We start from the raw sequence: 72,089 nt of genomic DNA, 5'->3' as shown, positions 1-72,089 counted from the left end.
TTAAACCCTTTTGCCCCATACCATCTCTCCAATTCCTAAACCCTTCCTCCGCCTCCCTTTCATTCTCTGCAATCAACACCAAATCATCAGCATACAACAACTCCCGCGAGAGTCCGTTTCTAAAGTCACGTGAAAGGGCTTCAAGTACCATGATAAACAACATGGGACTCAAGACTGACCCCTGATGCACACCAACATTCACGGAAAACTCATCACTCAAATCTCCATTCACTCTCACCTGGGTGTGAGCACCCACATACATGGCCAGAACCACCCTAACCAGCCACTCCTCCAAGCCAAGCTTTCTCATTGCCCACTTCACCACCTCTCTAGGGACTCTGTCAAAGGCCTTTTCCAAATCAACAAAAACAAAATAAAGATCCCTTCTCCTACCAATATATTTTTCCTGAAGCTGTCGAACAATGAATATGGCATCAGTGGTCCCCCTACCTGGCATGAACCCAAACTGCATCTCATCAATATTCACTCTTTCTCTAATCATACCTTCTAAAACTCTCTCCAGTACCTTCATTATCTGATCTAAAAGCTTTAGACCTCTATAATTTCCTCTTTCCAGGGCATCACCCTTCCCTTTATACACATTTACAATTACACTCTTCAGCCAATCATCTGGGACAACACACTCATAAATAATCCTATATATCAGGTCAGTGACTAAACTCACCCCTGTATCGCCTGAGGCCTTCAACATTTCGGCAGTCAACCCAGACACACCTGCTGCCTTCCCCACCCTCATCCTGCCTATTGCCTCACTCACAGTAGCAGTATCAATCAAAGGCCAAGGGCCAGACACTGGATCTGCTGGCTCCAAACCTTCCCTGTCCCAGTCAAACTCCTCATTCAACAACCGGTTATAATGCTCTCTCCATGCATCTTTAATATCCTCACTGTTCACCATTACCCTTCCTTCATCATTCTTCACACACTGCTCACCTATGATATCCCGATTATCCCTCTTCACCCGACCTGCCACCCTAAATATATTTTTCCTTTCCCCATGATTTAGGTTAACAAGTAATTGTCTCTGTGACTCAGACTTTGCCCTGTATACCTCTCTTCTAGCCCTACACTTGGCAGCCAAATATCTGTCCAAATATCTGTCCACGAATCTGGCAATATCTGTCCATTAGTAAACTGCATATATTTAGTTTTACTAGCATTAAAAGAGGCAAGGTTGTTTTGTCCCCATTCACTGATCGTGGATAGATCTTGATTTATGGAGATGGCTGTACTGAGTTGAGAGGTAGAGATATTGGACTTTGTAAATGGGTGTCTGAATGTGAATGAACTATGCAGTGTTGAGTCACCTGCATATGAGTGAATGGGACTGTGGGTGACAGATAAGAGATCATTGATATGAACCAGGAATAGGGTTGGGGCCAGAACTGATCCCTGCGGCACGCCGGTGTTAACTGAGTGGAAATTGGAATATACATCATAAGATTAAGTACAAAAAGAATACATGCAGGTGTTTACGCTTCTAATGTAGAGACAGGATTCCAGAAGCTTGAAAATGTGAGCATAGATGTGTAGCCCACTTCACTGGGCATGTTGATGACAGTTTTCCCACTTTTGTTCTCTTCCCTTCTTTGTTTCGGGTCCTACTTCACCCGATCTTTAGGCTGGAGTAAAGGTCAAGATGATGATGATGATCATGATCATGATACTACTACAAGATGACACACTCTTACACCGTCACATCCATCACAATCACACACTCTGACACCACCGTACCCATTACTACCAAACTCTCAGAGATTATCAAACACGTCACTATCAAAATCTCTGACACCATTACACCAGATACTACCACACTCTCTGATACCACCACACCCACTACACTCACAATAACTGCTGACATCACCACACCCACTACACTCACAATAACTGCTGACATCACCACACTCATCACTATATAATTCTCTGACACCAACATATCCACTACTACCAAACTCAACGACACAACCACTGAAGTCACTACAACACTCACTGACATCACAACACCCAGCATACCACACTGACTGACACCACCACATTCATCCCTACCACACTCTCTGACCCAAACACATCCACCTCTACCTTCCTCTTCTTTGCTATCCTTATCTCATTCAAGATATTCAATCACTCTTGTAGGAGCTGGCTGAGATGGGCCAATTGCCCTACTGCAGTTACCTCCTCTTCTTATGTTCCTGACAACCACTCACACTCATTGACTCCATCACACTCCGTATTACAACAACTAAACTCTGACACCACCACTGCAACACTCTTTGACACCACCACAGCTGCAGTGACACCATCACTGCAGCATTCTTTGACACCACTAGAGCTACATTGACACCACTACTGCAGCATTCTTTGACACCACTAGAGCTACACTGACACCACCACTGCATCATTCTTTGACACCACCACAGCTATACTCTGACGCCACCATTGCAGCGTTCATTGACACCGCTAGAGCTACACTGACACCACCACTGCAGCATTCTTTGACACCACCACAGCTACACTGACACCACCACTGCTGCATTCTTTGACACCACCCAGCTACACTGACACCACCACTGCAGCATTCTTTGACACCACCACAGCTACACTCTGACACCACCACTGCAGCATTCTTTGACACCACCACAGCTACACTCTGACACCACCACTGCAGCATTTTTTGCCACCATCACAGCTACACTCTGACACCACCACTGGAGCATTCTTTGACACCACCACAGCTACACTCTGACACCACCACTGCAGCATTCTTTGACACCACCACAGCTACACTCTGACACCACCACTGCAGCATTCTTTGACACCATCACAGCTACACTCTGACACCACCACTGCAGCATTCTTTGACACCACCACAGCTACACTCTGACACCACCACTGCAGCATTCTTTGACACCACCACAGCTACACTCTGACACCACCACTGCAGCATTCTTTGACACCACCACAGCTACACTCTGACACCACCACTGCAGCATTCTTTGACACCACCACAGCTACACTCTGACACTACCACTTTGACAATCTAACACTGTCCCACTGATGCTGGCAGGGATTCGCACTGGTTCACTTAAACATTATTACTGATATCTTTTGCCAACATTATTCAGTTTTTGCGACGCAGAGATCTTAGAAGAGGTTTAATGAACCCATACCACACTAGAGTTGAATGACAGCTACGTCAAAATACTACAGGAGTTAAAATGATCTCTTCCATCTCCTTATTCTACCATAATGATTTTCTCACTCGTCTGTGAATTCGTTCAATCACAGGTAATATCATCGCTCTCCACTCCCCTCACCTTTTGTCAAAACATTTCAGTGTTCATTTCCTTCTGTGCCTCCGTCCCCCACCTTCATTTCGCACGTGATTACAGATGAATCAAATCAGTTCCGACCCTTTCTTTCCTTATCTGACCTGTCACACGCCGACCCCACGTTCTCCATCTTTCTCCCTTCCTTTAATAATCATCATCTCTCTCTATCTAAGAGTTTTCTTAGTCCAGGAAATTAACCTTTTAACTTTATCCCGCCATTCACTATAACTCACAAACCATCAACCAAAGCCATAACAGACAGCAGAGAACACTAACTGAACAATGATTACTACCGGATGCCCCGTCCTATGAAGAGTGGAACTGACTGTGATTTCATGGAACTGCTGTTCATACTTCGTAAATACCCCATCCTTGTACGCCACACATCTGTTCTTCATATACTCTTGAGCCTAATCTCTGGACCTTTTTTATTAGCTTTTCAATTTGTTTCTTGTGTTCGCCTCCTCTTTCAAACTATTCAAATGCCACAGTCAGTGTTATATTCCCAAAATGGCCAAAACACTCCCAAATTCTTTTGATATTTCTCACAATTACTACTTTTCCTTTACATCTTTTTTATATTTATTCTATTGCCCACTATTATTGTGTTACTCCCCACACCACATTCAGGTTAACTCGATAAGTGTTAACTCGATGTAGTGCTGGCCAATATTCTTGATGCTTCGTCCACACCAAGCTCCTGTATATTAATGCTAAGACTAGTTTATTGTATGGATTACATTTATTACTTCCACGCTTACAATTCTGTTTCTTGTTGTTGCTGTCAACACCCTTGCCATTTCCTTCCGTGTTGGGCTACTTTCCTTAGTTTTACACTTTACTGTTATTTCTGTCCAAAACACAACCTGAATAACTGAACACCCTCACATTCTCCATTTATGCACCATTTCCCCTCAATAAAAAATTCGACTCCGTACCTCTTTAAACAGCGTCACTTTTCTTCGTGTATTTGCAATATAACTGCCTCTTCACACACACATTATGCCACTCCTTTATCAGACTTGACAGTTTCCATTCAGCTCTGCATCATAGCAAACAAAAGTGACTCATCAGAGTCACTCTCCTACCGAGTGTTTGAATATCTCTTAACTTCATCGGCATTTACACTGAACAATCACGATTACCAGTAATATGCGTTTTGTGAGCACTTGACGAGCGAGGGAGTGTTTGTACATCTGCTTTCATCTAGGTGTAAACTTTCAACATTTCTGGTCAGGTAGTTGAACAATAACAGAAGAATAACTAAGATAAAATATTTACTTTCTCACGTGTTCTCTCTCTAACGTGTTCTCTATGGATGTGCATATAGCGAGGCGCCGTGGCATTGATCACACGTGCTATGTTCAGTTCTCTGCTTCCGACTTGCCGTGTTAACGAACTGCGTCGGTAAACGCTTGGCTGTTGATTGAATTGTAAAACCCAGAAATGGGGAGAAAACCCTTGTTGATTTCATCACCAAACATAGAAAAAAACGATCATGTAGAATAATGAGCGTAAAATCCGATATTTAATTGTCAGAATTCATGCAGGACAAAATAGTGTTACAACTACAAATCTTTTTTAATTCGATGTTATAGTGGAGCATGTCAACTGAAGCCCTCGGTACATTCTCTTGGAAAGCTGGGATTCCAAGGGTTTTCTTTGTTCTCATGAGTAAATATACAGCTAAAAACAAAATTTATTGAATGTATCTATTACCTGCTCAATCTCTTCTCTATCTCACATGGTACAAAAGTTATTAGCCTCTGAGAACCATCGCGGTCGGGCCGTGTCATGTCGGGCCGGGCCGGTCTGCTTAATCTCTTCTCTATCTCACATGGTACAAAAGTTATTAGCCTCTGAGAACCATCGCGGTCGGGCCGTGTCATGTCGGGCCGGGCCGGGTCGTTCTCAGCTGAAAGTAAACATCGCTTTGCCCGCTGCGCTCACTCACTCGTAATATTTAATTTTGTGTACTCATGTACATCGAAAAGGGATGTCAGAGCTGGGGGGAGGGCAGTGAAATGGCAGGTGACTGGGCGACATGGAGGCGATTTGTTTGTAGTCAACCCTTATGGGATTAAGGCATTTGGCAATAGGTAGATCGATAGAATTTTGTGTAATGTCACTGTGTTAGAAAACAACCACACGCCTTTTGCACGTCTTCATACTGCTAACGCCAGACTGACTCCTTGATTCAGGACCTGGAAAAGTTTCCACCTGCAATAATATTTAAAGAGATAAGTGCTAATGTAGTTGATGAAGCAAGGTACACTTTATACACTTTACCGGTAGTTTCCTTGGCAAAACGATTGATGGGAATTTTTATGTGCTATGCAGATACTAGGATTATGAGTTAGTGAAAGGTATGCGAGTAGGATGAAGTCATCCTTGCCTTTGTGTTGAAGTTTCTTCAGTTACAAAGTTCCTGCAGCAACTGTGCCGGGGTGGACTGAGTCCTCGTTTCCCACCTCTTGCTCTTTCTCTCCTCCTTGCCTACCTGCAGTTCAATTGCCTATGCACTACTACGTTTCCTTTTACAATGTTAAACTTTATGCACATTTTGCTGCACCTGTCCCACCTATATCGAGCTTTACAAAACATGTTGCCTATGTAGAGTAGACTGAAAGGCAGCAAACGTTCTCCTCGCATGTTTGAGAAGTTTTCCACGGAACTCTTGACTCCTACAACGGGAATATTGCCTAAGTTTATAATACAGTATTTTCAAAGTGTTTTCCTAAATTGTTTTCTCCAGTAGTGGAGTTAATCTACACTAATAGTATACGAGTTATTGCGTGTTGTGACAGTTATAAGGTATAATTTTTATTTTTGTTATATTTTTTCTCCTTTATTTTGAGGGTACATGGTATGAGCATGAGACGACTATGCAGAACTGAGCTTGTGAGTCAATGACGAGTAATATCTGCATAACAGTGACGACTGTTTGCATTATACTTTCGGTTGTACCGGATTACTTTACTCAGTTTAAGACAGCACACAAAACGAGAAGTTGCTGAGGCTATATCTCCAATTAAAAATATCTGCCTTAACGAGGATACATCATAGGAAACAGAAAGAATAACAATGGAAAAAAATCATCTGATCAATATGCCTAACATGGTGTGAGCTGACTGCACATTCCATGAACGGAATCCTTCGTGCCCTCAACCGCCTGGATACACTCCCCAACAAAAGTTAATTCTCTCTCTCTCTCTCTCTCTCTCTCTCTCTCTCTCTCTCTCAGATTGGAAACTACATTACTTTTCACTGTTAATGCCACTTTACGTATTCTGCAAAAAATGTAGGAAAATGAACAGGACATTCATATTTCCACTATTGCACAATTAAATGACGGCTGTGTTGGTGTCCTGGTGAACACAGGCCTATAAATCCCATTGTATCTATTTTACGTGTCCATACAGAGTTCAGGTAGATGTGTGTGTGTGTGGGGGGGGGGATGAACTTTTGTGTTTGTATGAATATATATCATGTACAGTATGTCGTGTGTATGAGTGTGATTATGAATGTATTTGCATGTATGAATGAGTATGTGTGTGTGTGTGTGTGTGTGTGTGTGTGTGTAGTAAGGGGCCAAGCGGGGAACCTGGTGACTTAACCCCTTAATCCAGCTATGTCTTCTTTATCTTTTATTTTTACTAATTACAGTGGGGTTTTCAGTCTGTAAGTGACTTTTTGATTAAGAGGTTAAAAATAGTCCTTATTATCCTTTTATTATTACAGATTCGTCCTTAATTGAAGGGAATCGTCTGGAGTGTAAATAAAAAATAAAAGTATGTGAATTAGTGGCGTTGTATATTTAAAAACCTGAGGGAACAGTACATCCAAATTACGAGTACTCATTATAGTCATAATCATTTCATTCTTTTCTAACAACAGCGCTCGTTGGCCATGAACGTTTCTCGTTCTGGCATAACTGTCATCCAACATTATTGTCATAAATACGATAACTAAAAACGCGTTTTCCAACGTGAAAAATGTAGGGACAAATTAGACCAGTGGTCAAACAAGGCCTCTCAGGCGCAGGTGGTTTGAGTCGTTAGATTGTTTAACAACCTGTAAAGCGCACCATGACACAAATTACATTAAAAAAACACCAAAATATGACACACATCGGCCGGAAACTCGTGTCCTCCGTTGTTTGACACGATGTGCATCATGGTGCGTTGTACAGGATGGTATTTAATGACTCGATTGGAGTCCGTGCATGAAAGGGTTAAGGAATTGCTGTTTCAATTATTTTAGGTCATGTTAGCCAGGTCTAGGTCCTGCCAGAGCAGCCAATGTCTTCCTTTGACTACAAATTATATCCCATCTCTGACTAACAACTGCGTCGGACGACAAAGTAGCAATAAAAGAATCAGTAAACATAACAGTGCTTCCTCAGGTGCTGGCATACGGAGTGGCGCATGCAGATGAGTGAAGCTTACAGCGCTGTTAAGATCGGAGCTGTAAACTTTATTCTGGCACCGGAGCTATAAGCATTCATGACGGCTGCACTTCAGACAGGTTTGTAGTGTTCATTACGTGGGCTGGAATGGCGGGCATACGTATAGTCAGCAAATTAAGCATCTTGCCAAGGTTTGATGAATATATAGCGGAGAAGCTGAACCACCTGAGACACTGGCGCTAGAAGAGATAGGATTCCCATCATGCTTTGCCAGTTGTAAATTTAGTTAATTCGGAACTGGTAAGACAGCTGTTTCTTTGACCTTGCCTTTCCTTATTTACAAAGAAAACGTTCGGTTTTACGATATGACTTCCTTTCTTTTAGGAGCTCATGAATTTACCTATCATTGCATTGTTATAACTGCTTATTTAGGTGACGGAAGAAGACACACAGTGTAAATGATTGATCACCATCATCATCATCATCATCTTACGCCTAAATCTGGCGTGGGTAAGATCCAGAAATAGGAAGAGGAAAGTAGGAAGGTAAAGCTATGAACAGAGTGCTCAGTCAGATATTACATAAATCAATTCACTCCCCCATTCAAGCCCTCGCAGAGAATCACACACGTCGACTGTCGCAACAAATTATTGGTCATTGTCAATAGCTATGAAGCTGCCGGTTCATTAGCACCAGAGTTCGAATACTTGTGCTAGCAGCTACCGCCAGGCGACCTTTTACCTTATGTGAGATGTCAGGTAAAATGACAACCCAGGGTAACGCCTAGGAGAGGTAACTGGTAATTTGGATGGTACACTGGCCTTATATCTCAGGACAGTAGGTGAATAACTTGCCATAGGCTCAAAGGTCTAAGGTACGAAGGTGGCGTCTGACCCCATCTTCAAACTTTACTACACGGCTATAACTAGAGGTACACTTGTGTGCATCTCGAAACACAAAGAGAGAGTAATAGTTTAATCATATACTGAATACTCTGAGAACTGAACACACTCATTATGAGTGGTATTGCACCAGAGGAGTGGAGCGGAAGTAGGTTGTGATTGTGCCTTTGTACAAAGATGTGAGTGCAGTATGTATCATGGAATAACTCGTATTAATATTGTTGGAAAAGTACGGGAACAGGCAAGAGTAATAAATAAGGTAAATACAACTATGGTAGGTAAGTACTGAACAGGGTTTTCATGAGGGTTAGAATATATATATATATATATATATATATATATATATATATATATATATATATATATATATATATATATATATATATATATATATATCACGATTAAATAAATTCACCCGATGCAATCCCACCTTTAGGTGCCCGTACACCAAATTAAAAGCCAGATGGTTTCTTGTAACTCAGAAAACGATTAGGCTACAACTACAATAGGGCGCCTGGTGGTCTAGTTGAATTCAGTTCTCTAACCAGATGTGGCTCATTGGTTCACTAGGGATTATATCCAAAGGAGGGGGGGGGGGAATTTATATATTCTTTTTTGCGCAGAACAGAAAAGGTGAAAGGCTGAAAGCTTGGAAAGGTTCCTCTTCCTTGGAAGACTCGAAAAAAAGGTGCCAAAATCAACATTGTCATTTAGAGTTACTATGACACATCGTGTATAAAAGACTCAAGGTCAAAGGCAGAGGGGAATACAGAATGAGAAAGACAATTTCCGGTCTGACATATTGCATACGTGAAGGGATGAGAGTTTAGGTTGACTGTTGTATCAGACAGTTGTACAGGAAACGGATGAATGTTGCCAGGCGGGCGCTGCGCGTCAGCAGCAGTGGGAGAGGGAACGGGCAGATTGTTCAGAGAAGTGACCATTAAAACAGCGACTCTTTAGGCAAAATGATGCAACTCTGCTTTGATCAGGTAAAGGTTGAAGTGAGTCAGTAAGAGGGGGCGAGTTGCTGAGCCGAAAAGCCTTTGACTCCGGCCTTTATAGAAAAGCTGAATGTGATGGTTCCCCCTCTCACAGGGACGAAGCAGGTCCAAGAACAAAATTCTCAACTGCGCAGAGGGTAATGAATTTATGGAGAACAGTTTAGCATACCTAGAAACGGAGTTGACAAGAGAGACAGTGTGATATTTCCATCCAATCATCCATTATCCAATCCTACAATGCCCCATGAGGAGCGTAGGAGCCCGGGGCTAGGCAGTTGGTCCCGATGATGGAAATAAAGGAAATATTACTTGGATACAACGAGATGAAGAATGACTGAGTTGTGTACTACCGAATTAGAGTTTGTGGAAGGTTTTGAGGGTGTAAAAATGGAGCAATGGACTTATATTTGCATCACTAATAACAAGGTGTCTCATACTCAAAGCAGAAATAATAGAGAAATCAGACACCAAGTGTGTTGGCCCCTATTCTCATCTCGTGATTGCTGAAGTAACTGCTGTGATAGACGTTGTAAAATGGGAGTGGATGAAACCTTTTAGGGGTAAGAGACTGATCACCCTGAATTCCCTGGCCTAAGTAGCCTACCCGCGGCCACCAGTCTCTTGATGGGATAATAAAAGACTGGATATTGCATAGACATATAAGAAAAATCAGAAAGAGGAGCCAGACATTTATTGGTAAAGGTACTGAATTAGGATTTATTATATTTTCTCTGGCCCACTATCAGAAACAGAACTGAATAAAATCGCCCTTCATTAGCTGGAATGGAACACTAGAGCTGTCGAGACCACGAGAGTAAATATAATATACTTCGTTCAACTTAACTTGGCCCAAATTTTCGTCCTTTTGCAGGCTATTTCCCGTAGCTCAGGGGAATAATAAGAAAGTACTACGGCTCCACATCCTTTCCGTAGCACTTGTTCGTGACTAGCACCATAATCTAATGTTAATTCCTTGTTAAAGCTCAGTATTCAAAATGGAGAGACAGTAAGTTTAGGGTATAAGTTAAAGTGAACAGAGTATAGCATTAACTCCCTCAGTCTTTAAGATTCGCTCTCAGCCGAATAAGATTGGAGTCAGCATGAATAGAAAATTAGTGTTTTTTCGATCGTGCTTCTGTTTATCTTCCCATAACCTTTTTTACAGTGTGCTGAATTGCACTATCTCCTTTCAGCCAAGAACCTTATCGTGGTACAGTACAAACAAGAAGAGGTGCCAAGGCACAGCAAACCCGTCCCCGGCAGTCATTTTAGTGCTAACGTATAAACACAACAGGATATCTAGTCAAAAATGTCACATATCAAATTTGGAGTAAATCGTGTGAAAATTGACGATTTTATGCCCATTTGAAATTTCAGACCCGACCCACCTGTCATTGACCTCCCTAACGCTAACTGGGGGTATGTAATAAGGCATGTTATAGGATGCAGATTTGAAAGATGCACCTTAAGGTTTTGGTTTCATGACGAATTTGAAAGTTGTGGTGGGAAAAAAAAAAAAATTTACCAGCCCCCGTTGTTTTCTTTTTATATTTTTTTGCCCTACAGCCTTGGCCCTGGCCCAATCTGGCCCAAAATTTAATCACATGATCAGAAGGCCAGAGCCAATCATCCCTGTAATTTTAGTTAATATCGCTCCAGTAGTTTTTGCGAAAAGTAGTTAACAAACAGACAGACAAATAAACAAACAGACAACCTGAGTGATAGGGGCGTGGACGGGTAATTATACCTCCGACGTACTGTATATATTCTCTTTGTTTTTTTTATTTGAATTCTTCTCATTTAATCAAATTCTGCGTTACTGTGAAAATGATTGTGCTTAGTGTTATATGATATTTTTTCATAATCGGAACAACTTAAGTATTCAGTTCCACCTGACACCATAGGATCGTTTTCGGCTGAGAGCGACAGAATCTGAGAATGCTAACAGGTCTGGAAAGTTTTTTAGCAACACCTATTTAAATGTTTCTTTTTTGTATGTGGTACGTTAACCCTTCGCTAGGATGACGATTTACTTTATTGATGTTACGGAATTTCAGCCTCTCGTAACAATGGCCTTAATTTATCTTCCAATCATTTAGCTTCCCCTAGAGGGCCTAGACCATTATCATGATCTGTTATTTCTGCTGAATCCGAAGAATGCCACACCTTTAGTAACTGATCTGCCGATTCTCTCTCTCTCTCTCTCTCTCTCTCTCTCTCTCTCTCTCTCCACTAGAATTCTTTACCAAAATAATGATGTATATGTTACAGTCAGTATCTAAATCCAGACAATTTGTAAAGTGACTGAACTTTTCAGGCAATATGTGAATTGCCTGGTTCACCCAGTCAATTTAGAAATCAGCTAAAAATTGCAGACAATTTACAAAGTGACTAAAATTCTGATAGGTTTTCTTGGCATATTGACTAATATGGGGTAATATACTGACATAGACAAACAAACAGTATTCTTCAGGAAAATTTTATTTTCTAAAACCTACGTGACGATAGAATATGATAATAAAACCTGCATGACAATATAATGTGATAATAAAACAATGAAAGAATAAAATGTGACAATAAAGTAAGACATTAAATCAGTTTTTTTTTTTTTACAGGTCAAACTAGAATGGCACCGACTATTGCACTTGTGACCTTCTTTATAACATTTACAGCGATTTGTTTGACATTGTTTCTTACTCACAGTACAATTGCACTTACAGTAGGATAACCTTGACCACCAAACCTAGATGACTGCTGTACTGCCTGACGAAGTCCTATTTCCTTTGTCTGCACTCACGTCACCAAGGCTAAACAGTTGGTGGGTACAAATATCAAACTGACTTCTACTGTAGCGTCCCTTAATTATTCCTTCTCTCACGGCTATTCGATACATGTCATTTTCATTACGATCTAAGATAACACCTATAACATTTCGGGGATCACCTTTACCTCGATCAACCAACGGGATGGGAATTGTCACATTATCTCCGGGATTAACAGGGGCGTGATCTAAACGACTACGTTTCACCATGCGTTCAGCTTGGGCTAACTGACCAGCAGCTGCTCTTGACCGTTGAAATGCTATATTTTCTTGGAGCACATGAAGTCTTCCTGTAGGATACTGGTCACAGTGTGAATTGTCTCGATAGGCAGAACCCTCGGATAAACCATCTGAATGAAAAAAAAAAGAATAAAAGCAATCAACTGGATGAGTAGAGCACTCGGGTGAATCATCTGGATGAGCAGAGCACTCAGGTGGATCATCTGGATGAGCAGAGCACTCAAGTGAATCATCTGGATGAACAGAGCACTCAGATGGATCACCTGGATGAGCAGAGCACTCAAGTGAATCATCTGGATGAGCAGAGCACTCAGGTGGATCAACTGGACGAGCAGAGCACTCAGGTGAATCATCTGGATGAACAGAGTCTGAGGGGAAAGTGTAAGCTCCAAGTAAATCATCTTCAGTAACCATTGTCTTCAAAACTTCCTCTGGAAGTGCAGTTGAGCGTTGACCTACTCCGGCCTCAACACCGAAGAGTGCTTTGTATGGGGATTGTTTGATCCCAGAATGGCAACTGGTGTTCTTTTGAAATTGCACAAACTTGAGTCCCATGGGCCAGTCACTTGTATCATTATCACCTAACCATGAAACTAGCATGTCTTTTATGTCACAGTTAAGGCGTTCAACTGATCTCTGACTCTGCAGATGCCTTGGTTTACCATGAACCATTAACAAGTCTGGCCAAAGAAGTTTGAGTTCCGAAATGGCTAATGCTGTAAATTCACTACCATTATCGCTTTGAAGACTTTGAGGTGCTCCAAACATTAAAAATATGTCCATTAGTTGGAATGCAACCTCAGCGGCCCTTTTTGAAGTTAAGGGACGCAATATGCAATACTTTGTTAGGTGATCTTGATACACCATTATCCACTTATACTTTCCTTTGGCACAAGACTGCATGTCAACAAGATCCACCTGAGCTCGTGAGCCAAAGTCCTTGGACAAAATCGGTTTAACAGTAACACCCTTGGTCGTACATCTTTTCCGTTTCTTTTGACACTGAACACACAAAGATTTGAACAGTTCTACAGTATCTCTGGTAACGTTTGCATATCTTGACAAAGCTTTGACCATTTTTGTCTCTGCCGCCATTCCCGTAGTAATGTGAGCACGTTTTACTGTGTCAAACATATCCTCAATGTGCACAAAATAAACAGGTTCTTGAGTTCTATCATTCCGTTTTTTGATCAACTTTTCAACGTCACTACACTGAAGAACTTCGTAATGTCCAAGGATGTAATACTGCCAATTTGATTTATTTTTTGCAGATGCTGCCACTCTGAGTTCCTCTATCAGATTGTAGTACTCAATTTTAATCAGTAGTAATGACTTTGAATCCGATTTTTTCTTCAACATCACTTTCTCGTAAAAAAGTGCTTCCTCAGAACACGCCATATGTTCTACAAACGAACTACACCTCATGGAAGGACACAAGAGTAAATACCAGAGACAAGGCCAACGCACAACTGCACTGGCTAGCTACCCAAGCGTCTGTACCGCTCTCACACACACACACACACACACACACACACACACACACACACACACACACACACACACACACACACACACACACACACACACACACACACACACACACACACACACACACACACACACACACACACACACACACACACACACACACACACACACACACACACACACACACACACACACACACACACACACACACACACACACACACACACACACACACACACACACACACACACACACACACACACACACACACACACACACACACACACACACACACACACACACACACACACACACACACACACACACACACACACACACACACACACACACACACACACACACACACACACACACACACACACACACACACACACACACACACACACACACACACACACACACACACACACACACACACACACACACACACACACACACACACACACACACACACACACACACACACACACACACACACACACACACACACACACACACACACTGATAAACAACCCAGACATCTTCACACAAACTCCCAATAGCCAAACTGACCGATTACCCATACCAGGATTCAAACTAATTTGACCTGTAAGAATAAAAACTGATTTAATGTCTTACTTTATTGTCACATTTTATTCTTTCATTGTTTTATTATCACATTATATTGTCACGTAAGTTTTATTATCACATTCTATCGTCAAGTAGGTTTTAGAAAATATAATTTTACTCAAGAATACTGTTTGTTTGTCTATGTCAGCATATTACCACATATTAGTCAATATGCCAAGAAAATCTATGAGAATTTTTGTCACTTTGTAAATTGTCTGCAATTTTTAGCTGATTTCTAAATTGACTGGGAGAACCAGGCAATTCACATATTGCCTGAAAAGTTCAGTCACTTTACAAATTGTCTGGATTTAGATATTGACTGTAACATATATACTGTTAACCCTTTCGATACGGTGACATCATATTATTACCAGCACTAGAATCCTCTAGTGATGGAGAGATTAGGAAGGTTGTGTCCAAACAGATGGGCCAAATATAAATATCTCCTACAGTAGTTAGATAATACCGCGTGGAAATGACATTGTAATTAAAACCAGATGAACGCTCACAAGGAAAGAACCGCTACAAAGCCTACCAAGGAACGATGTGGAAACAAAGTCACCTAGCAACGGATAATATTTGCCTGGAATATCCCCATGCCAAGACATTTTACATCTTGAGGCGAAAAATACACCTTTTGAAGGACAAGAACTTTGTCACAGCAAAGAAGCTTGTGCATCCACTAATCTGACGTGTAGATCAAGCGAAACGTGATCCGTTCTCAGTAAATGCTCGAGCTGGTCCTGTGAGGTGCCGACTCAAACTTCCTTCTCTTTCCCTCTGACATGACTCGTAGTTCCCAGTAGAGTTGGAGAAACTGGCCATGGCGGAGGTGAGACCTGTTCCAGAGCAAGGGATGTTACGTATCACTGGTTATTATAGTCTACAGTAGCCGCTTTTGAAAACTAAACCTTGTGACGTACAACTGGTCAAAAAAGTATTCAGCACAAAGAATAAATGGTTGGGCAAATGAGCCTTGCGGTTTGTGTTGACTGGGTAAGGCTGGTAATCTTGCAAGGCATTCAAGCTTGCTACTGTCCCCTCAGTACCTTAGCTGTAGTGAATGTAAAATCCATGAACACATAAAAAAATGTCACATCCCAGCTCTTAAAACAGCAACAGTATGATGTCAAATGAAAACACGTATGCGCTAAATTAGAATTTGTGTCAACCCCAGCCACTGGATTGCCATACAGGGATTATATACAGCGATTATTAGCAACAAACTTGTGACAAGGCCAAGGAGAGAGGCCTTGGGGCCCCTGGTGCTTTACAATTTTACGGATCTCTGACTGCTGAGTCATACATACAGTATCTCCCTTCCAAATAAAAATAAACAATGGTATGACGTTTCAATATATGATGTGCTTTGAAAGACGATCAAGTGTATTAGATGTAGATAATGTAAAAATAAAGAATATTTACCACCTATTAGTAAGCAACTAGCTTGCTGTTTGCTCCCTCCCCCCCAACCCCCTACCCCTGGGACCAGGCCCTGGTGTTTTGGTAGCATTAATATCCCCCTCTCCCAGGTCCCTCACCTGTGATGCTTTGAAGCATCGTAGTTGCGTAGCGTACTGAAGTCTATCTACGTCGTTATCTTTATATTTGAAAGTTGTCAAACCATTCACCTTGGAGACGTCACAAGCAAAACGTCAGAAAATCATCGCTCTTCACGTCAAGCATTACAGCAATGCTGAAACCGAGAGGAGGACTCTGCATCGAGATCAGTTGCAGGGTCCTGGTTTTAGCGTACGATGATGCTGGCGTAACTGAAATCACAAAACGCCACATGGATACGCTTCCATTGATTAAAAATGAAAAGCAGAAGCATGAATACATGTGGTAATTTTTACTTAAGCTAAACCTTCCTCGAAGTTTGGCAAAGTCAGAGATAAACAAGGGTGCCAAGAGGTCTCAGGCGTGTTTCAGAATCCATCGTTGGTGTGCCATTTTGTATAACATTAAGTTCTTCGAATACTTTTTGTACCACTGTATCAAGTAACACATTTTTGATGAGAAAGATATGAAGACAAGGGGGAAAATATGAAGTATAGAAGCCAGTATACATCTGCGATGGAAGAGATCGATGTATAAATGGAAAAGGAGAGTAGGTAAGCTTGCAGTTGGGTATTCTGTACAGGGTAAATGGAATGCGAGAGGCGAAATACTAGTGGAATTCGCAGAATGGAGAAGTCGTAAAGTAATATGCAGCTTCTTCCAAATGAAGCAAATAGAAAGGTCCAAATGGCAAAATAAGGAATGAATTTGATTTCATTTTCACTAACGAAGCAGATGCCAGTATTGTGGATAATGTAGCTGCAATAAGCGAAGTGCAGAAAGCTGTGATAGGCTAATGAGAAGTGGAGCAACACTAGCCCTCAGAAGAGTGACGGGGAATCCAATCCGAAGGGAACAACCGAACCTTGCAGTAGTGAAAGAACAGACAGCAGTGTTTAGTTATTATTATCCATTAATACTGATAGACGAAGCAGATATCGACACAGAGCAGAGTAACGACAATTTCTTAGCGAGAAAAACGAAGCACTTCTCTTACTAGAAGAAGGAAAACCCTGAAGCAACAACAGCAAACTCTCAGAGAGTACAAAGAACTTTTCAAGAAAAGAAAGAGCAGGATCCCCAAGGCAGAGAGAAAACACCGACGTAGATGAGCTAAATAAAAACCACCGGTAAGAAACAAAATGAATATATCCAAATGCTTAACGTGCGAAAGTATTGACAAAGAAAGCGTGCTGAAAACGAGCCAGAAAGATTGATCAAATTATAAAGCCACTAGGGGTACTACAGTAAATGCTCTTGTACTGACAACAATATCACTGCACCTTTTGTCGAACATATATAATTTCTTTCACAGCATTTTGCTACGAATATTGCATTTGTGAGATTCCAAAGCCATACCTCGCTGTCTAATGGCTTAAACGAAGTGGATCGGTATCAATATCCGCAATTTTATTTGTTTTTATATAGATTTCAAGTAATCATGCTGCGTACCCCTACACATAGAAGGGGATAATGTGGGTCTACCATTTTTTAAACCAAGCTGTGTACTTTTGAATAACCATTTAACAATCAAATGGTCGTCTATTGGTTTGGTGGATTAAGACACTCCAACCGGAATGTTTAGTATATTTGAATCTGTGAAGATGCTGACACTGATGCATGGCTTTATTTAGACTACAAATGCTACGTGCAGAGAACACGAGAGTAGTAAAATATTTGGCATAAACTATTTGAATTACTAAGTGGGACCGCTAGAGTAATGCTTTTTAATCAGGGCGATTACTCACCCAGAGATGGCCAAGACTAAGGAAAGGAGTAACCCAGCTCCCTGGGATGAGCCAGTTTCACTTTGGAACTGGAACAAATAGTAAAATGCCGGTGGAAAAAAAAGGGGGAAGAAAAAAATATTGCAATAACAAACATGCTGGTAGGCGACGATGGCCAGCTCTAAGCGGGCAAAGCTTTGTCAGCGACCGGAAGTGAGTTTCGACAGTAAAGTCATTACTGCAATTATGGAGGTACTCTGGGACAAGTTCCACCCAATAATCATGTTCCTGGCTTAATAATCTTCGGAGCCTTAGCATTTCTCGAGAGAAAGGTCGAATTATCTGCACTTTTCATATTTTCTACACTTGATGACCTTTGAATCCTGACCTGGAGGATATAGGTCATGCATGTACGAAGCACACTTGTAGTACGCATTAACGTCTAGAAGCATGCAAAGTCTCATCTGATTCAATCCACCTACTGTGGAGCTAGGGAACTTGAAATTCGCGGAATGGCCCACCAGGGGAACAAAATTCTAGGTGGCGCTGCCCGTGACTGGAAGTGAGCTTTGATATTAAATGTAATTTTTGTATGGAGGTACTCCAGTGCAACATTCCACCCAAGAATCATGGCCCTGGTTTAATAAGCATCGGAGATTTAGCATTTCAAGCGAACATAGTTGTAATTTTAGCTATTTTCACAGTTTTTGCATTTGATGACCTTTGACCTCTGACCTGGCTAATGAAACACGTAGATATACAATGGGAAGTTGTAGTACTGGTCAGTGTCTATATGCGTGCAAAGTATAATTCATTTCACTGAGCTGCTGGGGAACTAGGGGAGAATTTTTGATAACTGGTACTACTTCGTATGGACATTGAGGCCAAGCTTCGCAGGGCTGCCACTCGAAAACTAGAGGAGAAAGAAGAAAAATGGATAGCTCACTTCCAGTAGGGAATGACCTCAAAATTACGCTAAAGAAATCATAGCTTTCTACTCCCATGAGTAATCCTTCTACAGCTCGAAACGTGAAAAGTACGAAAAAAGCAATTTTTCGGCCATTGCTAGGCAGAGAGAAGTTGCCTAGCAACAAAATCCATGGGAACACAACTATGTCATAAGTTGGTCATTGTGTCCAAATTTTGTCGGAATCGGTTAAATCTGAAGAGCTGAAGTGCCTGCCACAATAAAACAAGAAAAAAATAATTATGTACAAAAATACAAAAAAGTAAGAAAGAGAATGCGACTGACAATAAGGGCAGCATAAAGCTGGCCAAGAAGATTACATAGAGTGTCGGCATTTGAAATGTGAAGTATCTATTTTATTGTTACTCATTTTCTTTATTTTTTGTACTCCAGGTGGTATTACTATCTCATGCCAGGTGACCACCAAGGAATACCTTTTGGGTAAAAAAATTAGAAACTTATCGTTTCCACAACCTCGTTTGACCGGCCGGCCTTATAATGGAGTTCCCTGGTTCCTAGAGGACTCTCCAAAGGGTGACGGACTACGAAAAAGAGTGAAAAACAGTGTGGTAGAGAAATGGAAAGATGAGGAAGGCTATTACATACTCTTTTCAGCATAAAATTGGAAGGGAAGTGCGTAACAGGCAATTAAATGCAAGCTGACCAAGTAATAGCTATGTAATTATTATCGTACTGCAAAAACCTAAGAGACAAGGGAAAAATGTGTGTTAGAAGAGATGGCAGGTGTTATTTAGTGAGGTGTTTGTGCAAAATAACTCTTAAAATCTCTGCATAATATGATATGGAGGAAAGGGATGGTACGAGATATATTGGTGACAGAAATTTGGATGTGTATGTGTGTGTGTGTGTGAGAGAGAGTTAAAAGACAAAAAGTTTATGAAAATGAGAAACTACTGATATAATAGTCTATTCGGCCCAGTGGGAATGTTGCATCAAACTGTTATGGTGGCAGTTTGTTGCTAAAGCCTCATTCACTTCACTTAATAATGACACTGTTTTCCTCTTTTATAAATGGTGAATGCGCCACCTGACTGCATTTTATTGCACTCTAATGTCACGCCACGGGTCTCAAAAAATCATCACTAAAATAAATAAAGAAAGAAAGAAGTAAACAAAATCAATGGAGAAGAAAATGTGCGTACAAATTAATATGCTGTCAACTGCACTTGGTTAATTATGTCAGACGATCATTAGTCACTGAGTCCGATATATATATATATATATATTGTTACATAGCCTATGATTTCATCATCCTTTGTGTAATTTTAACGCACAGTTGCTGCATGTTTGATCATGAGCGTGTTCTGCCTCAGTCCCCCCCTTCTACCGTTATAGTAGAGTAAGTCGTTCTCTCTGTTATTCAGAGCGGGATTTTCAGCTCTTTGTCTCCATGGCTTCATTTGCGCGTCCTTCTTACAAGTTGTATCAAGCTCTCCTGGCCCCTATATAATGAGCTCAGTCTCTGCATCATTGCCACTTAGATCTGCTCCTCATTTTGTTCACATCTCTGTCCTCCCCTGTACAGTTATTATTATTGTGAATTTTTCAGGAAGTCTCCAACCATCTAGCAGCTGTGTGTTTTGAGTATAAGTGTTGTTGCATTTTGTTCTTGTACTGCATAGCATAATGTTAATTCTTAGGCCTGGAAAGTTTTTGTAAATTGTGTAGAATTCTTTTTGTCAGCCAGTGGTAATAATAGTTTGTATCTGTAATTATTTATCTTGCATTAACTGAGCATTACCCAGTGTTTTTCATTTCATCAGGGCTGACTTAGATAAATTTACTCATGCTAATTTCGTGTTAATAGAGGCTATTGCAGTTAACCATATATTTAACCTGTTTTTGCCATTACATTATCCTTATGAGTCCTGAATGTTTTGTTGTTAGTTTGAGCATTAAACTTTAATTTGAAATTTTACCTAACTCTTTTGTTTTGAACCTGGAACTTTACGGGACAGTAGTGATTTTTAGTATTCTCACTTAAAGTGTACATTATCTTTCTCTGTTCCGTAACATAAATTTGGCGACCTCGCCAGGATATTCAGGATATTATCATGAGGATATTGCTCGATATTTTGTGACTGTTACTTATTCATGATGTCTACTATTACTACACTTGATGAAGCCAAAGATTTTTTGTCAAATGTGCAAACAGTGTGTGATGTAGAAAACAGAACAAAGAATGAACTTAAGCTTGTTGCTCAACAATTGGGAATTGCTGTTCGCTCTCATCATTCTAAAGATCAAATTGTTGACATGATTAATGAAAGCTTGTTTAATGTAACTCCTCGAAATGAGCAAACGCAGATTGAATTAGCTAAGTTACAGCTAGCCCTGCAGGAGTCTCGTGCTAAGGAGGCTGAATTTCAGGCCCGTTCTAAAGAGGCTGAGGCACAAGTTGAAATTGCTAGGATTCAGGCAGACCATGAGTATCGCATGAAACAAGGTGGAACTGGATCATCTAGCTCTGATGATTTTGATGTGGCTAAAAATGTTAAATTTGTCCCTCCTTTTAATGAATCTGATTTAACAAAGTATTTTCAGTTGTTTGAGAAGGTAGCTACAGGTTTTAATTGGCCCAAACAGAATTGGCCAGTACTCCTTCAAACTGTTCTCACCGGTAAAGCTCAAGTAACTTATGCATCTTTGCCTCAGGATCAATCTGATAATTATGATGTAGTTAAGAGCTTGATTCTTAAGGCCTATGAGCTTGTTCCTGAAGCCTATAGAGTAAAATTTAGGACAACTTACAAGCAAGATAAGCAATCCCATGTTGAGTATGCAAAAATCAAAGAAGATCTGTTAGAGCAGTGGTTAAATTCTAAGAATGTGGATTCTGATTTTGGTAAATTTAATCAGATGATTTTGCTGGAGGACTTCAAGAGGTGTATTTATAAAGATGTAAGCCTATATCTTGATGAGAAAAGAATAGATAATTTGTCTGATGCTGCAGTTTTAGCTGATGAGTATGTTCTCACTCACAAGAGATATTCTAGAGAAAAAGGGAAAGCTGAGAGTAAGTACATTGCCTCTACTCAGAGTACAGGTAACAGGAAAGAGAATAAGGATGATGTTTCTCAGGAAGTAAATACCAGCTTCACCTCTAGATTTCAGAAAAGTAAATGTACTTATTGTAATAAGCTTGGTCATACTAGGGAGAGATGTTTCAGGAGACAGCGTGATGTGAACAAAAAGGAGTCTTTAAATATTCAGTCAATTGGTCTAGTGTCCACTCTTGAGAGTTCCCAGAATTCTTTAACTGAGTTAACTGAACCTGCTTTGAGGGGTAACTTAAATTCTCATGATGGAGCTCCTCTTTTGAGCAGTAACGTGGGTGACACTCTCAAGAGTTCATGTGCTAATTTCCTGTCTGATGGTTTTGTCAGTCCTCTGGACAGTAATGACAGGAAATCAGTTAAAATATATCGTGATACAGGTGCTTGCCAATCCCTTATGCTGACCAGTGTTCTAGGCTCTAATGTTAATTCCTCTGATGAAACTGTAATCTTACAAGGTGTAGGGAATAATTACTTCTCTGTCCCTCTGTGCAGAGTGAATTTAGAGTCTGGTTTTGTTAATGGTTCCGTTATGGTTGGGTTGGTTGAGACACTCCCAATGTCAGGTGTAACTTTCTTTACTTGGAAATGATATTGGTGGAAGTCAAGTGTGTCCAGCTCCTCAGTTGTCTAGTGAGCCAGTGGCTGCGTCCCAGGATTGTGATGTCCCTGATGTGTTCCCTGCATGTGCTGTCACTAGGGCTAAGTCTAAAGTTACTGGTGATTTAGAGGATAATGATGATGATGATGTTATCCTAGCTGACACTTTTCTTGCTAATTTGGACCACTCACCAGATGAGGCAGTACCCCGTAGTGTTGATAATTTGTCTCGTCAAGAGTTGGTTGAGTTGCAGGTTGCTGACCCTGAGTTGAAAGGTCTAGCTAACTCTGCTTACAGTGAAGAAGAGTCAGCTGGTGCTTCTACTTGTTATTATGTAAAGTCAGGAGTACTTATGAGGAAGTGGAGACCCCCAACAGCATCAGCAAACTGTGAATGGGAGGTTGTACATCAAGTTGTCATCCCTCGTGTTTGTAGGCAGGATATCATTAGAGTGGCTCATGATTCCAGTTTGGCAGGACACCTTGGAGTGAGGAAGACTGTGGCACGCATTTTGAACCACTTCTACTGGCCAGGTATCTTCAGGGATGTTTCCTGGTATTGTAAGTCTTGTCACACCTGTCAAGTTGTGGGGAAGTGTAATCAGACCAAAAAGGTTGCACCTCTAGTTCCCATTCCTCCTTTTGAGGCACCTTACACCCGTGTGTTGGTGGATATTGTGGGCCCTCTTCCTAAGACTTCTTCAGGATTTTCTTATGTGTTGACCATGATTGATATGGCTACTCGTTATCCTGAAGCCATTCCACTTAGAAACATCTCAGCAAAGAACGTGGTTAAGGAAATGCTAGGGTTCTTCACAAAGTTTGGTCTGCCCAAGGAGGTACAGTCAGACCGGGGAAGTAATTTCATGTCAAACGTTTTCAAGCAGTCTCTGAAAGAGTTGGGCATCACCCAGATCACGTCTTCAGCTTACCATCCCCAGACCCAAGGAGCGTTGGAGAGATATCATCAAACACTCAAATCGATGCTCAAGAAATACTGTTTGGAACATCAGAAAGACTGGGACAAAGGTCTTCCATTTGTTGTATTTGCCGCAAGAGAATCTCCAAATGAATCACTGGGCTTCTCACCTTTTGAACTACTGTTTGGCCATGAAGTAAGAGGACCCTTTAAGCTACTCAAGGAATGCTGGCTGTCGGAGGAAGATGACGTCAACCTGCTGGAGTATGTGATGAAGTTCAAAGAACGGCTGTCCACTGCTTTACAGCTGGCGAGAGAGAATTTAGGAGCTGCTCAGGAGAAGATGAAGACTTGGTATGATAAGAAGTCCAGGTTACGCCACTTTCAGCCAGGAGATCAGGTTTTGATTCTGCTACCAGTTCATGGGCAACCTCTTCAAGCCAAGTTTAGTGGTCCTTATTTCGTGGAGAAGAAACTCAGTGATGTCAACTATGTCATCGCCACACCAGATCGTAGAAAGAGCAAGCAACTATGTCACATCAACATGCTAAAGTTATATCACAGGCGGGACGAAAATAATCCAGTCTGCACTGTAGCTGTTCCACCCGAGTCTGCAAGTGAAGCTCTCCCATGCAGTATGAGCCTGAGTGATAGTTTGGGGAAGAATCCTGATATCATGAATGATCTCCAGACTAAGCTTTCTCGTCTAGCTCCCGAGGAAAGGCAGGAGTTTTCGGCATTACTGCAAGAGTACCCGCAAGTGTTCCGTGACACTCCAGGAAGAACCACTGTGTTGATGCATGATGTCGATGTTGGAGACGCAAAGCCAATTAAATTGCCTCCTTACCGTGTGAACCCAGTGAAAGTTCCTCTCATCCAGAAGGAGCTTGGCTACCTGTTGGACCACAAGATGATTGAGCCCTGTCAGAGCGAGTGGAGTTCTCCTGTCACTCTAGTCCCTAAGCCAGGTGGGTCACAGCGGCTTTGCATCGACTACAGACGTGTTAATCAGATAACCAAAACAGACACTTACCCTCTCCCTCGTGTGGAAGATTGCATAGACAAGATCGGAAAGGCTAGGTACATAAGTAAGTTTGATTTGTTAAAGGGATACTGGCAAGTACCTATGACTGAACGTGCTAGGGAGATCTCATGTTTTGTAACACTAGGAAAGGCTTTTGCATGTTCGGTAATGCCATATGGTATGAAGAATGCACCAGCCACATTTCAGAAGCTCATGAATGTTGTAACAGAGGGTTTGGCAGGGTGTGTTGTTTATATTGATGATGTATTAATCTTCAGTGACAACTGGAAAGATCATCTATGCCATGTCAGTAAATTTCTTGACCGTTTAGTTCAGGCTAATCTTGTAGCTAATTTATCAAAGTGTGAGTTTGGTCAAGCTAAAGTTCAGTACCTTGGGTATGTAATTGGTGATGGACATGTTGCACCACCAGGAGCTAAGGTTCAGGTTATAAGTGATCTTCCCAGTCCTAAAAGTAGGAAAGACCTACAAAGATTTTTGGGAATGGTAGGTTATTACAGGAGATTTGTTCTTAACTTTTCAATTCTTGTATCACCACTTACAGACCTACTGAAAAAGGGAGTTAAATTTGTCTGGACCGATAACTGTGAATCCTCTTTCAACAAACTTAAAGCTATTCTATTAAGTCAGCCAGTGCTCGCTACTCCAAATTTTGCTAAGCCTTTTAAGATGGCTGTTGATGCAAGTGATACAGGAGCTGGGGCTGTTTTGCTGCAAGAGGATGATCAGGGTATTGAACATCCTGTATCTTATTACAGTAAGAAGTTCACTCCACCTCAGAAGAACTACTCAACTATTGAGAAAGAGCTTTTGGCCTTGATTTTGGGTTTACAGCAGTTTTCATTTTATTTGTGTTCTGGTTTTGACCCCATAGTCATTTATACCGATCACAACCCACTGAAATTCCTTAGTAAGTTTAAAGATAAAAATCAGAGATTGACAAGATGGAGTCTACTTCTTCAGGAGTATTCATTAGACATACAACATGTCAAGGGGAAAGAAAATGTTATTGCAGATTGCTTATCTAGACTTTAGACAGATTGTTTTAGAGTAATAAGAAATTTCCATTGTAAATTTCTTTTTCTTTGTGGGGAGGTGTTACATAGCCTATGATTTCATCATCCTTTGTGTAATTTTAACGCACAGTTGCTGCATGTTTGATCACGAGCGTGTTCTGCCTCAGTCCCCCCCTTCTACCGTTATAGTAGAGTAAGTCGTTCTCTCTGTTATTCAGAGCGGGATTTTCAGCTCTTTGTCTCCATGGCTTCATTTGCGCGTCCTTCTTACAAGTTGTATCAAGCTCTCCTGGCCCCTATATAATGAGCTCAGTCTCTGCATCATTGCCACTTAGATCTGCTCCTCATTTTGTTCACATCTCTGTCCTCCCCTGTACAGTTATTATTATTGTGAATTTCTCAGGAAGTCTACAACCATCTAGCAGCTGTGTGATTTGAGTATAAGTGTTGTTGCATTTTGTTCTTGTACTGTATAGCATAATGTTGATTCTTAGGCCTGAAAAGTTTTTGTAAATTGTGTAGAATTCATTTTGTCAGCCAGTGGTAATAATAGTTTGTATCTGTAATTATTTATCTTGCATTAACTGAGCATTACCCAGTGTTTTTCATTTCATCAGGGCTGACTTAGATAAATTTACTCATGCTAATTTCGTGTTAATAGAGGCTATTGCAGTTAACCATATATTTAACCTGTTTTTGCCATTACATTATCCTTATGAGTCCTGAATGTTTTGTTGTTAGTTTGAGCATTAAACTTTAACTTGTAATTTTACCTAACTCTTTTGTTTTGAACCTGGAACTTTACGGGACAGTAGTGATTTTTAGTATTCTCACTTAAAGTGTACATTATCTTTGTCTGTTCCGTAACAATATATATATATATATATATATATATATATATATATATATATATATATATATATATATATATATATATATATATATATATATATATATATATATATCCCCAAGAATAAGACCGGTAGTTGCTGATGTTACATGCAGGTCCCCAGTTGTAGTCCTGGGTAGCATTTTAGCAGAGTAGTAGGCTGCTCAGTTTATTTTATATTTCTTGAAGAGCAAATGCACTTCACTACAGAAAATACTGGGGTAAGCTTGAGTGTATTAACCTGTTAACCTACATTTATAAGAGAATTCTTCATCGTTGAGTGAATCATTAAAAGACAGTTCATCTGTCTGATAGAATTAAGAATGATTATCAATCCATTCAGTATAATTTTATGGTATATCTGGAAACATGAACAAGATTTAAGAGAGAAGAACATATAAGGAAAAATTTGGTAATTTTGTCTGCAGTTAATAAGTTACTCAGGAATATCAGGGCCGGATTAGGGTAGAAGAGGCCTTTAGCCAAAAATGTTTGTAAAAACATGTTACTTGTGGACTCTTCCATCAAATTTACATGGAAAGACAATAGAGCGAAAAATGGAGAACAAACTGTTGAGGCACTCTTTATTTCAGGGTCCCTGAGACAGGTGCCTCATTTGCCTCTGTTAATCCTGCACTGTTCGGGATGTCTTCGCATAATATCAAAACCACATCTCAGAATATCGGTAGACATTCCGTGCAGGGATGGTCCCGACGCACCCATTAACCTTGAGAGACAACATCCATCATATCTCACATACTGTACACAGAGGTTTTAAACCTTTACAGGCATCTTGCCTTAATGCTCTAGTTTTTCTGTCTCTGAAACAAACCACAAAGTACTGTAGCTAAAACACAATGCTAAAGCGCTAAAACCAGCTATAACTCCGATATTTTTTCTATGTTCTCTCTTCTTAAAATGCCCTAGCTGGAAAATAACATACTTGGTCTTGTTTTGGTTGTTGTTGTTGTTTTCAAAATAGGTTTCATGTTCCCCTGGATATGATACGTGATAAATATTAGCCATAGGTCATAGGTCGGGAAAAGGTCAACTTTTACGGTTTGGATCTAGTTTCGACCAAACTTGATTGAAAGACTAGCGTCTGAGGTGGATGAACTGGATCAGTTTTGAGAACAACCGTTCAGAGGTATAGGTCACAGGACAGGGCTAAAGTCTGGACCCTTTAACTCCAAAATTTCTATTCGATTTGCATCAAAGTTGAAGGAAGGGTTTATGGTCAGCAACAGATAAAGTGATGCTGTTATGAGAACATTTTGTCTACGGTCAAGATCATAGAGCAAGGTTACCTTAAGCAATTATGAACCAAAATGGAACAAACTTAGCAGAGGAGTTAAGGGTCCCGCAAACTTTAAGAATTTCAAGTTTGAGAGTAATTGGTCAGAGATCAAGACGACAGGGCAAGGTCAAATATTCGATGTTCTACTAATTGTTAGGCTCAGATGTTGCACATTCAGAGTAAGTAAGGCTCAGATGTTGCATATTCAGAGTGCTTGTTCCTGTTATCATAGCCACACAGTTTTATTACGCTTAGCAGATACTTTCTGAACAGGAAGAAGTTAGTCACATCTCTCATTAACATCTTCACTGCTACGTCGCTGTACAAGATTGAATAAGCCGCAAAAACCTTCGTAATCATCTAACGCAGAGGCTTTAAACAATATTTAATTAATACGTTTCAAAAATTGTGTGAAGCTGGATGGCACAGTACTAAAATCAACGGAGCAAAGTTGAGACAGTAAAAGCATATGTAACCCCACTGCAGATTTTTTTTACTCCAATGTATTATGGAGCATCAGTTTTTAAAACAGAAGTGCACCCAAACAGAGAAGTGGGATGATTATGGTATGTGTTATTAAAAGTATAACTGTGAGTAAGCGACTAAAGGAAACATGATGTAGGGATGGGACTATAAGTACTTTTGTTGTCTCGACCTTGGTGCAATGGTTTTGTCGCTGCGCCATCTCTTAATATATTCTGCAGTATAACGTTCATTTGATACTTGTACAATCTACTTTTCGTGGGCATGAGTAGTTTCTTTACTGAATGATCCTGTTATTTATTTTCTGAAGTGTTATTCCGCTTTTTAATGACATACTATAAACTACAGAAGCTCATGTGTAATAAATTTGTGAATATTCTACGTAAATATAATAAACAGCATCTCTCTTCATTGTTAGTTTCTTCGCACGATGACTGGTGGTTTATCCTTCTCGTTAGTGGTGATATAGATTTTAATGTTTCCTACTGTTGGTTAAATCGTCCACAATCTACATTGTTTCTTGCTTAGTATAATAAACAGCCATTTCCATATTTTCGTTGTGAACACCATGATTTTGTAATATACTTTGTATAACTTAATGCAGCAGTGTCATTAACCAACACCTCGTGTCCCTTATCACTGGCCCCCCATTAGCAGGGAGAGAGTGGAGTCCTGATAATCCTTTATTACTCTCATCTGCATTAACAAGGCTCCAAGATAGCACAGGGTATGTGTTCTGGCTGCAACGCTCCCCTTGCTGCTGTTTCCACCAGCACACAGCACTTACCAACACAACCCATTCTATCCATGGAAAAGCACGGGCAAGACTGAAATCACAGGAGCAACTTTAACCCTTTCAGTATGACAGGTTTTTGCTATCCTCAATATAAACATTCGAACGTTGATGGGGCATTTAAAAAAAAAAAGAAAAAGAAAAAGTAGGCAACTTGATGGAAGGGGTTGATCAGGTTTTATTAATCGTAGGAAGGGTATCATATAGTGGAACAGAATAATATGAGTAAATATGTTTTTATTCTTAGTTATGGACCGATAGTAAACATGGATGCATTTACATAAATTTCTACTGAAAACAGGTCTAGACTGGATTAAGAGCATGGAGATATTTCCACCCTCAATGGTTAGATACAACGTTTTTATATATTTGTATACAACATTTATAAGATATAATCAGTGCATTTCTTTCCACACACACTAATCGAGAAGAGTATCAGTGGTCATTCTGTAGGTGAATAACACTATCGGCAGGTATGCAAAAGAAATAGCTGAGGAGCTGGTAATACTCAAAGGCTTAAGCCATTCTCATCCATAATATAAACGTGCTTTTGTTGCTGGTCAACTGAAACCAGTAGATTATTAGACAGTACATTAACGAGGATAAATGCAGATGAAAAAACGGTATTAGACTACAGAAAACAATAATTTTAACTTCAAATATTTATGCAAAGAGAACCGGAATTATTGGTACTGGAGTGACGGAACTGGAGAACGTTGCACACCTAAAGAAGTGTTTCCTTCTGCGCCGTTGGAAGGAGGATGTCCCATCTAACGTTATTATTGAAGCCTTACTGGTTTTATTTACAGAAATATGCTATTCACAATTTTAGTGCCAAATAATTTAATCTATTCAGATATGATATTAACAGATTTAATGGCATGTATTAAGTTTATTCATATACAAAAGTCAGATTCTAATATCAGATATGACTGAGGACTATTAATTGGACCTGAATCTATTCACCCATAAACTAAACTTGTTTTGTTAGTGTCTTCTTGAACAGCTCACGAACATATCCTTCCTAAAAGCGTGATTCCGTCTGAGTTTTACAAGAGGAAGAAATATGGCCACCATTACAAAACATAGATATCCCAGTTAGCCTTTACTCATTAATGGAAATAAGGCTGACTTTTTGTTGGGTATGACATAGCCAAAAGAGGCACTGCAGTGTGAGGGAAGGATACATGGCAACACACTGAGTGGCGGGTGGTCCGTGGTAATTGGCCACGGTCGCATTAGGTAAATAGGTAACCTAAGCTCTCGTTTTTTATCTCTACAGTAGATACATTTCAGACATTAAATCCTATCCTTCAGCAACATTTGTGCTTCTTCAGTGTTCGTTCCGCGATTACACACGCAATAATTTACCACATACATCTATCTTTTCGTCTTATCACATGTCCTATCCTTGACGATTTCATATATACCCTTTTAACCACCGGGTGCATATCAGCCATCCCTATGTAAACTAAGTCAGCTAAGCAAAGTCTCTTCTGCATTTTAATCATAACTTCCTCACTCGAAATTTTTCAGAAATCTCTTAGTTTCTTATCCTGTCTAACCCACAAAGCTCACCAAAGTCCCTTAACCAAATTTAAAAATCCATCCTGTATATGACCCTGAATAACAGTACGAGGAAAACAGTTTTCTAACGAGAGTTGTGGCAATTCAGGTGCTCTGGTTCCATAGCTTCTGGATGATCCCTTCACCTGCTTCTCTACTTACATCTTATCTCACACTCTACCTTGTTTTTTACTCAAGAAATTATTACATAAGTTATCCACCTTTTATCATTTGTACATAACACATTGTCACGCCATTACTACTTTTCGCTATGGTCATTGTATGTTCCACTTCCTTTAATGTGATCCATTCAGTGCATCTCCCTTCGTCTTACTGCAAGTTGTGCCACGTACTGCCATTTCCGTTCGCTTTAAAGCAGCTCTTAGAACGTTGTTTGTGGGTCGTTGATCTGTAGGTTGAAGCAGGAAGGAGACACTTTGCGGCAAGGGCAGCTTAGTCTACGAGTGCATGATGCTACTATACCAACAACCAAACATAACTGTGAGTAAAAGAAAAAAAAAAACTGATCTTAAGCTCCATGTCATAGAAGCACACACACACACACACACACACACACACACACACACACACACACACACACACACACACACACACACACACACACACACAATAAGTTATGATCTAGGCCGGGATCAATACCAGAACAGGTATGCTACTCAGAAATTCTGGCATAACAGGTGCATGAGAGAGAGAGAGAGAGAGAGAGAGAGAGAGAGAGAGAGAGAGAGAGAGAGAGAGAGAGAGACTCATTGTTTAGGAAGGGGACTAAAGATGCGAGACTGGATGTATGTTCGCTACTACTGCATGCAACTAAATGGAAGGAAAAAGTGAGAGGATAACTAATGGAGTGAACAGGAGAGACAAGAGAATGACAGTATGTTGTTTGGGAAAAAAGGGGGAGGGGGACCATAAATGTTAGTTAGTATAAAGGGATGAAGTTTTAAATGTCTTTGATGAAAAGGAAAGTAAGAATACACTCATACAGCAAATGTAGCAAACTGCAACAGTCCTAGTGGTCCTTTTTGCAAGAAAGAAGACTATGACTACAAAACAATTTTGTAAGTTAGAGGTAAGCGTCCATAGGCATATGGGTAATCTAACTAAACATTTTCACTGCGATATTCGAATGTTGTTTTACTATCACTGTTTCAGGACGATTTTATTCAGCAGAGAGAACACGTAAGCTGATATATGTTTAAATACAGGCACTGTAATGCTTTAAGGGCAATGGTAGAACTCACGTATTCTACTCCTATTAATTTCTGACGATTGCATTCTACACAGCGAAATCCCGCTCATTCAGAGGGTTAAATGGAGCGGTGAAAGTGTGGGAATACCTGATGCATTTGGCCTGGGTTTGGATTCACAAATTTTATTGCGTAAAGTTTACAAAGAAAGAAATTACGCAAACGGCGCAGCCCCTAGTAAACAAATTTTCAATCAGTAACCCCAGCAGGAAAATCAAGAGACATAGGATTTTTCTGTGCTTTCTTTGTCTTATCTTTTTGCCAATAATAATAATAATAATAATAATCTATCTATCTATCTATATACCTAGGCTGCTTCCCCCAAGGAAAGGGAGGTAGCCGAGACAGGACGACACACTCCCCATTTACTCATCCATTCAAACACATTCCTTCACATCTTAGCCCCAAAGGGGAGAACGGACAGATCCTCACCGCACCACACCGCACAAGGGTCAACTGCGCAATGCAATCAGTGACATCCGCAGCAGGGCCCGACAGCAGAACTGGTTTACCCCTGCCACATCATAACAGACCCATCCCCTTACCCGCACCTGACCTGACTAGCTAATAATAATAATAATAATGATAATAATAATAATGATAATAATAATAATAATAATAATATTATTATTATTATTATTATTATTATTATTATCGAAATTCTCTTTTCGTAACTAGGACCTCGTTTTGTCGAAAGAACAAGAGTCATTGGGAGATACGACAGTTCCATCGTGCATCCTGCAAAAACAAATAATAATTTTATATGTATATAGTCACGTGCCTTAATCCCGGTAAAGGTGGCCGTGAATAAATCGTCTTCAGTACAATCTGTCCCCTGCCATCATGCTGCCATCCTTCCAGTTTATTCTTATACCTCTCCACTCCGTCCCTTCACCTCATCCTCGGTGTCTCTTTCCCCTCTCCACCTCACACTTATACACCTTCCTAGTCAGTCTCTCACTTCCCGTTCTCCCCACATTACGAGATATCTCAGGGTAGGCTACTTCTAATACTCACCAGCAAATCCGTATCAAAGACACACCACTCCCAAGCTTCCTCATCTGTCTGCCTCTCTCTCCACTTCAGTACACGCACTCCATTCAGATAACTCGTTTCCAAGAGAGGTGATTGATACTAAGTCTGCTTGTGAATTCGGACCTTAATGTTGAAGATTTTTTTTATAGAAAAAGGGTACGAGCAGAGTTTGAGTGTGTGTGTGTGTGAGCATAGAAAGTAAAAGGACGAATGGGTGTGATTCTAAGCATAACGGAAACTGGTAATGCTTATGTGCAGTTTGGTGTTGGAAGATTTTGCTTATCAAATGCCAACTCTCGTACACAATCATATAGAATCTAGACAGGTATGGATGACAGAACTGATAAGGCATAAAGGAATGTTTTGTCACCATATATTATTTTTTCGTTATTTGTTTAGAGGTGAACTATTTAGACGCTTAGTTTTGTTTCTTGACTTTCAGGAACTTGGTTTGCGTTTGTAAAAAAAATATTGTAAGAAAATCGTAATTCACACACAGATGACTGAAATACTAAATGTGTAACCCATTAATTGTATCAATTTTCTCTTGAGCAAAACAGTTTCATTTAGGGTAATCAGCCGAACAAACAAAGTCCTTGATTTCTAGTCAAACTGGATGGGTACTTTTCCTTATCAATCTTTATCACAGCATAATTATATTTATATATCTATCCGTTCCTTAAATTCAAGAAACAATTTCCGGCCACTAATTTCTTTTCTCCTGAAATTCAGGGTACTCTTCAGAAACTGTTGAATAAATGAGGCGTATTACATTTTTATATCTTCAGAGGCACGACAAATTTAGGAGCAAGTGAATACGAATGCACAGAAGCCTGAGAACTGAGTGGAGCGACAAGGGACAGTTAATAAGTCAGCGATGAGGGTTGGAGTGGGAGAGCTGCTGTGAGGTAATGAGTAACATTTCCCACACACAGGACGTAATGAGACGACATCAACAGCTGTCACAGTGGCGACCCTCTCTTCTCACACGCACATTAACCCATCCATCTCGAAGACGTATTTTGTATAATACTCTTCCTGTCTTCAACTCCCTCCCTATCCTCTGAATGGGAGATGGTAGACAGCAGGAGGGAAACAACTTCAACCTGCAGTCTGCTGGGTTCACATTCATATGAACGTAGTGTTGCAACAACAACGACAGCTACTACCACTACTACAACTACTACTACTACTACCACTACTACTAGCAGTAGTACTGCTGCTGCTGCTGCTATCTTCAAGCAATTTTAGTCAGACTGAAGACATTTTTTTTTGTGGACCTGAGGCTACACATTGCGTTCATTAAACCAATCAGCATGACAGACCTTTCGAAATTTGGGTAAAACAGTCTGCAGGAATCAAGAATATACATAAAAGGGACGTCCCTGATTCAGGGGGTTAAGCGAAGGAACGTGTAGCAATCCACACGGTAAAAACAAAGGGTAATAAAAAGCTTACTCTTAATACATTCAGCCAGAGAACGTCATATATTTTTCTTTATCTTGTTGCAGCGAGACTATTTGTTCAGATTGTGAAGGGTCCCACAGCAACAAAGTGACCTACGAGAACTCTATATAAGCATTCCTGTTTGAAGACTGTGTCCTAATTAGAATGAAATTTACTGGGGATACTGTAGCTAAGGATTTATCACACTGTTCTTCCTATCTGAGCTGAAGCTGTAGTTCTGGTAGATCATGATGCCTTCATAGAAAACACTCGCTGTGAATGGTGTATATAACTTTTTAACTGATACAAACAGAAATGCCTCTCCAGAAGCTGATTAAAATAATTTTGAGCAGCAGTAATAATAAACTATTTTGTTGCTGTATCCCAGTCTCATCCGAATGTGAACTTGGTGGACTACAGGCTTAAATTGCCCCTCTGCAGTCCACCACCATTCTTTCGGAGGACAGGGAAGTTGTGTGAGGTTCGTATCACTATATCGGTGCCACCGCGTCCAGCACCAACCAGGACTAATGCATAATGGTGGTGAAGGGGTTAAGCTCCTGCTTGCAATTCAACAGCCAGCTGGATATACTGGATGGCGGCAGGTGGTGCTTCTGATCTGCATAAATCCGTAATTCGCTGCCTGCGTCGTGTTGGCCCATTGCTGCCTTGATACCCATGTCAGCTACACCGTCTTAACATCCTGCCTTCATCAGCATCATTATCACCATCATAACCATCTTCCCCATCATAATCATCACTATCATCACTAAAGATGGGGTAAGAGTCTTTACACAAAGCCTTCCTCATCAGCAGCATAACTAAAGATGGGGCAACCGTCTTCATACACTGCCTTTACCACCGCCACCGTCATCATCATTATCGTAAGTAAAAGTGGGAAAACCGTCTTCACACGCTGCTTTTATCATCATCATCATGGATAAAGATGGGGAAACCGTCTTTGCACGCTACCATCTTCATCATCATCATCATCGTCATAGCTAAAGATGAGGTACCCGTCTTCAACGCTGCGTTAATCATCATCATCATCATCATCATCATCACCCTCAGCTGGAACAAATGCAATATAACCTAGACCATTATTTTTGGTGAAATGATGCTTCCAAGCACCTCTTCCTAATACGAGCACAGCTTAACACTATCTTTTATGCTCTTTAATCTATATCATTTTGATATCGCCGTAGTTGGTATCAGTAGCACTAGACGATACTGTAATTTAATACGTGGAAATAAAGCGCTGTGGTGTGGGTGTTACGAAATCTGTAAAAGGACTTATAGTACGACCATTTGACCTCAAAAGTAGTGACTGATATTATCTCAATATACGAATATGTCTTTTAAATGACAAAGTTTTATGGTGTCCACGATTATTTAAAAAAAAAATGCTAAGTTATTTTTTATTTAGTTATTATATTTATACATCATGGGATACACTGCCAATCATATTATAGAATGTCCCCACTTTCTCCTTACTGAAAAGAACCAAGTGCAAAATGTGTAATATTTCTTTTCCTGAACAAAACAAGATAGAAGAAAGGACTAACATATAAAAAAATCCTTCAGATCGACACTAACAGGCATTGTAGTTTTCCTAATATCTCTCCCTAAGCTATTTATTTTGTACATTATACCTGGGTAAGTCTTTTATGTTTCTGATGCTGTCTACAGTGATATAACAAAGGCGTAACAAGCATGCAGTACAATGTCAAAGGTGTAGTAGGCAAAACAACTCGCAAAGGAAAAGGTGATACGAGACCTCAAATGCCACCAGAAAAAAACCCTTAGTCGAAGATGCCAGTTTACATCCTGAGAAACCATCACAGGTAGGGGCAAGGACCGCTCCGAGGCAAACCACTTATTTCTAAACCATATATTTTGCTTATTATACCTTGCCGTCCACCTCTGTGTTACATAAATAATTCCGATATCACCATACTTTGCATAAATAACGTACAAAATGTTATTAACTAGCTATATCGAAAAATAAATCGGTAAGGAAGAGGTGTTGGGAAGCTTTCTTAACCGCGTAGAATACGAGCTTATGAATACCGGTTATTTACAGAGTGTGATGTTAACCCTTACATGATCAAAAGAACATCGGTATTCTATTTCAGCAAACACCATAATATTATATTCAGCCAAGTGGGTCATAGGAGCCCTGGCACTGGGGTATTACTGGTACCATTAACCTCTTATGCTCCTGACAACACTGGTATTCTGGCCCAGCTAACCCCAGATTATATTATTCAGCTTAGCGTCAGTCTTGGGAGCCTGTGATATGTTGATACTGTTTCCATTAACCCTCTCATGGTCAAGACAACTCTAAAAATGTACTTAAGCCGATGCCAGAATATTTTATTAAGCTGAGAGTGACTCACAGGAGCCTGAATGACACCGGTACCAGTAACCAACTCACGGCCATGAAATTCTTAGTATTTTATTCCAGCTGACGCCAGGCGATTTTATTCAACTGAGAGAGATTCCAGAAGCCTGAGAGTGTTTATCAAGACATGTCAGCAATAATTAGCAGTGTGCTGATGCGGTGTGTGTTGGGAATGGTTGACATGGCCACATGGAATTTAACCATCCAGTATAGTAATAATAATAATAATAATAATAATAAAAATAATAATAATAAGAATTATTATTATTATAACTTAAACTTCGTAAAACTGTCCAAGGAGAGGTTTCATGATGAAAAACTTCCACAGCCATTGCCTACTAGACGCATAGTTTTAAAAGGACCTTGAGGTCAAGGTCATTGATCTTGTGAATGTCTCCTTAGGTCATCACAGTCTATAAGTCTACCAAGTTTGGTGGCTCTAGCTTTAATCCTTCGCGGGATATTAGGTAACATTCGGAACACCCGGAAGAGTCCCAATTCTTTACCTCAGGCGATCTAAGAGAATAATCAACCATTAAGAGCCATACTCATTTCCGCACTGCGTCCGACTTAACGATATATTGTAGTAAAATATCAGCTTCCTAGCTTAAGCGGTTCTTGAGATAGCGTGACTGACTCACTTCTCTGTGTTCTGGATAATATGTGGATATTCGTTTGACGGATTGCCAAGAAATTTGGCCAAAAGAAGAGGACACCTGTCCGACTATGTTGACCGAATTTGAAAGCTCTAGGCCAGTGTTCCTCAAACTTTTTCACTTCATTCCCAACTTCTGGGAATCTTAACATCCTCGTGGCCCCGTTTCAGTTTTGAATCAAGCCCCTCACAAACAGTGATGAAAAAACTGTTTTGGTGGTCTCCATTTATTTTAATGTTTACAGCTATCAGTCAGAATGCATATTTTGTTATATATCATTGGGATGGATGATACTGCTTTCAGTCAGTCGACTGATTCGAGGCTGAGCCACTTATATCGCACATCTCTTATCTGGGTCCATCTCCGATCGGTTTCGGCTTCTACTTTTTATATGTAGAAGGGTGGAGAAGCCAGATTCACATAAATATATTGTGAAAAATGGCAAGAGGACTCTAAGTGCGATTTCACTATCTTTTGGATGTGACTTAAATATGGAACACCAGAACACAGCCCCGAGATTTTTCTTTCTAAAGGTCTCTGGCAGCACAACCATTCTTGGGGTCAAGGATTTCGCCCTGAACATCATCGGGAATGGCAGCAATATCAAGAGTGTCAGCGAGAGGATTCCTCACAAATTCCCCTTTTTCCTTTTTGAATTCTGGGCAGCATCTTTTGAGCTCACTTTCCAAAGATTTCAAGTACTGAATTATTTCACTCTCTGAGTTACGGTTCAAGTAGGTCATCCTCATGTCTCGTCAAAGAGCAGATGAAAGATTCTCAAACATGGCAACATTTTCTGCACTCACTTTTCTTTGCCAGTTCTTGAGTTTATCAAGAAATACACTCATACAGTCCATGTGGTGAAATACATTTCTTTCCTTGCCTTGTAGCTTGAGAATCAGCTTGATTAGATGCTCAAAAATGTCGGTCAGGTATGCAAGACGTGACTCCCACAACGCCTGGTTGAAGAGACTTTATAGATAATCCTTCCTTTTCAAATCCTGGAAAAGTTTATAAGTTCTGTCCGATGCTCAAATACTTTGTTCACAACATTGCCCTTGGAAAGGCATCGCACTTTGGAGTAAAAGAGGAGAGATCCAGGCACTAAGTCTTTTTCGTCACGGAGTTTCTTTTGTTTCCACAAAACTGACACATTTCACCACTGCCTCCAGGATCCTATCCTGCAAAGGGCATCAAGGAGGGTTTTTGACGGCAGTGTTAAACGGCGTCTCAAACAATGAACCACTTTCTGATCGGAGCTACCTCCTTGGCATGCTTCTGTAGCCCCGATTTTAATTCCAGCATTGCTGGATCCCCATCAGTGCAGACTCCACAACAAATTTCCCAGGCTATTCCATTAGCTGTGAAGAAAGAAGTCCTCTTTACCATCACATCTAAAACTTTTGTGGTAGTTTCAAGCTGTATACAGAACAGATATTCATCTATGATGCCACGCATGAATACATAACTAACAAACATGAGTAGCTGCTCTTATGAACTCACATCCGTTGACTCAATCAACTGAACTACGAACATACCAGCTGGAGACAGTTTAATCTCCGGAATCACTTGTCCCATGATATCAGCTGACATTTTAGTAAATCTCCGTTTCACTGTGTCGTTGGACATGGAAATTTGCTTAATCTAATGTACACTTGACTCTCCAAGAACCCGTTTGACCACACGGCTTTAATTCAACTTTCACCAAACGTGTGGGCCTTTTTCTTCCTTGCTATTTCAAGGGAAACCTCGTCCGATGCCTCTACTACACTTATGTTGTTGGAAAGCACCACTCCCATCCAGCCGTTGTCTTCCCAATCTATGTTCATGGCGCATGAAGAAACAGGAATCTTTATCCGAATACTGAGGGAGATTTGTGGTCAGATGATGCTTCAGCTCACTAGGCGTCATAAAATTATTCTCCAGCATTTTGAAACACAGCACACACTGAGGTTTCTTGATGCAATTAGCAAAGGTTGATGTAAAACCGTAGTTAATGTTGTCATTATTGTACTTCCACTACTTAGCAACATTGACAACCATCGCAATTCTAAAAAAAAAAAAAAAAAATGCCAAACAGATAGAAACAGACGAATGAAAACGTTCACGATTATGTGGTCACTTGTACCAAGGTGAATTAATTCACAACAGTGATTTAAAATCAATTATCCAAAAAAAATCACCAGCAGCAAAATGACTCATCAAGCTAGCATGACATATTTTTAACTACACCCAAATGAATTAAATTCTATGCAGTATGAAGTCACTGGTTTTCAGTATCTGATTTTCATGCAAACAATACTGCATTCATTTGCTCGGTATTTGTTTTCTTTCTTTCTTTTTATTTTTGTTTCTAATAAGGTGGAATAAGTTTCGTTAAAGAAACTTTCGAGGTAATAATATACGTGTTACTACTAGCGCAACTGAAACAAAATTCGTGTGGCATCATAGTAACTATTAAATTCTCCGAATTCTTCGCGTGTGGTAACCGGATTCTGTCGTCGCCTTTACTTATGCAAAGACTATGTAAAATCATGGGTACACTATAAGAAAACAATGTGGAATTTGTGTGAAATTGCTAAATGCAGCATTACACTTTGAATAATCATATTTAACTATTACCGTATCATTTTCACACTCACAAATTTTGACAGTAAACAGTAAACGTTGATGCAAAAAACAAAGGCAAAACAGTATTAGAGGCAACAAAAGACACATGAGACTCCAAATATAAATGCATGATCATCCCCGCCACCCCCCCCTCCCCGAAAAAAAAAAAAATCGATAAATATAAGAAAGTAGCAAAAAACAAACATTGGTTTAATTTTGTAGCCGACTCGACCCTACATTAAAACTTCAGTGTCATAAATTTCAAGTCAGAGCTGCTAAATTTACTTTGAAATCGGGTTTAGTGAAAGCCCTTTGATTAAAATGCAACGTAACGGTTTTTGTTCACTGCATTATAATTCAGATCGTTTGGTGAAAGTGAATTAGGCGAATTTCGTCATATATTTAAATCAATGCTGTATTTTTGGGTGCAAGTGGCCAGTGATAATAAAAACAAATGAATGAATGAGAAAATGAACAGAAATGAGATTACAAAGAGAATTATGTGAGTGCAATAATAAAGGTAAACGTGTGATAAGGAGACCACCAGTGAGCTGGGAAGGCAGAATGGAGGAATACATAGACTATATAACTATATATCTAAATGTATCTATAGGTAGATAAACAGATAGATACAAAAGAACAAATAAAAGTCAATTTCACAATACAAGTATCGGTTAAATATCTCGCAAGTAACACGAGAATACTGTACAGAAACCAGTAGAAATTTCTCACAAACATACGAGTACAGCTGAGGCGCCAACTGGCGTCGTGGCCGGGAGGGAGATTACAACAGGGAGCGAGGGAGACACTTCCACCCTATACACAGTCCTAAGTTTGTTGAAATAGAGGCAAATAGGACTTTATATATGGTTTGCTAGCCAACAAGTTCACTCCTGCATACTGGATACAAAGTGTTGCCACTTAGCCATAGTTATTCTTGCCGACTCACTGGTCCATCGGTGTTTAAATGTAGCAAGTATATGCTGGAGCGAGAGGAAGCAAGCCGGCAAGCTTAAACACATGCCTCCCTTACCTGAATGTAAGACAGTCTGATTTACTACTTACTCTAGCCCGCCACAGACCCCCCAAAATAATGCCGTGGTCTCCTTGGGGGCCATGATTCCCAGTTTGAGAGCCAGTGCTCTAGGCTAAATAACATTTGAAATATAGTAATTTTAAAATAAGTAATAATAATAATAATAAAACTAATAATAATAATAATAATAATAATAATAATAATAACAACAATAATAATAACCAGAACACCGAAACATTGTCCAATGACATTTTAATAAAGAGCAGCTTCCCAGAGCCATTGCCTACTAGAAGCCGAACTATAAAGGGACCTTTGAGGTCAAGGTCACTGATCTTGTGCATATCACCTTAGGTCATCACAGTGAATAAGTCCATCAAGTTTGGTGGCTGTAGTCTTAGTCCTTAATGGAAAATTAGGCGGCATCCAGAACATCTAAAAAAGTCCCAGTTTTTGACCCCAGGTGAGGGCAAGGTCATTGATCTTGTGAATGTCACCTTAGGTCATCGTAGTCTATAAGTCCACATTCATGGAAAATTAGATGGCATCCAGAATATAGGGAAAACTCCCAGTATTTTTTACCCTAGGTGATCTCTGAAAATATTCAGCCGATTGGAACCATACTCTTTTCTGCACTGCGTCAGTCTTAAGGCTGTATTATGTAAAATTCCAGCGTCCTAGCTTAAGCGGTTTTGAGATAGTGTGGCTGACTCACTTTTCTATGTTACCGATAATATGTGGAGATCCGGTTGATGGATTGCCAACATATTTGGGCCAAAGAAGCAGATACCTGTCCGACTAAGTTTATCAAATTTGAAGGCCCTTGGCCCAATGACCTTTAAAATATCGCAATTTTAAAATTAATAATAATAATGATAATAATAATAATAATAATAATAATAATAATAATAATAATAATAATAATAATAATAATAATAATCCTTTCCACAAAGATGTGGGAGGTTTCAGTAATATTGATTAAAGCAAGAAAACTTTCCACAGGGATGTGGGGAGTTTAAATAATAATAATAATAATTATAATAATTAGTAATACGACGTAAACCTGTCCAAGGACAATTTTGTTTAAAAAAAAGTTTGCACAGTTGTTGTCTACTTGAAGTCGAGCTGTTAAGGAACCTTGAGGTCAAAGTCACTGATCTTCTGCATGTCCCCTTAGGTCATCAAGATGTACTGTACAAGTCTACCAAGTTTAGTGGTTCTAGTGATATTTTTTCATGTAATATCAGGTGACTTCTCTGTCTTTTGGAGTAGTGCAAAATTTTGGACCATGGACATTCTCAGAGAGTAATGAGCCGATGTGGACTATAATAAGCACCGCATTCTGGCCATGTTCCAGGCATTTGCCATCAAATTTTCAGCCTTCTAACTTAAGTGATTCTTGAGCTATAGCATCATTTTTGTTTGTTTGTTTGTTTTGTTTCGCATCCTATCTGGGTTCGGTAGTCGGATGAGGATGATATATGGTCAGATGAAGCAGCCGACCAGAAGTATAATATGGCATAGAATGAAGGCTGGAGCTCAAACGGTATGCGAATGAGTTATTTAGATTTTCCCTATAATAATAATAATAATAATAATATTGACAAAAAACAATAAAATATCCCACAGGGATGTGGGAAGTTTAAATAACGGTGACGCCGTTATTATTTAACCCCCTTCGAGGTGTACGGGCCCAAGGTAAGATGAACGCAATCCAATACATTAGTTTTACTGAGAGTTGACGTGCCTACTTCCCATAGTGCCTTACGCGATTGAAATATCTCTAGTCACTTTTCATGCTCGAAACCTCCGTCACTCGGACTGGGGATTCCAATCATTAAACCACCTGGCAGAAATACACAAAGGAGAGATTTAATCCCTTTCATCTGGCGACTTACTTTACTGATTGATTCATATTTCTTCCAGACGATTTTCTTCCACTAAGGAAAGGCCTGTCTCACTTAAAGGGTTAATGAAGCTTAACACCTTCCGTTCGAAAAAAAAAAAATCTCCCTCTGGCTATAAGGCCATCTAGAAATAGCAGAAGATAAAAATAAATGACGTAATCGTGGTGAATAGTCTAAAAATTCTGAGAGGTCTGTGTCAGGTGCACAGTAGAACACAAAAGGGTAATGCTTAACAGACTACGAGTCCATCGGTGAGTGGTCATGGTTATCTGATGTTGCAAGGGAAGATGTGTTGGGTTACATGTTGGTTTTGTTATTTTTCTTGGAATATTCACTTTGCCTCCTTGTCTGCTGCAATAAACACTACACCCTCGTGAACCAACTTACTCTGGAATTCATGTGGATGACAATTACAGAACCTTTTGATTAAGGTACAAGAGAAAAATCTTGCAAAGATCGAATATTCCGACTGATGTAAAAAAAAAAGAAAGAAAGAAAAGAGAGAGAAAAAAAAAGAATACTGGAAGCCTGCATAAATTACCATTTAAAGAAAGTGGAACTGAAGAAACACATATTAAGATAATTTCATTCTCTAATGTATATGCATTTTTTAATACTGGAGATCACAGGCAGTTAACAAAAATATAAATAAAATAAGGAGTGAAGGTCTAGAGAGAAATACTGTACTGTACAACCGCTCAAGGAAGTGATAACCCGCTTTCTTTAGGTTTCGAACAAAACTCCCTGGGCCTAGCAATGTTCACTTGATAGGGAGTTACGGGATGGCAACACTCTTTGCCTGCCCCGCAAACATAATTTATGGTGAAAGAAAGCTAAGCTTGCGAAAATATTAGTTTGTTAATTTTTTTTTATCAATAACAATAATTAAATAAAAAGCTACATCAGGCACGTCTCCACCCGTTAAATCCTGCATGAGAAAGATGAACAGAAAATTGATAAGAATGCGTGATTAGACGGGTGCTGTATATCCTAATTGGCACGAGACGTAGGTACAGAGCCCAGATGTTTTATAAGTCTGATGGCAATAATAGACAAAGACTGAGACATTATAGTGATCCACCAATTGATTATGAGAAGACCCTACTAATATCATCACAACAGTCATGAAGGAGACAGTTCTGACATGTTTCAGGTTTTTGAGGACGGTAATAGCACCGGAATGATGATAGGTGGAGACTACTGAGCCTCGGTACGTAGACTCTCACTCAAGGCAATGCCCAGAGTCAGACATATAGAAATAAAAGACTGCAGCCAAAAACAAATCTCCAAGCCAAGATAAGTAACATGGTGAAAATCCATTTTTCTTGAACATAAAACAAGTTGACACAGTGATAAGACTCACTCATGGGTGAAAAGATAATGGGTGAAAATTTTTTTACTTGGAATGGAGAACGGGGTCAGGAGGAAAAAGTAAAAACATGAATGCACGGAATTATCATACTGTCAGCTAATCCTCCTGAATTTTGGTGACGCCGGAAATAAGAGTTTCCTGTCATGTTCCCTATTGGACTACACGACTCGGAGAGATGTTGCCAAAGTCATTTGTAACCCACAGGATGAGACGTGTTATAAATCAGACTGAAGAAGGATTTGTCTACAAAATTACAGAAGACAGGAAGAAAACCTTGAAAATATTGTATTTCGAAGATTGTCACAGGAAGCAGTCAAAAGGAAAGGTAGCAAATCGATTTGTCTTGCACTAGCCGAAGTGAACAAGCAGCAAAGTGAGGAGGCAAAACAGATCTTTAATCATTTGCATCCGGAGTCGTCCTACATTTGGTTATTCTTGCCACCTCCAAATGATTCTATTCCGTTTTGGAGAGAGATATTGTTGTAAATGGGCATCTATTGGTCGCATCGCACCTCTGCATTCCAAAACGTATCCTAAGTTCAGTTAAATCGACTTATGGCGGCAACAATTAAAAAAAAAAAATGTCCGTCAGTTGGAAGTGGTTATGGGTTGCATAGCCAATGTACAAAATTGCTTTACCATATATTATACTCCCACTGGCAAGGGAAACGGTGAATCATTAATTTGTTCACCGGAAATGCTGAATGTTATAATATCCGTTTTGGAAGGTCATAACATTACTAATTTCCTTTGGTCATACCGTACTCCGAATTGACCCCGAGACAGAATGGTCAGTGAAGCCTCCTCGTGTGATTCAAGTAATCCATTCATTTCAATGGCTTATATTTTACATTCTTTTTACCTGATAATATTATTCTGCTTAGAGACTTCGGACAGATGGCGTTATATTTACTCCTCAGACCCTTCCGTCAACTGAATAAAATCATCTCTTGGCTGAAAGACGAAAATGTAAAAATACGTTAACAGAGTCAAAGGGTTAAAACAGAGAAAATGCCCAACCATATACACTACACTACTCGGTAGTTAGAGGCAGAAAACACTTTGACTGCTATTAACTATGAACGCCACGCATACTGCTGCACCTGACAAACTTGAGATGAGGGTAAAATGTATGTGCTGCCAATGTTTCACCAGTTCCTGCAGTGATAAGTGTCATTAAAATTGCTTATTATTACACTGTATTCTTGCTACCACAGGACGGTTGCATTTAACTTGACAAACCTCTGGGTGTGAAAGAGTTAATGAAAGCTCGTATATCTTGCTCTGCCAGTTTAAAAAAACAGTGTCTCTCCAGAGCAGAATAAAATCGACTGGTGGTACCGAAAATAACATCTAACGTACGTCGTAGTAGTAAAGGGGTAAGCATGACAACTCTTTTAGTAACAATATATCTGCAGACGCTGGAACTACTAGAAGTCTAGAACGTGCATTATAGAAACTGCCTTCAGTCAAACCTGGGACTAACTGAACCAACAGCAGGAAAACATTAATCGATACTGATGGTAGTTAAAAATTTCCAACTCTCCATACTCAGATGCGGAAACAAGTGAACACAACTCAGGATCAGTCTCATATACCCCAAACGTATTGCAGCCCCACACTCCACAACACTGTCACCTCGTGTACCTCATTATGTACAAACAATCCTTCAACTTTCACACACACACACACAGACACAGACACAGACACACACACACACACACACACACACACACACACACAAAGGAACGTCCATCTGGTTTACTTGGTTCACGGCCAGATGAGACCAAGACCACAGCATACAGGGTCATACAAGTCTCCATCGACGTGGTTAATTGGAGATAAACTTTACTCTGCCAACCTGTACCTGATTTAAGTACTGTATATGGCAAAAACTTAGTGTTTCGGCGATTGCAAATAACAGGCAAACGTTCCCATGCATCCATAATCCTAAATGTATGTATACTCCTTCATATTATCAAAGAATTTAGGTGATGCTGCTATTTGTTAGTCACTGGAGCCTCTTTATTAAACATTCTCCTCAGCGACCCCAGTGTACGCAGACGGCTCTAAGTCTTCTGTGGGCTCGGGTTTTGCTGTTCTTTTCCCAGACCATACCTATCAGATCCGCCTTCCACCAGTTGCCAGTATTTTCACTGCCGAACTGCTGGCCATTTTACTGGCCCTTCGTGTTATATACCGTTCCAGTTTACACACTTTTATTATTTTCACAGATTCACTTAGTGCACTACATGGTATTCAGTCTGTCCCAGCCAGCAACCCGCTAGTGTTGGAGATACAAGAATGGTTGTTCCGTATTACCACCAGATTGAAATCTCTCTCCTTCTGTTGGATCCCAAGCCACGCTGGGATACCGGGTAACGAGAGGGTTGATTGCCTGGCACGCACAGCTGTCACCTCTCGCTCTGTCACACCTCGGCCTATCCCAGCAACTGATTATTTCCCGATTGTTACCCGTCTTCTTGGCCAGCGGTGGCAAACAGAATGGACATCTACAATGATAACAAACTCCACTCCATCACACATACTGTCACTCCCTGGCAGTCGCCCTCCCATCGCAACAGGTGTTGGGAAACAGCCCTAGCCCGTCTGCGCCTTGGTCACACGCGGATCACACATGGCTTCCTAATGTCAGGAGGCACTCCTCCGACCTGTCAATGTTGCCAGGTTCCACTCACGTCCACCATCTTTTGCTTGATTGCCCTCGGTTCCACGCCGTGCACAGACGGACTCTCCCGTTCCTTTACTCCCTTGGACGTGCCCTTACCTTAGCCGATCTTCTTGGTGAATCCCCTGTGTTTTCCATCACACACCTCATGCGCTTCCTATCTCAAACCCGTATCGTGCCTCACATTTAGTGTCTTCCCCGCCTTCCCCTTTTGCTTTTAGTGCACCATAGCATACCCGTCATTTTTATACATCGGTTTTAGTGCCATATAGTCCTCTTGGGCTTGGTGCTAGTTCTTATTACTTATTTACTTTATTAAACATTCTTTTCCTACCTTGTGAAAAGACAATGCCCAGATGGCGGTGACAGGTTTACCACAGTGCAATTGAGGTTCAATTCAGTTTGCTGAACTCTGCCTCTTATCAATAAATTTATAATGCATCAAATCGCATGCGAACAGTGGAGTCTTCCACGCATCAACCTTTCTGAAAAAAGAATCCCAATTTCAGTAAGTAGGAGCTTATGCAGATACATTATACGAAACAGGTAATACCTGACTCATCTAACCATCCAAGGTTTTTGCTCACCTTTCTAGGAGAAGCGAAATTTCTTTCTCTGTGGACAGCCAAGGACGCTCAACATCTTTGTCAACAGATGATGCCACACTGGAATCCTTGAGGTAAGTCTGCTGATTATCCACTCTTAAGCTTCTAAGTAGTGTTTTTGCAAGAACTGTAGATGTCTATGGAGGACAGAGAAAGATTGCTTTTCCCGGTGTATGACTCCCAGGAACAACCCATACTCCCTGCACAAGCCATTAGTGTGCTGCACTGCCAGGCATAAGGAAGCATAGTCGATGTGAATGAACCTCATATTTTGAATTGTTATTTGAGGACAGGCCCCACGCGCCTTTAAAACATAAAAAACCCAAAAGGGGGAAAAAGTTCGTAAGTGAAAAACGCTTATGAAAACACTGAGAGGACAAGCCCGTATTTGCAGCAGACGGTGGGTATGTCAAACTTGTAGTTAATTATATTGTAGTCGTAGCCGAGCTGTAATAACATTGAGTTGATTTGTAGGAGATAATGTGAGTTGTACTTGTCGTCGATGACAGGAGAGGATAAAGATGAGTCTGGGGTTTGATGGTAGTTTATTTTCTTCAGAGGGAATATCTCAAGAGTAATACAGTCCCGCAGAGCGTAATGGGATGAGACTTACTCGCTAACCCATGTGCCTGCCTTATTCCCCACCGTGCCTCTCTCTAGACCCCCTTCTAGCTCTCTCTCCTAACTCCTTTTGTCTCCTACCTCTTTCTCTTTCGTATATGAATGAATGTGTCACGTGTAAGGCACGGTTGAGTGGAACTTTCTCGATCCTGGGGACTTTCCGATCAGGCGTCACGAGGTGCTGTCTATGGCATTCCTGAGAGAGAATGTGTGAATGCCATTTCCTTCAGCCCTAGCCATGACTTTCACATAACCCCTAGATAAAATATGTGTGCTACCAGCTATTATGTATCGTATTATGATATTTTAGAGTCCTGACAGGTATTAGTGCCCATGTGCTGACATGTAGAGGTGTATGACACGGAAGACGACTCTTGGGTCTTACGGGACGGGCAGTCAAGTCCATACCCAGAGTCGGACAAACAAAAACACAGCTAAATAGTGTTGAGATATGCGTATGGTTTATTTCATATATATTTCAAGTGTATACTAACATTAATGATTGAGTTACGATATTATTTTACCAGTAAATAATGTAATGACCTTGCAAACTGCAAAAACTGTAGTGTAATTATTAACCACCACATGATTGGCAAATCCATCATTCTCGATGTGAGTTTGTACTTTGTCATACATATCACTCAAATGATACAATAATAACTGAATTGCCAGGTAGCCTACTGTCAATTATTACTTGGCATTAACATTCTCTGGAGTCTATTATCCTCTCTCTGACTGAGTAAAATTGTCTGGTGTTAGCATGAACACAATAACTGGGTTGTTCTGACCTTGAAAAGGCTACTAGTAACAATATTAACATTCCCAGCTTCCACTGACTCCTAATCAGCTGAAGAGAGTCGTCTGGCGTTAGCCGGAATTGAATACTAGACATGTCCTGGCCATGAGAGAGTTCATATTATCTCTGTCCTTGCCATTCTTCCTTCATTAGCATAAATCGTGGTGTCGTGGTTGGCATGTGGGGCTGGTTGTCTGGTGACTCGCATGCGACACACTCACACTCCCAACAGCATGTAATTGAATCACCAACTTGTGCATCAGGGACTGGCGGGGAGAGGGTGAGGAAGCCACCAAGTCAGGCTGGCTGAAAGGGAGAATAGTCAGATTAGGTTATGAATGGAGGAACCTAATGAGTTGCCTTTGTGAGACCAGTTTCAATATTTGTCTTTGGGACGTATGTGGGGTGGCATAAGAGGTTTTGCTGCACCTCTTCATTATATTTATATTTACATTTCATACCTTTCTATCCTTTTTACATCACTGTATAGACAATGCCGACACTGGACATATATGTAGGAAGGAGAATATCAGTGTGAATTGTGCAGACTAAAACGCTGCCATGCCTTCATTGCCTACAAGATTGCTGCACGACCTTTATCCTAAACTACTCCCTGTTGCCGAACACCATAGAGAAACATGCTATGAAACAGTGAGGGAAGGACTGACATCGAGCTGCATATTCGTAAGCGCCTGAGGAAGTATTTAATGCCCTGTGTGCTTGCTAACATACGCGCTGGAACTAACTGAATCAAGTGGTCTAGTCTTACAGTTGAATGGGTGGGCTGAAACACAGTGTCAGCTTACTAATGGATGCAATGTAAAGTGCAGTTTCAGTAGAATTACCTCGCCTGGAGAGAGTACTTCGTATGGGTCACGAGACACAGGCAGGAAAGTTGGAACGGATCCTCTCTCTCTCTCTCTCTCTCTCTCTCTCTCTCTCTCTCTCTCTCTCTCTCTCTCTCTCTCTCTCTCTCTCTCTCTCTCTCTCTCTCTCATTGTTCTCATCACGTCAGCACTTTATATTTTCTGTGTCCGATGCTTGCAATAGATATGACAATTATTTCGCTCATGCCCAGTAATCATTATCAGTGTCTCACTTCACATGTAACCGCTTCGACGCTAATACAAATCTTCCATAATGTTTGTTATTATGAAATGGTGATCTAGTTTTATCAGGATGTTTTTATGACGTTGATGGATCTTGTGGAAGATTAGTAAAGTCTGTTTTAACGAAATTCAAATATTCAGAGTGCTCCCTACCCCAAACTTCTGTCGGATTCACGTCATATTAGACAACATCCAGTTTCTCTAAACACTTGCCCAACATTTCCATTTACGTCTCTAATTTACTCATCGTCTTCTTAGAAACGTGGGGTACTATTCTCCATCGTCCTCAGTCCCATGGCACTTCAGGGTATGTGGTGTATGTCAGTGAAGGAACTGATGCAGGGAATGTAACGCCTTTTTTCAATGTCCTTTCACACAATTAGTAATTAATGTTACTTTTTCCAGTAAGTAAACACTATTCTAGCTGTGTTGATCCCTCTAATTGTTATCAGTGCTTAAATATAACAGTAATGGTAGCAGCCTTATTCCACTCTACTCCCAGTTGCAGAGGCACGAGGCTAAGATACCGTAGTTCAGCACAGTTAAGGCTGGATGACTACCCATTATTCCCTTGGTGGCACTACAAAATAGAACAGTCTCCAGTCATCTCTTGGGTATCGGGTATCGAACCTATGGAGTCACTCGGACTAAACAGTCTGAATGGTAATAGTATGTGACGTACGTACTCCATTCGGGCAAATTTTTCGTTGCTCAGCTGAGGGAGGCATGTTGTTTGACTGAGTATAACAGACTTTAAGTGTTCAATCCATACTGTTGCCATATATCGTTTGAAAGAGTATCCCTCCTTTGGTGATGTATAACAAACGCACGTAATATTAACGTTCATTAAGTTAATGATTCAAAATTCAAATATTTTTTCATTCGTGCCATTATTCCAGTGACAAAAGTATAGGGCACTCTGAGAGCGTCCATACCACGCAACTCAGAACACCATCAAAATGCAATAAAGGTTTACTTAGTCCATCACTCACATATCTACAAAAGTTTGTTGAAATCGATAACTTTTTGAGATATCTTGTTGACAACCAAACAAAAACAGTCCTGAATCGAGACTAACTCAGATCACCACCAAAATTTAATCAACTCTTCCGTCGCCCATCACTCACTTTTTAATTTATTGAAATCCGTCAATAACTTTTTTTGGTATCTTGTGGAGAAACAAACAAACAAACACGGGTGAATATGTAACCTTCTCCAACCTCGCTGAAGGAGGTAAAAAAAATTAAAATTAAATAAAAAGCAACCGTCGGCAAGCAGTGAAATATACTGTATACTGAAGTTATGATATCCATAGTTACTGTATATTTTAAGAATTATCGTTTATGAAAGTACTCAAATAAATAATAATGGACTGAACGCCTCAGTTAAGTATTATGCACTACACTTTGTTTTACGTAGTTTACCATATACTGATCACGATTGTCATCGATGGAAAGTAGTTTCAAATAATGCTGGTTTCTTTCCATCACAAAGCAAATCTTCATAACACATGCCTAAATTTCACCACGATATGTGGAGCTGTATAGTCTGTAGTAGGACTACTGAGGCTTGGAAACGGGCTGCGAAGCATATGCACAGAGTCGGACACATGGGAATAAAAAAAAAGTGCAGCACTCTGTCCGTGGAGTACACTGAATAACAATGATTGTGGCAATTACCGTTACACTTTACACTGACGGTAAAAATCCTCCTAATCTCACCTGCAAGGCAAATCGCCCTTTTGGCATCACACCCCTGGAGAGGACAACTAGCTGGCCGGTTCTCTTTCCCGACACCTGGCAACAGCTGCAGTTAGGCCCATCAGGTCGGACTCATGAACACACACACACACACACACACACACAAGCCTTTGTCACAGTTAGACCCAATCGCATCTTTCCCACAACCACCTCCCATTGTTTGGGTCTTTATATTATGCCGACGGTGACTTTCATATTTTATTCTCGTTACTTTTAGAAGTCTTGATTTAGCTTGGGAGTCCCCACGGTGAGAAAAAGATAAGTGCAAGCTACATCCAACGCCATCTTCCCTGAGGAGCTAATGTAACAGAAATGGCTGAAAATACCAGGTAAGAAACAACATTCAGTATCAGAAGAAAGAGTTAGTAGACTTAGGAGTTAATTGTCACTCATGCCGGGAACTTGAGCAACACGTAGACATGCAGACGAAACTGATGGAAATGATTTTACCATTTGCCTTCATTCCTCCTCATCACCACGTTCCTTTGCTGGTTTAAGGGAATATGATTATCTCCATATTTAGTGACACAGCAGTGCTGTCATCTCATATCCCCGGTCCAACCTAGAACCGTTTTACCGTAAAGCCATATATATATATATATATATATATATATATATATATATATATATATATATATATATATATATATATATATATATATATAAGTTCGTAGTCTCTTCGGCCTGGTTGTGCAACAGTTTTATAGTGATCACTTTATGACAACACCAATGTTTTGATGGTACTCGCGGAGTTGAGAGAGAGAGAGAGAGAGAGAGAGAGAGAGAGAGAGAGAGAGCACCATAATATTGAAGTGAGACTTGCCGAAGAAGGATAACGAAATATCGTCATTCAGGACTTAACAACATTGCCTTTCTCGTCAGATATAGATATACAACGGTATCCATTACCATTCAGTAGGTGCCAGGGAACACGCTTACCCTCACATACATAGCACCATGGAGTACCCGCGTTCACCCCTGACGGGTAGTGGTACATAATGCATCCTACATCTAGACTTGACCAAAAGAATAAAACATAAGATCACTGAGTTATTCCTTGAAGGTTGTAAGCTTCGAGACGCTCAGCACAAACTCAGTTATACAGGGTGGCTCATGTGTGACGCATGACTTCCACTTCGCCGGGCTATTCCTCGCGTGTTGTGGGGACGGCTTACTGTTATCAGTATCTGTCCTGCATCATTTATTCATTTCCTACTCTAAATGCCACAACCACGCCCACACTAGGTGACGGAACTGTCCTCGCAACAAATAAGGTACTGCCATAATCCCATCCGTATATGTGTATGTGAGTTTCTAATGTAGCGATATTTACGAGTCTCCCTGTAGACTGTGCTGAACCACAGAGTACATGCAGAGGGAGAAGAGAATGCAGTAACCACTAATGCACTGTGACTATGATCCTTAAATACTGTATAAGGGAATCCCAATGTACTCTACGTACTCTAAGTGTTTCATGCTCACACTGTTTATATTTTTCCATCCTCATCCCTCCCTCTCTCCCTCCACCTATTGAGATTTTACCTCTTTCATAATCCTATCTGTATAAATACTGAATAGTTATGGGGACATCACACATCCTTGTCTTTCTCAAAGCTGATGCTAAACCACTTGCTAAGACAACTGCCTCCTCAAACAAAATTCATTATCATCACAGAAACTTTTACGGCATTTGGTGCTTTCCCTTCACACCACACATACGCAAAGCCTCTCATAAAACTTCTAATTTTACTTTGTCTTATTCCAGTTCGAAATCTATAAATGCTTTAAATGCCTTATAGTCCTCGTCGCAAGCTTTTGTAGTTCCGTATATTACTGCGAATATTTGAATCACAGGTCCCCTACCACTCCTAAAGCCTCCCTATTCACCACTCACCAGGCCTTATATATCTATATATCTATATCTATCTATCTATCTATAAATATGCATGGTATATAAATGGAGAGAGAGAGAGAGAGAGAGAGAGACCGGTATATATATAGAGAGAGAGATAGATAGATAGATAGATAGATAGATATAGATAGATAGATAGATAGATAGGTAGATAGACAGATAGACAAATATAGATATATATACATAAATGCATACATATACATAGGTCTCAAATTTCCTTGATATAACAATAACACTGTTGTCACCAATTTTATGATGTGCTTCACGCACTGTGCCATAGTACCTGGTACCCTCAACTAACAATTTGAAAATTACTTGACATTACAACCTTCCCCCCTTGTCGTCCCTTGACAACCAGCCATTTGAGAGAGAGAGAGAGAGAGAGAGAGAGAGAGATTCAAGCAATGCTCCCTGCCTCTGAAAAATTCAAAACCATGGAACCTTCCCACCTGACTGGGCTAGTAAAGAAGACAATTCATCCACCATGATGAAAGTAACTGAAACTCGGAAAAGAGAAGAGGAATCAGAGGGAGAAGCGGCAAAAGAGCCTACCAGTTATCCCAAGCAAAAGCATCAGACAAAAATCACAGCCACACCCCAGAAACATAACATCCCAACACGAGCGCCACCAATCATTCCCAACATATCTACAGCATGCGCCAGTCCAGCTCATTAGTTCCGTATGAAACAGGAACCAAGATATAAAACTCCCCCCCCCCCCTTACAATATCAGACTTTCCACTCACAGTCACAGCTCCTTACACTGTTCAAAATGTCGCTTAATACAAACATCATCCAACATCCCCTGAAGCACACCTTAAATAATATACCCAGGCCAGTAGACCCACACATAAAACTACTAAACAGTAATGTCGTTACGCCCCATGAACACATTGACAATACCAGATACAAATTATATACATATATATATATAAGTCTCACATTCGGGTCAGTTGTCAAGCGTAATACATGACAAAATACTTGGCGCCTTCCTTACCAACACGCTTGCAATAGAATTACAAACACAGGTCGGTAAAATCATCAGAGGAACTGACTATAAATTTTCACCGAGCAGACCATTCACACCTACACCAATCTCTACAGCAGTATTAGCAGCAACAGACGCTTATACCTCTTAGGAGACTTAAGGTGGACACCACAGGCCACTAGGAAACATAGAAACATAGTAAGAACACAAATACAGCAGGTAATAAGAGTAACAACACTACAACACACAGGACCACACTTCACACATCACACAGCCAATCAAGACATTGCGCCAAACAAGTCACGCCAAACACAGCACGCACCACAACGTACGCATCACACAAGGCCAATTTATAGACCAACTTATAGAGGTAATCACATTCCTATCATCACGGTTTATTTAGCTTAGGAGATGGATTTAAAGTGAACAGCTTCGGTAGAGCTTTTAGTAATTCGTTAAAGCTTTCAGTAATTCGTTGGAGCTTTCAGCAATTCGTTAGAGCTTATAGTAATTCGGTAGTGCTTATAGTAATTCGCTAGAACTTTCAGTAACTCATTCACTATCTGAGAGCTTCTGCAACCTGCTTGTAATCGCCTGGAGGGACCACGAGTTAGCTAAAGGAAAACGACACCATACTGAAGTACCAAATGATTATCATTGCGTTCTGAATTTTCTCCAATTGTTTTCATTGTATGTAAGTTTAATTTGTAGACGGGTGAAAAGAAAAACAGACTCACTTGCTTGCTTTGTATTAACATTAAAACTTACTATTTTCTTTTCTTCCAATTTTATTTCTTCTTCCTTCTATCTACATGGTAACTTCTCTTTCTCTTTGACTTGTTATTTTTTTCACTTTCATTTTCTTTATCTGGGGGGGGGGAGGGGTATGTAGCACTGAACAAGTTAGGCGCACTGAGAGAGAGCCTACCTTCGCCATCGTCTGTGCCAGATACCTCACATCACCACCAAAATTTAATAAACTCTTTCTTGGCCTATGACCACATGTCCATAAAATTTCATTGAAATTTATCAGTAACGTTTGGAGATATCTTGCGAACAAACAAACCAAAAAACAATCCTGAACCAGGACCTGAACTCAGATCACCATAATGAAATTACCTCTTCCTTGGCCCACAACCCACATGTCCAAAAAATTTCATTCAGATCCAGCAATAGCTTTTGAGATATCTTTTGTGGACAAACAGACAAAACAGGGGTGAATACATAACCTCCTCCAACTTCGCTGGCGGAAATAATAATTGGAAAGGGAATGGGACCTGTATCTATTGACAAACTGGTGACAAATCTTATCAGCTGGTTTAGATTTTACACAAAGGTGCAGAAAAACAGGCGTTATTTAATCCTTTCAGTAATTCTGTTAAGTTGTAAAGGATTATATGTCAGATGTCTGAACTAGTAAGGGGCACTGTTCCTTAGTTTTGGAGGCCAGGAAAAAAACGCAGCTGAAAAACAGGGGAATTGGACCTCCAGAATACCCCATCTGGATCGTGCATTTTTCCCTCCTATTTTCCTTCTGCTTCCGCACCCTCTGCCTCCCCCCCCCCCCACCTCCTGCACCGGAACCTGGGCAGCCTCGGCGATATTCACGACCCAAGATTTGCTAAATCAATTGGGGCTGCTTTTTCTCCTTGGTGTGTGTGTGTGTGTGTGTGTGTGTGTGTGAGAGAGAGAGAGAGAGAGAGAGAGAGAGAGTACGTGTATGTTGCCGTATACTTTGGTCAAAATACACTAAACCAGGCACGGTAAATGGTTGAATAAAACTGAATGAATTACAGCGGCCAAATTGCACACGTCTGAAGTAGGTGGGAAGCCAAATTTCAGACGTGTACAAACTGGCTTTCAGCGTAATCTCTCTGGGAGCACACGGCTGAAGTGGCTAGTTTCATGCAGTCCACTGGGTTAGCGTTCAATGAGCGTGAGGACAGATGAAGAAAGAGGAAGTGGAGGAGAATAGGAAGAAGAGAAGAAAAGGAGGAAGAAGAAGAAGAAGATGAAGAAGAAGATGAAGAAGAAAAAGACGAAGAAAAGGAAGAAAAGAAAGAAAAAAAGATCAAGAAGAAGAAGAAGAAGAAGAAGAAGAAGAAGAGAAGGAGGAGGAGGAGGAGGAGGAAGAAGAAGAAGAAAAAGAAGAAGAAGGAAACTTAGCAGATAAGGAAGAAAGGAAAGAAGAAAAAAAGATGAAGAAGAAGAAAAAGAAGAAAAGGAAGAAAAGAAAGAAGAAGAAGAAGAAGAACAACAACAACAACAACAACAACAACATACTCACCCTCACCAGCACCAACAACAACATACCCTCACCAGCACCAACAACAACATACCCTCACCAGCACCAACAACAACATACCCTCACCAGCACCAACAACAACATACTCTCACCAGCACCAACAACAACATCGGTGGTCTTCTCTCCATGCTTTGAAATTCCCCGTGTCGCCCACACTGCCATTTCTTGGGCAGCGAGGGCCGAATGGAGCCATCTGTTCTCCCTTCCCTGGCCTCACCCACAGCCCCGCATCCAGTGCCAAACCCCGCCTCACTTCCCTCCTACCCACAACCCCTCACTAATACAACTACCAGACATTCACAGCCAAACTAGAGTGATTAAGGTGAAAAAAGCACGAAAACAATCCAATTTCTGATAATATCGTCGAGAAGTCTTTATTATGAAAATTTAACGATGCAATTAAACAAGAAAGAACCAGAAATTCAGTCACACCCAGATTATCTCCTAAAGCCCGTAGAATATTAAACAAGTATCTTAACTAATATCCTGAATAAACAACATTCTACTGCAGTTCCATTTTACCTGGAAAAATTTTTTTACGTGTTTTTGTTTTTTCCAATTTAGTGTTTAGCCTAGTTTGTGTGACGTGTACGGTAGCTATGTGAATGAAATATAAATGCTTACCCCCCCACACACACACACATTTTATATATATATATATATATATATATATATATATATATATATATATAATTCTTTCTACCTCCAGACGATTTTATTCGCCTTGGATTAAATTTTTCGAACTGAAGCTATCTGATATGGCCTTCATTAATCCCTTCGCTATAAGACATCTCAAAAAAGCTAAGCAAAATATATATTATCAAAGAAAAAAAATGGAAAAACACGTCCTCGGAGAGAAATATTTAGCTTAAATAGATTTGTAAATACGGCTCCAAGCACTCTAGAAAATAAAGATGCCTGGAAAGAGTAGTCCATAGGAATTACAAGAAATGTTTTCTGTGACTGAAATGCTTCAGTGTTGTGAAGATTTATTCTATTTCACTATTGCTGCTGTAGACTATTTTAGGGAGATAAGGGAGCCACAAACAGTAACAGAGATAATGAACGCTGAATCTAATACATCCGGTTGGAAATTTTTCTCCGAAACTAAATATAATTGCATTGGGATAGCAGGAATATACTAGTACTACTACTACTACTACTACTACTACTACTACTACTACTAATAATAATAATAATAATAATAATAATAATAATAATAAATGAGACTGACGCGATTAAGTATTCAAACATAATGCTACCCACATATGAGATCCTCTTACCCTGTTTCAAAATACATTGCCCGGTGATTCGTCCTCTTTTTGTAATGAAGCGATTCAATATTTATGTCCGTGACGGTAAATCATTTGTAGTTCCTGACATAATAGACAGACTGTAGGTAAGGTCGGGGATGCAACTTTGCCTTCTGTACCACTGCGTCTACTTCACACTAGGACATGTCCGCAACTTTCCATGTGGACGGATCAGACACATATGTAACTTTTGTCAGCTTGGATAATTTGGCTAGCAATAAAAATTACACAGTATTGAGCCAACTTTTGCTCCTGACTGTCAGCTTAGATATGTTAGCCACCACAGGGAAGTGAGAAGTGAAAATTGTAGAATACTGTGCCAACTTTTGTTCCTGACTGTGAAACCCGGCTATAGACATATCACAAACCCTATATAGGACGTATTCTCGTTAGGTAAAGAGGCTTCCTGGCAACCCCCTCTCTCTCTCTCTCTCTCTCTCTCTCTCTCTCTCTCTCTCTCTCTTTATCTATCTATCTATCTATCTATCTCTCTCTCCAGTATATGTTGATGAGGATGACGATGACATCTCAGAACAGACGCGGAAGCCGTAGCGTTATTTCAAGGAAAGTCGGGATTTTACTTGCCATTACACCCTTCCACTTCATACGGTTTGTCTGTCTTACTGCTATGAACCTCAATATTAAGAGATTGTTCTGAAAATGTGTAGATGTGTACTGAAGTCCAGCAAACGAAGTAGACTTTGATCATCAGTTTTATTTATTAGTCGATGTGCGTATATTAATTAGTCTCTCTGCTCACTGTGAGTATATTTGCTCAGTAATCTTCCTGTGATCAGTCTCTCTCTCTCTCTCTCTCTCTCTCTCTCTCTCTCTCTCTCTCTCAATGCATCTGAAAGCAGGTCCCGACCCATGGGCCTTTGCTGTTTCGTTATCAATTTTTCTCCTCCGCGATCATCTACGTTTTTTCTCCTCCCCTTTCTGTCACACACTCACACACACACACACACTATATATATATATATATATATATATATATATATATATATATATATATATATATATATATATATATATATATATATATATATATATATATATAAAATACCACCAGCAACCACCACCCCAACAAAGACCGCAAAAAAAAAAAAAAGCTTCAAACACAAAACACCTCCACAAACATCAAACAACACTTCATAAATACCAGCTTGCAAACTCAACCCACAATATACCACAAACCCGGCCAACAAACAATGTCAGCACAAGCACCGCTTGTCAAATATTTCTCCACAGACACCTGCCCACAACACCACCGTCACAAAAGCCAACCTACAAATACCATCCTACCAACACCACCCTCAAAACCACCACCCCCATCCTAACAGTGCAGTTTTCCGAATGTGGATGAAAAGCTGGTGATATGAAGAGTTTGTGTTCCCGTTTCACCAGTTATCAAGACTTAATTCCTGATCATCTTCTTTGGTTACCTTCTGTTGTGTTTCAGTAACATGGTGAATATTCCAGCGTGCTTTCGTAAACACTTTCTTTTATTTACTACATCATGTTTCTTCATCTCTCCTGATGACGACAAAACAAGATGTCATGGACTATTATCTGAGATTATCAGTTTTTATAATATTTTTGGCTTTTCTTCCAGTTTTCACCCTGTTTAGTCCCCTACCGTAAAGCTCACGTTTTTTCCTCACCGAAACTCAGCTGAACTAAAGGACTGACAGCAGTCCTATTTTTTTATCCTCTTATTTTTTCTAAACCCATTTCAGAGCCAAAAGTAGTCGTTGCTGCTGTATGTGTACAACAACGTATCCTGCTCACATGTTCCCAAACTTCAGTGTTCTGAGTACTTTGTTTTTTTGGGTACGACTTCAGTCTCATACTAAGTACATCTGACACTGTTCAAGTACCTATCTCCAGTGACTCTTTGAATCTCCATATTCAGTGTTCATCACCATCTTAACTACCATCTCTTTTCGCTGGTCTCCATGGTATAGAAGGCCACACTTTTTCTATTCTTAATGTCCTAATACATTTTGTGCAGCAAACCACTAGAATCTCTGACCACCTTTTCGCAGCATACTTGGCTTTTCTCCTACAACTAATCCTTCTAGTCAGTGTCACTCTGTCCTTTCCATTGCGCTTCTCCTATCACAATTTTATATCTGTAACCTGTGGTATTGTTCCACCTGCCAAGAAGAGGAGTCTGTGACATGTTAATAGGGCGAATTGGGTGGCCCCCAGAAAGTACTTTTTTGGCTGTTGAAATTATTAGTGCTTCAATGACCTAGAGCCATCTGAGTGTGCTTCTTGCATTATGGGGGCTTTACTTTTGGACATGGAAGCATCTATTTCCTTTCGTTACTTACACTTTGACTAATGTAAAAATATAGATTTCCTTGGTTAAAATAAAATGGTCGCGTGTTAGAGTTGCTCCCCAGGGGACGTTCGCCCCATTGATGTGGGATGGAGGGAGTTTCACCCTGCCTAAAACCTGGCCTTGGTGTAGGTCTACATTTGTGCAAACTTATTTTTTTGTGTTAAAAAGAATATGAGCGAGCATCGGGGTTCCTCCAAATATCCTAGAGCTCCATCATCTGTAGAGAACGGCACTCCCCAGAACCTGGCCCAAATGGAGGTCTACCACAATGCATAACTCTGTGTTTCCAGGCAAGCACTATTACATTTCCCTCCTCCCCTCCCCTCCCCTATGTGCAACGCTACCGAAAGGGGAGGGGACTCTTTTTCTTTTTAAGACCTGATCTGGCTGGAGGTCTATCACTGCACGAGATTCGTTTTCATGAGTAGAAAAAAAAAAATTCTGACTGCAAAGCAGTGGTGCCTGGGTCCCCCGAGTACTGCATTCTCCCCACGCGCGCGCGTGCATGCTTGTGTTTGTGTGTGTGTGTGTGTGTGTGTGTGTGTGGTGGAGGTCCTTCTGGTGGTCCACCTTGCCTAAAACTCGGATGACAGACACTTAACACTGCAGGACTGTATTTCAGTGTACAACATCATGGCGGATGCTTCCCTCAACCCCCCCTCCTCCACTATATGAGAGGCAGGATAGTTCCACCCTGCCAAAAACTCGCTCTGGGGGAAGTCCCTCGTTGTGAAAAAAAAGAACATCCAATATAAAGTAGAAAAAATACGGCCATGCATACTGGCTCTGCTTGAGACCCTCTGGAACCCCCCATCCACCCTTTGGGGGAGAAGCATTGTGGATCTTACCCTGACTGAAATCTAGTCCATATGGATGTAAACCATTGAGTAAATTTCCAGTTTGTAGGAAATATGCTATAGCCGTTCATACCGGTGTTGACCTGGATTCCAGTGGTTCTTTCCCTCGCCCTATCCCCCCCCCCCACGTCCGTGTGGGACGACCCTTGGGGGTCCCATCGTGCTTCACACCTGCTCCAGATAGAGGCTTACTATTGTGCAAACTTTCTTGTTCCTAAGTTAAATAACGCACCCCTCCTAAGGTCTGAATCTCGTTCTTCAAAAAGGTGCAGTGACTAAGTGAGTGAAATGGAGACATGCTGTATTTGACACCCACGGGGGTGCAGCAAAAATACAGCATCTGATGGAAGGGATTACTAAATCCAGTTCCTCCTCCTACTGTTCCGTACTACACTTCTCTTCAGAAACAGCCTTTTTCACACTTCTTCTGAAACTCCTCTCTCGTTCGCCCCTCACCAACTGTCCTCTCCTCTCCTCTCCTCTCGTTTCATGCTCCACCGAACTACTGAGGAAAGTGGCTTCTTTTCTTTCCTTTATTGCCATCCTAGTTTCCCCTCCCTTTTTTTTCTCCCCCTCTTTGTCCCGCAAACACATGCACAATTTTAGGGGCCTTACTTTTACTGCCCTTCCTCGTTTTCTTTCTGTTCGTTCATTTTATTTTCTCACCTCTATTCTCATTCCCGTTATCATCGTTCCCTGGTTATTTTTTTTTTTTTTTTTTTTTTTTTTTTTTTTTTGCTGTATATGTCAAGTGGTTTAACCCCCTCAAAGAGATGATGTATTTCTTGAATTAATTTAGAATGCCACCCAAACATTTTATTAAACTGGAAAGCTCTCTGTTAGTTAGCGGGTTACACTCAAGTTATTACAAGCGAGCGAGCGAAACGTGCGAGCGATGTTTACCTTCAGTTAAGTTTGGAGATGAGCGGCCCCGCCCGACCCAGCCGTCACGCTAGAGTTGTAGCTAACAATTTTACTCCTATGTGAAGTGGAGTTGAATTTCTTCCTGCATGTGATACATTCATTCAATAAATTTTATCAACTAAAAACTCACCCATAAAGGCGTAGGAACCCTTTGGAATCTCGAGTTTTCCAGGGGAGTGTTCGGCTCTAATCGGTGAACGCCTCAGTTACGAACTCAAATTAAGAAAGATTTTCCGTCGTAACACTGTGTTTTTGGCATCAGCTCTAGCAATTTAATACCTGAGATTCCTCCTGGAATTATATATTTAAGGAAAATTGTGATAATATTGCGCTCGCTCGCTCGTCACATGCCCACAAATCGCATTTTCTGGTATAGCTGAAGGTAAAGAAAACCATCCACTATAAGCAAAAATTATACCAGATTATCTTCAGCTACATAATAATAATAATAATAATAATAATCCCTTCAGTACAAAGATGTAGGTTTCACTCTATTCTTGCTACTTCCAGACGATTTTCAGTTCTGGAGAGAAATTTCAAACTATCATCAACCCATTCATTACTAGAGGTCTCTCATGGGTTGACTAAAATTGCCTAGTGAGAGTATGAATCAATGCAAACTACTTCAGCAGAGTGAAGGGGTTAAGGGCTCCATTCAGACAGGGCTTGCAGAGGGAAGTGTCTAAATGGGGAATACTAACCAATTAAGCCATAAACATATCTTTACCATTTTAACATAAGCAGGGAATTGATATTACATAACGCCATCTATTTTATAACGGCCCGGTTTCTGTATGTTTCTTGGTTTGTTTGTTACCGTAACACAGCAAAAACGGCGCAACGTAGCGCAATTTTTGTTAGAGCAAGGTACCGTTAAAATGCTCTAATTTGTAGAATACAACAATTTCCAGTCCAATAGGGCAATGGGTTTCCGAGTTATGACTCTATCTATCTATCTATCTATCTGTCTATTGCCAGACGCCCCAATCCCATACGGGGTGGCCACAAACAAATTGCCTCCACATCGCCCTGTCCCCCGCCATTTCACTGCCCTGCTCCCAGCTCACACCTCCTCCCTCATATACCTCTCCACTCCATCCCTCCATCTCATCCTTGGCCTCCCCATCCCCCTCTCCCGCTTCACCTAACTCACATACACTCTCCTCGTCAGTCTGTCACTCATCACCCTCTCCAAATGGCCAAACCACCTCAGTGTGTTTCTCCTAACGCTTCCTATCATATCCACATCCATACCACAACGCTCCTTCACATCCTCATTTGTCAGTCTGTCTCTCCATGTGACTCCACATGCTCCTCTCTAATAACTCATTTCCATTGCTCTCACTCTTGACTTGTGTCACTACAACAAGGTCCAGTCTTCGCTTTCATACGTTAGAGTTGGTATCACAATACTGTCAAGTAGTAACTTTTTCACTTCCATGCTCACTTCCCTGTTTCTTATCACTGCTTTCAAGGAACCAGCAACCTATCGTTCTTGTTGTACCCTTTCAAGCACTTCACCCTCTAAACTTCCATCCTTACTCATCACACTACCCAAGCACTTAAACGTACTCACATTTTCCATTTCCTCCCCGTCCAACCTCACTGTACATTCACTGACTTCACTTCTCTCGAAGAACATAACTTTACTCTTCCCTACATTCACCTTTAGATTCCGTTTCTGACACACACTCCCAAACTCATCCACCAAGCCTTGCAGCTTCCCTTTGTCTTCACTTAACAACACAGTATCATCTGCAAACAACAGTACAGGGAGATTCCAAACACTGCCCTCTCTCAATAGGGCCACTACAACATCCACTGCCCTACCTTGTATCTCTTTTATAACCCGATCTATGTACAGATTGAACAACCATAGAGACATGACACATCCCTGTTTCAAACCAACCTTCAAAGAGAAAAATTCACTCAGTTCACTATCCACACGCACTGCAGCCGCACCATCATACATACTCTTCACAACATTCAACAACTTCCCATCTACTCCATATATTCTTAATACTTTCCACAGTCCTTGTCTATCCACCCTGTCATATGCATTCTTCAAATCCATGAAGGCCGCATACAACTTCTTTCCCTTCTCTAGAAAGTTTTCCACTAAGGGTCTAAGAATGAATATCTGATCTTTACAACCTCTTCCCCTCCTAAAAATTCCCTTTTCTTCTCCAACTAATTTCTCTATTATTTCCCTAACTCTGTCAATAAGTAACCTACCATATACTTTTCTTGTAACAGTAAGAAGACAAATGCCCCCTATGACTCATTTCTGGATTTTTAACATCGAACGCAGGCCGCCAAAGGCAGCCATTAAGTGATTAATAGAAAGGCTTCAAGTTCTTTTTACAGTTAATGCGAGGTGGCATGTTTTGAATCAACAATGATATAAGCATCTAAATAATGAATTGCCAAAATCTCAGCATCTTATCAAGTTATATCATCTTATAATCATTCCTCATGATCTGTCTTAACCCGCAGCGTCCCGTCGACGTTCTTCCACGTCCTCACGTTTTGTCACTGCCAATCCCATCGACGTACTTTAACGTCCTGCAATTGCAAGGTTCATAATTTCCACAATTTTCAAAATTCGAGCGAGATTTTCGATTCACCCACCTACCCAAGCCTCCCCTACCTGCTGCCAGGCGGGCAGCGTCCCAGACCCCCGCGTGACCCGCGCTCGCCTTTGTCTCGGTCACTCACCTGTTAGCAGTGACCCAGGTCAGACATGGCGCGTAAAGGTCTCTCAGACGACGAAATACAATCCGCCCTGGATGCCTTCACTGGAGACAGTGATTCTCCACTTGATGATGATGTGGTGGATCGAGATTACGTCCAGCCTGAGGAGGAAATAACAAGCAGTGATGAGGAGGTCCCTTCGCCCCGGAAAAAGCGGTATGTGACATATCGTAAGGCAAGGGAAGGCCAGCCTGCACCCAAACCACCTGCACGGACTTCTCTCCATCCCCTAGAGAGAGATTCTGATGAGGACGAGGATGAGGACGATGACAATGACGGCGGCTTAGGACGTGATGTTGCCTCGTGGTTGGGGAAGGAAAAAATCTCACCCCGAGGATCAGAAGGTGGGGCGACAAGGCAAATAAGGTATGGTCCTAGTGTTTTGACTGGGGAAGTCGAAAGTGGTGTGGTGGGAGTGCGGGGTGAAAGGGAAAGTGGTGTGGCGGGAGTGCGGGGTGAAAGGGAAAGTGGTGTGGCGGGAGTGCGGGGTGAAAGGGAAAGTGGTGTGAGGGAGGCAGCACGAGCACGTGGTGCACGTAGGCCTAGGGGAGAGGAGGTGGAGCCACTCCCCAGCACGTCTTTCACCCCACAATATTCCCAAACTTCCTCCCCACAGCCCCAGGATGTGGGGAAAGGAAGGAAAGGGAAGGGAAAGGGTAAAGGAAAAGGGAGAGGGAAGAGAAGTGCGAGTGATGAAAGGCGCTGCTCTCCACCTCCCCAACCTCCCCCATCACCCTCACCTCCCCACCCTGACGAAGGCGACGATGGGGACGTGGCTGGAGACGGTGGTGTCTCGTGGAACTGGGAAGATGGGAGTAATTTTACTCCCATCATTCACCCTTTCACTGAGGAGTGGCGGTCTGGTTGCACTGCTCCAGGTGTGCATGTGGGTTCCACTAGGGTGGATTTCTTCCACTTGTTCTTTGGGGAGGCGTTTGTGGGGCGCATAGTGGAACAGACAAACATATTTTCACGAACACGGCGCCGTGAAAGTGAACGTTTGGGAACAACGAGCAGGCATTCCCAGCAATATGACTATCCTGTGACAATTTCTGAGATGTTCTTATTTTTTGCCCTGGTTCTCTTGATGGGTGTTGTAAGAAAAAATCAAATACCTGCATACTGGACCACTGACCCAATGACCATCACACCTTTCTTTGGAAAGGTGATGAGTCGTAATAGATTTCAGCAGATTCTCGGCCGCCTCCACTTTTTTGATGCAGAAGATCCAGCTAATGCTAATAACACTGATAAAATGAGGAGAATTAGGCTTGTATTTGATCATTTACGGGAAATGTTCCGCTCCTCATTTTATCCTTACAGAGACCTCGTCATAGACGAGAGTCTTGTGTTGTGGAGAGGCAATATTTCCTTTCTCCAGTACATACCCAGCAAGAGACACCGTTTCGGGTTCAAGATCTTTGTTATGTGTGACTGTAAGACTGGTTATGTGCAAGACATAGTCTTGTACACGGGCGCACAGACAGATATAACAGAAGATCGTAGTATAGGACTCTCAGGGGCCGTGGTGAAGACAATGATAGAGGAGTACCTTCATCGTGGTCATGTGTTGTACCTGGACAACTGGTACACTAGCCCTCTTCTCGCTAGGTTCCTCCACCAACACGACACCAGAGTCTGTGGTACAGTGAAGAGAAACCGTCGCCATATGGTCAAGATAGGGAGGAAACTTGACAAGAACGAGGTGGTTTTCTTCCAGGCAAATAACATCCTTGCCACCCTGTGGAACCACAACAGGGAAGTTGTCTCCTATCAGCTGTACACAGCCCCCTGATGCACCGCACAGACTCCGTTGATCACCGTAGCGAGAGGAGGCGCAACGTCTGGAAACCCGAGTCTGTACTGGACTATAATCTGAACATGAGGCAAGTGGATCAGTCAGACTCGATGATTTCCAGTGTTGACTGTGCCAGGACCACGATGAAGTGGTACAAAAAGCTCTTTTTCCACTTGCTCGACATCATGGTCCTGAACGCACACTACCTGCACGCCATGACAACAGGAGTATCAGAGACCTTTGAGGGGTTTGTGAGGGAGCTGGCACATGAAATAATCGCCAGGCATGCCCAGGACAGACCCACACACCGCACCCGCACCCCCATGGCTGCCCAGACTCCCCTACACATCGCAGGACGCCACTATCCTAGCACAATCCCTTCTGAACCAAACCGTCATAAACCCCAGCGCCGCTGCCATGTATGCAAGCACTCGACAGTCAGACCAGCTACTCAGAGAAAAGACACAAGGTACGAGTGTGTAGAGTGCAATGTTGCGTTGTGCCTTCAGCCACGTTTCAGAGAGTACCATAACTTCCTACACTACTGAAACCGTGTGGGATGGCGATATGACGCTCAGTATAATGGTAAGGCCAGTCAGTATGTGCTAAGTCTTATATAAAGTTGAAACGGGTGTAATGTTTGCAGGAAAGTAATGTATAAGTTGAGAAATAGTGTAAGTTGAAAGAAGTGATATCAAAACTACACCCACTGCGTAAATCTGCGAAAATATGACGCTCAGTCTAACACTCTGGTCAGTAAATATGTGATAGCAAGAATATAAAGTGGAAACGGGTGTAATGTTAGTAGGAAAGTAATTTATAAGTTGAATACTAGTGTAAGATGAAACAAATGATATCGCGATAACACTCACTGTGTAAATATGCGATAATATGACGCTCAGTAGAATAGTAAGGTCTCCAATTATGTGATAGCAATTATATCAAGTGGAAACATGTGTAATGTTAGTGGAGAAGTATTATATAAGTACAAAAATAGGTTGTAAGTTGAAATAGTAGTCATAGCGACTTCACCATCTGTGTTATTATGCGCTATTATTATGCTAAATATTTACGTAAGGCCTGAAACTATCTCAAAACAGTTCTCAAAAGTGGAAAAGTGTATAATGTTATTAGGAAAGTATTATGTAAGTTGAAAAAACACAATACGAGTTGAAACAACAGTCACAGCGAGTTCACTCACTACGTAAATAAGCGCTAACATTATGCTAAATGTTATCGAAAGGCCTGTGAATACGTAAAAACAGTTCAATAAAATGTAAAATGGTATAATGTTATTGGAGATGTATTATGTAAGTAGAAAAAATGATATGTATCATGATTCAGCAATGTTAGTGATTCATCGTGACCAGTCTGGCCGATTTTGCTCGGTTCGCACAATGGTACAATGCTTATTTCAACTCTATTTTTGTATAAAATCCAATTTACTCTTGTATCACATGTTTTTATGTTTGTAATAAATATATATCTACTTACTTTCATTGGTTTCCCAGACTTATAATACCATAGAAAACGTGAGAGCCTCAGACCACCTACACAGAACACGGTACCAGGTGTAACGAAGGTATACCTGTTTAGGCCACTTATGGACCCCGGTGAACACTTTCTTGGTGATTGACCATTGTTTCTGACCAAAAGTGAAAGTTTTAGCAAAAAAAATCTGGGTCCAAAAATGGTCGGGATTGGGGGATACCAGTGGTGAAAAAGTGGTCGGGACGGGGCGGGTTAAATAAACTTTATATAAACTTGTAGAGAAGTTATATATATCTATATATATATATATATATATATCTATATATATATATATATATATAGTGATTTTGTGGACGAGCGGTTGTTATACGTGAGTTGTTTTGTAAGTAGATAATCTTCGTTCCCATTTGTCATGCAATGACAGGAGAGGTAAAGAATAGTATGGGACTATTTTTATTTGTCTTGGAAATATTAACAAAGTCTCCCACACACGAATGAAGTTAAGTAGAATCCCGCTAGCTACCTCCCTGTCTCGCTCTCTCTCTCTCTCTCTCTCTCTTCCATGTTGGTAAGCCCTTCTCCCTACTGCCTGCCTGTTCTATGGCTAGCTTCCTTCTGAGCTCTCTTTCCTAAATTCTGGTGTAACAGGGGTCGTGTCACGTGTGTTCACTATGGTTGGAAAGTTCTAGAAGCCTGTGTGTGAGTATGTGTGTATGTGTGTGTATGGTCACGAGGCGCTGTCGTGTGCCTATAAAGCATTCCTTGAGTTAAGAGTGTGTAAGCATGTTTAGCATTGCTCGATTCTTGCAGACACAATACCTTCTCATCATCTGACTTTCTGCTTCTATCTGTCTCTCTACCTATCTATTTATCTATTATGATTTGTAATTATAATATGGAGACCTGACATTGCTCGGCCCACGCAGCTGAAGGTCATCCGACATCAATTATCATTGACGTATGCTAATCTATTAGTACATAATATTGATTATAATCTTGTATACATATAATATTCATAGTAAATTGCCTTGATCTAGTAATATTACATTTTAAACAAGTTGTATACATATTTGAATAAATGCAATGGTTATTGTATGACATTTTGTAAGACGTGTATGTATAACAGACATACACATATAATTATGCAATGGTAATACTGCTAGGTTATACATTACATATTGAGTTATCCCTTTAGTAATGTCTAATATTTCACCTAACTTGTAAGATGATTCTGGTAATACAGAATTGTGGTATAATTGTATGACTTTACATAATATTGTAGTAATATTGTGGTAATACATAATTGTAACATTTTATGAATTGTTACATAATATTGTGGTAATGCATACTTGTGTTGGCCTTATAATTGTAGTTACATTTTGTTAATGCAACTGGTACATAATTGTGTTGGCCTTATAATTGTAGTTAAGTTACATAAAAGTTACATCTTGTTAATGCAACTGTTACATGATTGTTACATATTGTTTATAGTTACATAATTGCAGTTAAAGTTACATAAAAGTTACATCTTGTTAATGCAACTGTTACATAATTGTTACATATTGTTTGTAGTTACATAATTGTAGTTAAAGTTACATAAAAGCTACATCTTGTTAATGCAACTGTTACATAATTGTTACGTATTGTTTGTAGTTACATAATTGTAGCAAGTGTAAAATAATGCAATCGTTTGTCGTTACATAATTGTTACATATCGTTTGTAGTTACATAATTGTAATAATTGCAGTCCTGACATTGAATCCGGTCATGCTACGGTCGATGATATGATGTGCCATGCCACTAGCTTGTGGAGACAACCGTTTGCTTTTTGTTTCACTTATAGAAGGAGTTTATGTGGTATTTTGGCATTTGTAGTAACACTTACATTTATTTTCATTTGTTTGTTATGTGATCTTACTCTATTTCTTTTTCTTTTTTTCTTTTTGTATGTATTGATTTTCTATAGTTTTTTTTCTTCGTTTGTTTACGCATTTTCTGTGTTGTTCATGGTTGCATAATTGCTGGTTAATTCCCTTGGGACCCCTTTTTTTTTTAAGGTTTAGTTTATATTGCACAGATATTACTGAAAATGATATTATATAGTCCCATATTTTGTTTTATATAAAAAATATATATACACTATATACAGTATTAACTATATACACTGACTTGTTGTTCACTTGTACCTATCGTGGGCAATATATGTGTCACACTGTGTGGAAATCTTTGTCTTCACGATTGTGTTGAAGATGTTCATTCTTGCTAACGTCATTTGTGTTGGCCATTTTTTTTTCTGGTTTTCCTTGTAACTTAATTTATCTGTTTCCACTAGGTAGTTTTAATTAATAAATGTTTAATACAGTTCTTTTGATCGCTCACTGAGTAACTGTGATGGTATATTTTCTTTATCACTTTGTAGATATAATAATGTATAGCTGTATGTATGAAACACGTATTTTATGTAGGTATAAATGGTAACACTCATTGGTAGTAAATAAATGCTATAATAAATGAATGAATATATACAGTGTAGAATATTTATTGTTGGCGATTATTTAGCGTTTGAGTTATGCAGATAATTGAAGTAGGTATATGAATTTAATTTGTAACTATACAGCAGGTTTTATATGTTTGTGCAAAATGTGTTGTCTATCACTGTGTATTGTATAAAGGAAGTAACTATGTAACTCACTAATTTTTACCGTGGTGGAAATGGTGTGAATGGTGGTGCACGTGGTGACAGCGTTGTTCTTCACGGGTTGATTGACGTGTTGTGGGGTGTCAGACACATGGCTTGGCGTCGTCTCAGCACACGTATGGTGACGTCGACTTCCCACTCTGGTAGCTGTGGTGAGTAAATGAGTAGCGATGAGTAACTTCAGTGAAGATAAGTGAGTAAGATGAGTTGTGAATATGGGCTTGGTATTCGCTTCGTTGTCTTGACCTCTTCACTCCTGCGTCAGCGGTGGAGGTTGGGTGGATGTAGCAGAGAGAGGAGGGTGAGGTCTGGTGGTTGTGAGTCGTGTCTCACTCTTCGTTTGTTTGTTTTGTTTTTTCTTTCTCGATGTTTTCTCGGTCCTTTTCTCTTGTGATTTACTCGTTGTGGGATGAAGACTGCCTCTACTTGTAGGTGCGTGTAGAAGATTATACAGATATATGCATCGTAGAGTTGTTACCTGTAGTTGATTGTAGATGGTTGTAGTTCGTTGGGTCGTCGTAGAAATTACAAGATTGTTTGTATCAATATATTGTTAAACTACTTGCAAGGCGTCCTGTGACCTCTTCACCTCTAAATCAGCGTGAT

Source organism: Coenobita brevimanus, chromosome 102, assembly GCF_032717465.1.
Source record: "Coenobita brevimanus isolate Jiangsu-jjx chromosome 102, ASM3271746v2, whole genome shotgun sequence".
NCBI classification, from domain to species: Eukaryota; Metazoa; Arthropoda; class Malacostraca; order Decapoda; family Coenobitidae; genus Coenobita; species Coenobita brevimanus.
Note: the sequence above shows the minus strand (reverse complement) of the source record.